Below are 72,089 nucleotides of genomic sequence, written 5' to 3'. Positions count from 1 at the left end.
TCACTAGCTTGCGTGGTGGACATCTCCCTTCTTTTTATACCCCCTCAACCAAAGCACCCCTAGATATCTTGATCACAACACAAGAAGTTGCACAGGCCATCAAAGACATAGCCCATAATTAGGTCCTTGCCGCAACGGTCTCCCCTAAGAATATTACTCCACAATCTCCACAGAACTGGCACCCCGTCAGGCGGCTGTCAACATGAGGACAGTGCGCGCTCTACGGTCCTTATGCAAAGGCATATTTCATGCACTGTGTCCCTAAGCAGTATGTTAACTTTTTGCATTGCAGAGCTTCTACCTTGAAAAGTCATTAATGCTGTTTGTAATTCATTGTTCATTTGCAAGGCTTGTTTGCAGGACTACAGGGTCCTTTATTCTAAGACCTTCTAGAATTCTTTCTTGTAGCATGGTTGGGTGTGGCTCATGGGCGGGCTTGGCTCTATATAAGGGAGCTAGCCCAGCTCCACGTGCTCACTATTCAGAGGTCCCGGTGCAGAGCAGCAGCATTTTCCAGAAGTTCCTGTCCTGGAGGCCTATCCAGTCATTTCCAGGCCTGCCATTGTTTATTTGGTGATCTTCCAGCAGGGCGGTAAGGCGGAGGTCGGGTTAGGCCCCCGACTCCGTTTCCAGTGACACTCAAGTTTTGGGCCTAAACTTGACATTGTGTGTGCGATTGTTTTCCTAGCATTTAATTCTTGATTTTCAGATCGGCAGTGAGCGCGATCATTTCATGACATTTGTATACTGAATTCCGAATCGGCAACAGTGTGCGCGATTCATTTCCAGCATTTACTTCTTGCCACTCAGATCGGCAGTGCGTGTGATCATTTCATGGCATTTGTATCGTGAATTCCGAATCGGAAACAGTGTGCGCGATTTATTCCTGGCATTTACTTCTTGGCATTCAGATCAGCAGTGTGCGTGATCATTTCATGGCATTTTGTATTGTGAATTCCGAATCGGCAACAGTGTGCACGATTTATTCCTGCCATTTACTTCTTGGCATTCAGATCGGCAGTGCGTGCGATCATTTCATGGCATTTGTATCGTGAAGTCCAAATCGGCAACAGTGTGCACGATTCAATCCTGGCATTTACTTCTCGGCTTTAGATCGGCAGAGTGTACGATCACTTCATTTCATTTGGTTCTTGATAATTGAATCAGCAACATTGTGCGCGATTCATTCCAGGCATTTAACCTTTGAAATACAGATCGGCGGAGTGCGCGATCATTTCTAGACATTGAAATCTAAAAGTGCAAGTTTGATTAAGGTGCATTATATTTCCTGAATATTTGAGTCTTGGAACTCTTATTCAGGGAGTGACGTAGCTGTGTTATTCATGAATCTAGTACAGTTCATTCATGCAGAGAAAAAAACATGTGTTGTCTGATTCTTGTTACAATGCAGTGACTACTCTAAGAATTATTTGGAGAGTGTTTATGGTGCAAAAATATAATATGTTAATTCTGGAATGTTCATATGAAAACCTTGTATAACCTTTTCTTGATTTCCAGGTACCTAGATTCTTGAGCCCTAGTTATTATAGTGAAGCCTTAGGCCATTCATGTTTTCAGTATAAGTGTTTATTTGAAACAAAACTTACTGAAAGTCATTGTGATTAATCTTGCAATTGTGTTGTTTAACTCTTGCTTCCACAGGTCTCCTTCCCCGCTGTTCCCAACCCAAAACCCATTCCCCCACTTGGCCATTCTTTAACTCTGTGCTAAGTTACTAGGGGAGTTTGGAGCTGCCAAGAGGTGGACATGTTGGGAACATGCGCAAGCCCAGAGGATCTGGTCTCCTTGACAGTGGCAATGTATGAAGCCGCCCTCAAATACAGTGAAATGCCCCCTCCCTCCCTTTGAATCTCTATTGGTATCAATGCTCAATCCCGCAGAGACCACACATGCTTAGACTCATATGCCCCATTGCTATCTTAGGCCCTGGCTATAAGATACTAGGGAAAATCCTTGCTTCCGGATATTCTCAGGTGGTCCCATCCCTCGTTCACATGGACCAGAATGGTTTAGTCCCCAGGCCTCTAGTCTACGAGTGAACTAGTCCAAATCTGCTATTTATCCTCTTAGCCCCAATCAGCCTCTGCAGGCTGTCTTACTTGGTGAGACACACCTCAGCTGGTGCTTGAAGGTTATCCAATACCTGGGTGTATGGATATACCATGCACCTGTGTAAATATACAAGGGGAACCTATGTAGGGCCTTTATGAGTATTCTCTCACAATTGGCTTTTTGGCAGTCTCTTCCACTGGTGAATATTTGCAAGATAGCCTTAGCCAACATGATTGTGTTGCCTAAATTACTCTACTATTTCACCAATCTTCCTATGATCCCTCCACATTCCTTCTTTGTGAATCTTGACTCCCTTTTATCCACATTTATATGGGGTTCGAGCCAACGTCATATATGCCTTAAGAATTTATAACTCCCATTGGGCTGGGGAGGTCTGGGTGCCTCCCTTTTGAGGCATACTTCCTGGCAGCGCAGTTACAGTGGCTATCTTGGAGGGCCATACACGACAAGGAATGGGAACAACTACTATCACACCCCCAACAAGTTTCATGAAACTCATGTTTCAAGAACATTCAGTTTAACGTCCTCCATCAAGCATATCTCACCTTGAGCGACTAAACCAATATTACGCTGATGCACACATCACCTGCCCATGCTGTCCTGCTCAGGACGCTGATCTTAAGCATATTCTATGGTCCTGCACTGCGTTATGGGGATTTGGCAATCTACAGAAAGTGACAGAACTCATACACCTGCAGACCTGGTAGGTGTGCACACTTGGCATCTTTAGGCATGGAAAATGTCATAAAGTATGAACACGCTTTGCAGCGTTAGGTTTTCTCCTAGCTAAATGCACTATCACGTTGCACTGGTGCTCCCCTACGCTGCCACCCCTAGAGGCCTAAGCGAGGCGCTCTGCTGCAAGGAAGCTCGAGGTCAATGAAAGCATCCCATCTCTCCACAATGGGCTACCTCATCAAATTACTTTCAGCAGAAGGTATATAGGGGCGTATTTATGAGAAAGTGGTGCATCGGTCCCGATGTGCCACTTCTCCTGCATCGCCCTTGCCCCACCTAACACAATGGCTGCACCATATTTACAATACGGCGCACCATAGTGGTCGTTACTACAACAGTGTCAGAATTGTTGATGCTGTTGTGGTGCTTTGCTGCACTAGTGTCAAAAATGTTGATGCAGCAAAGCACAAGGAGGCCCATTGATTTCGATGGGTGTGTTATTTTAACACCTGCCATGACTAGGCGTTAAAAATGACAGGAAACATGGCACAGTGAAGTGAAATCTAGTAAAGATCGGAACGCCCTCCTTGCATACATTATGCCTGGTACAAGCATATTGTGGTGTAAGGGGGTGCAAAGTGGCACAATGCATGCATTGCACCACTTTGTAAATCTGGTGCGGGGGGAAAGGCCACCTTAGCACAGCCTTAGCATAAAAAAATTACACTGACAGGGCTGAGGTGGCCAAGGGCATGTAAATATGCCCCAAAGTAACCACGTGCCACCTTGGATCCCTTCATGTAGGCTTTATGCAAACTGCAACTGTGCTCCACATGTTCCCGAACAATCAACAACATATATCCTGTCCCCCTTGAGTATTTCCCTACCGTTCTTACACCCTCCTCTTCCAGTCCAAATTGCACCTCCCTTACGCTTCCCTCCATTACCCCGACATACTATTGTTTGCCATTCCATCACACCTATAGACCTGTTCACCCCCTCCTGGGGCTACTGGCCTAATGAGTCTTCACACTGCCATGGTCACTCCCCCACTTCCTACCAGTTATAGCCCTTTTCCCTTACTCCAATAAACATGCACACCTGGCATTGTAGATTTTACCCTTTGCGACACAAACTGTATTATCATGCAGACTTATCATATTGTAGCTACATGGGCCGTCATAAACATTGCATGTTTTCAAATACACTGTGGGGGTCATTCCGACCCTGGCGGTTGACTACCGCCAGGGCCTGGGACCGCGGATGCACCGCCAACAGGCTGGCGGTGCATCCATGGGCATACCGCCGCAGTCAGAAACGGGAAACCGGCGGTGTCCCGCCGGTTTCCCGCTGCCCTAGGGAATCCTCCATGGCGGCGCTGCAGGCAGCGCCACCATGGGTAATCCAACCCCCTTACTGCCAGCCTGGTTCTGGCGGTTTTGACCGCCAGAACCTGGCTGGCGGTAACGGGTGTCGTGGGGCCCCTGGGGGCCCCACCAAGATTTTCAGTGTCTGCTAAGCAGACACTGAAAATCGCAACGGGTGCAACTGCACCCGTCGCACCCCTTCCACTCCGCCGGCTCCATTCGGAGCCAGCATCCTCATGGAAGGGGGTTTCCCGCTGGGCTGGCGGGCGGCCTTCTGGCGGTCGCCGGCCAGCCCAGCGGGAAACTCAGAATTACCGCGGCGGTCTTTTGACCGCGCAGCGGTATTCTGACGGGGGGACTTTGGCGGGCAGCCTCCGCCGCCCGCCAAAGTCAGAATGACCCCCTGTATCTTATGTCATATATTGAAACTCGTGCCAGCTATGTGTACAAAGTGATGTGTACCCTTTATCCTCAGCCACCCTCTCCATCCCGTATTATTGCAAAACCCAATAAAAAGACGTCTTAATGTGTGAGTGAACGCAAAGGTCAAATGTCTTTTGATGTCACGTCCGCTACCCCTGCTATTTTGGTGAATTGACGTTCATGATTGTAATAGTTCTGCAGCTATGGTCTTAATTGGGGCTGATCCCCTCTGGTCTCAGACATGGCAGTAATTGACAACTGACTTTAAAACCGTGATGCACAATTTAGAGCTCTAAAGCTGTGGCTGAAGGAGTTCCTCACAGCGCCTGTCAGTGGCTCATAAAGGTATTTCAACTACATGCGCATCCAATCCTTAGCATCTCCGCAGAGCACACAAAGTGACAGCTCCACATGTGCCAGCTGTAATTGTGGGAAATTGTGAGCTATGCCAATAGAGGATTTCAGAAAAACGTGGGAAGAAAAAGGGTTAAAGTCTTTAACAAAGGTAAAGCCTATGAAGAAGTGTGTGATTGAGAGTCTGGAACACCCCTAAGGTCACTACCCTTTCAACATATGTTAGCAATGTTTAGTTCACAGTTTGGCATTTTCCGAATTGAAACAATTCCAATTCCAATTTTTCACAAAACAAGCATTGCTCATTTATCTGATACAACTAACGTGCATCGGCAAAGCCAATAGATCTGGAGGTGAAGCACAGGATTTTAGTTTACATATATTAAGTCACGCCCCCTTACAGGCGTTGGTCACTCCTCTTGATAGGACTTCTAGGTATGCTTCTTTAACTACGCCCCACCCCACATTTTTTCAGCTCACTTAAAGCACTATCAACATGACCATAAAATTAGCATTCGATTTTTATGTATAGGTTCAGGACATGCTGAGTTGTTACATATTAATGAAAGCCCAGAAGAGCAGCCGCATCACAGCACACTCTACCCTTAATAAAAAAATAAAAAAAGACCTCCTCCCTACATTTATTGGTCTATTTGCTGCTTGTGAATTATTTTACTGAGTAAGCACTCAAAGACTAGAACGCCCGCATACCTTTTAACGACTCGTGATACGGTCCAGGGGAGTTCTAGAGTTAACTGGTTAGACCATTTTTGACAGGTGACCAGTGTCCACTCTTAGTGTACGAGCATGTCTTTGTTAGTAAGTTTAATTGTGTTCGTAATTGGTACTTCCTTTTATGTGTTTCAATAATAACGACAACATTTTGCCTTCTGAACGAATTTACCCTGCTCTTCCCACCAAATTCCACATTTTGGCTGGAGTGGTCAGTTTGTAGGAGAGCCATGAACAGGTAATTATGTTCTCATCATAAATGTGACTTCTTGCAATCATTACATGTCAGGGCACAGCAAAAACACTAACACAACTATTGATTAGCTATACTGTTGCAACAGTCCAAATCAATAATTTTATGGGAATGGAGTGTCAAAAATCTTTCGGAGGAGACTAGTTAATTGACAAATATGTTGTTACTTTCCTTTACAGTCCGCTCTGATGTACGTACTTAAGTTTCCCTTCCCGCTTTGGAGTGTTATATTGATCACGTGTTAGAAGGTTTCCGTAATCGTTAGAATTTAAATAATGATTAACACGAAAACATCCATGGAGAAACACACGCAAAGACAAGTTCAAAGCCAAGGCCAGTGATTCTGAGCTGTGTCATGTTTGGGCAGACGTGAACGCCGTACACGAGAAAATTGCAAAGCATGGGCACAGCTTTCCAACCAATCCCAAAAGGGGATCTACTTTCAAAGGGGGATGAATTAAAGTCACTTCAAGAATGTAGAAACACGTTAAAATTAAATGCAGAGAAGACCAAGGACATGATTGTGAAATCCAGGCAGTTGATATACATTTTTTATAGGGTTTAGACTATTGTTTTGTGTAAAAATTGCCATATGTGGAAGGTAACGATTGCCTCTGCCCGCAACATGAAGATTCAGTTTGAACCTGTGATTAGAACAGTTCTCTGCCAAGTCACAAGCTGAGTAAACATGGGCCCTGTGGTACAACAGTGTACCATGCAATTGAGACTGTGTAGATGCAATCTATACTCCACCACCACAAATCATGGTACTCACCAAGAATTTCAAAAAAGTGGAATTGTGACACCCTGCACAAGCACTCATCAGGCAAAAACTCATGCTGGATGTATGGTGGATTTTTGATGTTCTTCTTTCGTTCTATACACGTCTCTGGTGAGTACTGGGTATTTGAGAACTCAAGGTGATTTATATTGTCTCTGAAGACCTGATTGTGGATGTGGGGAGCCTGCAGTCTGAGAGGGGTCGATTGGCTTTCTCAAAGTAAAGATTGTTGCAACTGGCCATTAAAAATATTGTAAATGGCCTTCAACATATTTTAGAGGGGCAGGAAGCCTGAGACGGATAGTTCTGATGTGGCTGAGGGACAAGACCACAATATACGGAGAAACATTTGGGCATAATTGATGTGTCTGATGAGGGCCAGAATCAGGTATGTCATGGATGTGTGCCTTCTGTATTATAAGTCTTGTAAGTAGTGAGATCTCTGCTATGTAAGTTTGAGTAAGTAGCTACCCCCTACTCACAGCCTGGCCTAACTTATGAATTTGAGCAATGGTTTCCTGACTGTCAATGAGCCTTGATGCTTGACTTTGAAGTGGCAGCAGCAGTACTTGAGAAGGACCTAAAGTGTTGTCTGATAGTCATGGCAGGCAGGCAGTGGCAGAGTCCATTAGGTCGGTCTCGGTGGGTGTACAGTACCTGAATGTTGACTCTAAGATATTGTTTAAGGAGAATTGTTGCGGTCAAAATATTGAGAAAGCCGAACTGTAATGGGATAATATCAAAGGTAAGTATATAATTTTTAAAAGTTTGAAAAAATATTCATGGGAATAATATCGAAGTTAAAAATATAATAAAATATTAGTAAACATAAAAATATTGTAGTAATTAATACCATATTGTTTTTTGTATGTTTTTGTTATCATTTTGAAAGAATTAAAACTAGATTATTGTTTTGTAATATTGTTTTTTAGATTTTTTGTAGGGCTGTGGGGTTTTATTGGGGATTGATGGGCATTTTTATATCATGGTTCTATTAATTAATATCAAGTCATTAATTGATTACATTTTAATTGAAGCATTGTTAAAAAATAAGATAAAAATTGAATAAAATATCTGGTTTCTTTACATATTATTTAGGTTTATTTTCACAAGAAAATTGTTCTTATTTTTGGATAGTGTATTTTTATTTAATGATTCATTTACAAAAGTATTAGTTTATTGCACTGTTTTAAGTATATTTTATAAAACAAATTGTGGCACAATATGTTTATTATATGGTTTAAAAACATTTTTTTCATATATACATCTAAAAAAACGTTATTTGATTATTTTTGGTTTATATTATGTCTTGTTTCGTTATAAAAATTTAATTAAAATTGTGCACTAAATGTTGCTAAACAGTAAGTATGACTGCTTCGGATATCTGCACTGTCCACCAAAGATTGTGGCTTTGGAGTTTGAATAGTAAACCTGAACCACCGCAATAGGCCAACTTTTCCCATATTTGTAGGATTGGAGATATAATAAATATAAGCCCCTCAGTATAAGCTCATTCCCCTCTGTTTGTACAGTGGGAGTTAGAAGAGTAAATCTGACCACCCAACCCAATTTCTACACTATTGACAGTGCCCGTGCAACTGAACTCCGAAAAGTAAATCTGACTCCCTCAAATATATCCACTTTCCCAATGTTTGTTGTATTGGAGTTAGAACACGAAGGGGGTTAGTTAAAGAATGGTAGGCTGTACTCCTTTCAGGGTGTGGAGGCAAGTGTTCTGTTGCCTGGTGGACTGCAGCTCACCATTTTTAGATATCTCCACCTGCCTGGAAGAGATCTCTATGCTTCCAGAGGTACCACCATGGAGGGTCTTCTGAATGCACTGTAAGGTGCAAAGAGGCCACCAGGCTTTAAAGGCAAACTCATCAAGCATGTTTTTAGAAACAATAAAACAAAGACCATGACACCTTGGGAGTTTTGTTATGTTTGTAACCAGAAGCATGACGTTTTGCATGATTCCAGATAAAGCAGGCAAACTGACGATTTGATGGTGGACAAGGTACTCTAACACGTTTGTGGCAGATTACCCTGTCTCCCAAACCTTCAGTAACCACCCGAATCTGATCTTCCCTGCCATTAACAGAACTTTTCCTGTGAGTTTGCGATATGAGTCATAATATGAAAAACGAACCACTACAATTTTTGCACTACCCCCAATGTTTGTGGGATTAAAATTAAAATAGTATATATCATCTCTCAAAATATATGTTCTTTCTCCCATGTTAGTGGTGTTTGAGTTAAAATAATACATCTCATCATCCACCCTAATAGCTACACTCTCCACAATGTTTGTAGGACTGGAGTTATCATTGTCATTCTGACACTTCAAAAGATGTGTTTTGTCCACTGACCATGGCCTTGGACTTAGAATAGTAAATGTGATATCTGCTTTTTCTGAAGCGTTTGCATGATTAGAGTTAGAGTACTATATCTGACCACTCCAAGTATGTGTATTTCCTCTAACGTTTATGAACTTGGAGCTTGAATAGTACATCTAACCTCCTTGCAATATCTGCAATTTCTCCACTTTTTTTGTGGGATTGGAGTTAGAGTAGTAAAAATGAACCCTTCAAATCTCTGCACTTTCCCCAATGCTTGTAGACTTGAAGTTAGCATTTGTCAACCACGCCATTGTTTATGGGATTGGAATTACAATATCATATATACATTCTCTCTAGGTATATGCACTTTCTCCTACCTTTGTGGAATTGGAGTTAAGGTAGTAAATCTGACATCTTACCCTAATACCTATTCTTTCTACAATATTTGTGGGATTGGAGTTAGAATAGTAAATGTGACTCTCATCCAAAAAATATATCCAATATTTATGGAACTGTAGTAAAATCACTTCTAAACAATTTTTTGTAGTTATATATTTAGGTAAAAATATTTCTTCACATAATGTATACAAAAAGAAGATAAACAAGCATGTGTATAATATATTCATACATTTATTTAAACATCAAGATACCCGATATAATTAATTGCCCCAATGTTTGTAGACTTGAAGTTAGTGTTTCTTAACCATCCCAGTATTTATGGGATTGGAGTTACAATATCATATATACATCCCCTCTAGGTATATGCACTTTCTCCCACCTTTGTGGAATTGGAGTTAAAATAGTAAATCTGAAATCTTACCCTAATATCTACTCTTTCTACAATATTTGTGGGATTGGGATTAGAATAGTATATATCACTACGAATGAAGCAGCCAAGCGCTCACTCTCTTTTGCCTCATTAATATGCATGTGACGTTGCTACTGATATCACATACATGACAGATTGGCCTGTGATGTATTCTGTGGATCGAGCTAGTAAGTAGGTATACAAGAGGGTTTAAGGGTGACTATTACTGCCTAGCTGCTCCCTGGTCATGCGCACCGGCTCAATCCACTTTTTTGTATTGGTGGAATAGAGGTTAGAGAGAGGGTGGGAGGAGCAGCACAGCTCCACTTACACTGCCTCCCACCATCCCTTCAAATCCACCATCTGATTTTAACAGAGAGTTGGGAGACAGAAGGAGATGAACAGGTTTGTTCGTAGTACACCTCCTTACAATTCCGACTTCCTGTTTCAATTGCAGACAGCTTCTTTGTTTCACAGTGCTTCTGAATCCTAAGTGAAGCATTGTGAAACAAAGGGGTTATGTGGTTCTGTCCCAGCAAGACAATTTTGTTTGGATTTTTCTTAGGCTACAAAAAATATCTACTGTCTCACTGCCACCCCTTACCTTGGACTCATCCGGCGCCTAGACAAACATACCAACCACAGACATTTCTGAACACAACTCACCTGGAGGAGTCCTGGTGTGGCTTTCATTGATGACACAGTTTCTTCTTACCAAGAATTGTCAGCACATCAAATATTAGTTCACAAAATCTGTGATGGAAAGATACATAAATTGTGGGAAAAAGGAAACTTCTTACTGCAAAAGTGACCACAGTTCTGCCAATAACAACAGTATATCAAATGCGGGTTGCCCTGTTGTAACTGACAAGGAACATGCTGAATCTTTGACCAAATGAGGCCAACACAGTGCCAACGTTGATTTCATATCATCTAACTTTTACCCAACACATGCCCCATGCAATAGGTCCACCCATCCAAGTTAGGTATTAATTCTATTGGGAGAAGTGTGTAAAGATTGATTGGTAAGATATTTGCAATTTGCCTCAAGTTCAGGAATAGTTCATCATAGAAACCTGAAACATATTTTTTCCCACTCTTTGACGTTTACAGGGGATTCTGGGCAATCCAACTTGTTGGGATTCATGTAAGCCACTTCACCCTGGATTCCCCTCTGTCTCTATCTTTCAGAAATGTCTGGGATTGGTAGGATCTCATTGGCATGGGCCAAACAGGGAACTAAATAGTGCTCACAATTCCATGGAATCTTCCCCATCAATAACATTTCCTGGTGTCTAGTGTGTAGATCTGTCACGATTTACCTTTCGCTTCCCGCTCTGATCAGATGGAGATGACGTGCGGTCTCGGTTCTTGTAAGTCCTGCTCTGGCCAAGGTAGGGGCGACCCCTTCTTGTAGCCACGGTGCTGCTGACAATAGTACGCCACCACAGTCCGTGCCCTCCAGAAGGAGTCCTAGAGGAAAAACCCCAAAGGGAAAAAAACTCTAGACAGTAACTCCCTGGAATAGGAAAAAAGTACACGAGAAAATCAGAACTTCAACGCCTGGAAAATATAACAGGAAAGGCAGGGGAAAAACAGGTGCAAAAACTGGATTCAGAGAGAAAACCAGCCAGAGCGTGACCACCACAGGAATAAGTGTTGCACCGCAAAGAGAAGAAGAATCTAACCCCTTATATACCCCTTAGCAGGAAGTGACATGCAGGAAAAAGTAGGAGCCCCATCTTGGATTGGGAAAGGAGAACAGATGCATGCAGGTAAGCGGAAGAAACGAGAATGGTATGCTGGGAATGGAAAAATCTTGGCTCTACCAGGAAGACGAAAGAAGAGGAGAAAGCCCTAGATCAGGGCACCAGGTAAGTGAAAGGTCTGGGGGGGGCTAAGGTACTCCGTGCAATCATCCGTGCCCCACATTGAACGTGGCGAGACCCGATGCCCAACCCTGGGCCTCTGGCCTCACTACGGCCAAGAAAACAGGCAGCGGTCGGAAAAAAGGGTCATGGTGGGCCCGCGACCCGGAAAGTGGACTGCAGCCCCCACCGCGGCCCGACAAGGGGAAGCCATGGGAGCCCGCGACATGACAAGATCCCAGTGCTCAATTTGAGCCAGTGGTTTCTGGTGCTCATCACCGGCACTTAAATGTCAACACTGGCACTTATGACAGCTGTCGCATAGTGGTACTGTTTGTGTAATTTAGATATCAGCAGAACAACAGTTGTGTATTAAAACAACATACATTAAAAACAACTAATACCTACTGTTTCTTATAGCTTTCAGCGCCTCAAACATCTGAATTGGCATACTTATAATGGTGTGATGGTTAATAGTCATGTAGGTGCTGTCATTGGCAATGCTTACAAAGGCAATGCGAGGTGCAAGCTGTGGAGGCCTGGTGATGAGGGCTTTGGTACTTATTTGTTTTACAAGTTCAGCACTGATGGATCCCTGCTCAAACCCATGGAAAACCCATACATGTTGGATGACCCCTACACTGAGAAAACGTAGAGGAACCCAGATATGGGCCAAACATTGACATTAATATGTTCCTGTATAAGGGCAACTCAAGGCAATTACCATGTTTTGGGTAAAAATACTGAAAATCTGACAAATGCTGCGTTGAGCACGTTGCCTCATCCAGCCAATCAGAGCAAGAGAGGTGTGTCACCCAGCAATAGAAACCTTTGGATGTGTAAGTCTTATAAATATATGGTTTTGTGTTTGTAGTGGACTTCCATGCAGCCCAGGTGTGATGCCTGTCATCAAAAGATAGGTAGATTAAACTGGCATTTAGCTTTCAGTTGCTTTCCAAATTTCCCAAATACACAACACTTAGGTCCTCATTTCAAGTTTGACGGATGGGAAAGCCAGTCTGCCAAGCTCTCAACATGGTGGCCGCTGTCTTTGTGGCGACCACTTTGCCGGAGTTCTTAAAGGTTTCCCGATAGGTCGGCAGGCAGAAACCTCAGTTTCCACCCACCGGCCTACCGGGAAACAAGCTACAGTATTGTCAACAGCTCATAATTGAGCCGATGTTTTAGCCCGCAGGGTGGACTAGCACCCTCACAATGTTCACTGTCTGCAAACCAGACAGTGAACATTGCGATGGTGCTAGGCAGGGGGACCCCTGCACTGCTCATGCCCGTGCAAAAATGAACCATCACAATAGTTGCACCACCCCAATGTTTGTGGAATTAAATTTAGAATAGTCAATATGATCTCATCAATTATATGTGCTTTCACCTATGTTAGTGGTGTTTGAGTTAAAATAATACATCTCATCATCCACACTAATAGCTACACTCTCCACAATGTTTGTAGGATTGGAGTTATCATTGTAAATCTGACACTTCAAAATATGTGGTTTGTCCAGTGACCATGGCCTTGAAGTTAGAAGAGTAAATGTGATATCTGCTTTTTCCGCAGTGTTTACATGATTAGAGTTAGAGTACTATGGGGGCCATTACAACATTGGCGGTAAAAGCCGCTTACTGCCGTGCAGAAGACCGCCAACACACCGCCGCGGCCGTGGAAATCCGCCACAGCTATTATTACCCACATCCCGAAATCCGACAAAATTCAGACACCCACACAAGTCCGCCACACCAAAGGTCAGTGATAAACTGGCGAAAACAAAACCGCCACTGTCACGCCAACAGAAATACGCCCATGCTATCACGACCCACGAATCCACGCGGTATTCCATTGGCGGTACACACCGCTGCGCTCAAAATACACACACATCTCCAAAACACAACCACATTGGACAATTCGAAAGACACACACCTGAGACACATACACACACCACTCCCACACACTCAATACTATATAAAACACACACCCACAAACCCCTACGACAACAATTGAGAACGAAGCACAGAGAGAGATACCACCATCCACAAACTAGCAGCCACAGACACTCAACACCATCACCCACACTACTTACACGCACAAAACACCACACACCACTACATATCACCACACTTATCACCACATACACCACCCCACACATCACCTACACCACCCCATGGCACGGCAAAGACACCCCAGGTTCTCGGAGGAGGAGCTCAGGGTCATGGTGGAGGAAATCGTACGGGTAGAGCCACAGCTATTTGGCTCACAGGTGCAGCACACCTCCATTGCTAGGAAGATGGAGCTATGGAGAAGAATAGTCGACAGGGTCAACGCAGTGGGATAGCACCCAAGAAATCGGGAAGACATCAGGAACAGGTGGAACGACCTACGGGGGAAGGTGCGTTCCATGGTCTCCAGACACAACATCACGGTACAGCGGACTGGCGGCGGACCCCCACCTCCTCCCCCACAACTAACAACATGGGAGGAGCAGGTCTTGACAATTATGCATCCTGAGGGCCCTACCTGCATGCTATCACAGACCCCCACCCCTATCACTCCACTCCTTACAAATGTGCAATATCACAAACCACCCATCCCAACACCAAGCCCTGCATGCAAAAACAAAGCATGGACACCCATCACTAAAGCATGCCCACTGCACATACCCATAACACCCCACACAACCATCATCACACAAGGTCCCACACAGGAATGCCAGCACTGGGGTACACGGTCACCCACCCACTGCACACCATGAAACACATAGATGCAATAATCATGCCTTTCCCTGCAGGACCACTACCCAACGTCACCAGACAGGAGGGTCCAGACATCTCCACCCCACCTACAGGAGAGGCCCACAGTGATGACAGCAGCTCTGTCCAACTGGATCTAGATGACCAGCCCGGACCATCGTGGGTCTCGGGACAGTTGGTTCCCCTCACACAGGCATAGCCCACCACAGACCTTCCACCCTCTGGAACACCAGCACAGCACCCACCCAGCGGGCCCATACCTCTGTCCCCAGGACACGTCAATCAGCTGTGTGTCCACCACTACAGGGAACCCAGGATAACCCACCACCCCAACAACAACAGGGACCTGGGGGCAGTGGGCACACGGTCCAGGGGATGGAGGCACAGGAACACAGGGGAACTGGGAGGGCTGCCGTGCGACAGGGGGCGGACAGGCCTAGGGAACCCACTTTCCACGAGGCTCTCTCCTCCATCATGGGAGCATACCACCACTCCCAGGAGACGATGGCAACGGTACTGCCCAAGTTTCAGGAGACCCAGCGCCTGCAGGAGGAATAGTATTTGGGCTTCAGGGAGGAACTCAGAACCATCAGCACCGCCCTGGGCACCATCGTAGGGGTGCTGAAGGAGATACTGAACACCAGGAGGGACACTGTGGCACTCCAAGGGGCCCCCTGACACTAGCTAGGATGATGAACTGCCCACCACCTCCGCCGGCGCTAGTGGACAGGAGGCACCACCACAGGACCACCACACCAGCACCCCACCCCCTGCAGACGGAGAACCACCCCACAAGCAGTCCCTGAGAACCAGGAACAAGACAGAGCACGATGCCAAGACCCCCGCCAAGAAATAAGACCACCCTGATTGTCATCCTACTGTTCCACTTTGTAACCCTGTCCATATTGGAAATGCCCCAGCTCCACTTCCTAGGCCCATATGGGCAATGCACCTGTGAGACTAATAGACTGGACTCTGCCATGGACATTCCTCCACCATCACCCCTCACCATTTTACAACCCCCTCTAATATTTAGCACTTAAATAAACACCCTTGAAGCACAAAACAACCTGGAGTCAGTCTGTGATTTAGAAAATGTATATTAGCAATGACAGTGACAAAATGTGTTCTCAAATGTTATGTCAACATACCTATGTCACACATCTCAAGTCCATGAGGAATCTAAGCAGATGACACACGTTGGAAACCACACCTGTGAAACCGTAATGGAAATGTACAACTCAGTTACCATATACTGGTTGAAAGCGACAGACAGGATAGAGGTAGAAGTGTGAAAGTACTTGTAGTAGGCAGGAATGTATTCTCACCTGTGTGTCACTGGAAATATTGCTGGATAACTGAGTCCCTGTTGTCAATGTCTTCTTCCTCTGCTTCCTCCTCATCACTGTCCACAGGCTCCACAGCTGCCACAACACCATCATCTGGACCATCCTCCTGCAGAAAAGGTCGTCACAAAGCCAAATTGTGAAGCATACAGCAGGCCACGATGATCTGGCACACCTTCCTTGGTGAGTAGAATAGGGAACCCCCTGTCATATGGAGGCACCTGAACCTGGCCTTCAGGAGGCCGAAGGTGCGTTCGATCACCCTCCTAGTCCGCCCATGGGCCTCATTCTAGCGTTCCTCTGACCTGGTCCTGGGATTCCTCACTGGGGTCAGTAGCCATGACAGGTTGGGGTAACCAGAGTCCCCTAATAGACACACCTGGTGCCTCTGGAGTTGACCCATCACATAAGGGATGCTGCTATTCCGCAGGATGTAGGCGTCATGCACTGAGCCGGGGAACATAGCATTTACCTGGGAGATGTACTGGTCTGCCAAACATACCATCTGTACATTCATGGAATGATAACTCTTCCGGTTCCTGGACACCTGTTCACTCCTGTGGGGGGGGGACCAGAGCTACATGGGTCCCATCAATGGCACCTATGATGTTAGGGATATGTCCAAGGGCATAGAAGTCACCTTTCACTGTAGGCAAATCCTCCACCTGAGGGAAAACGATGTAGCTCCGCATGTGTTTCAGCAGGGCAGACAACACTCTGGACAACATGTTGGAAAACATAGGCTGGGACATCCCTGATGCCATGGCCACTGTTGTTTGAAATGACCCACTTGCAAGGAAATGGAGCACTGATAGCACCTGCACTTGAGGGGGGATTCCTGTGGGATGGCGGATTGCTGACATCAGGTCAGGCTCCTACTGGGTACACAGTTCCTGTATTGTGGCACGGTCAAACCTGTAGATGATGATTAAATGTCGCTCCTCCATTGTCAACAGGTCCACCAGCGGTCGGTACACTGGAGGATTCCGCCATCTCCTCACATGTCCCAGCGGACGGTGCCTAGGAAGGACAACAGTGACCACAGAGTCAAACAACTCAGAGGTATGTACCCACAGTCTACACAGAACACGAAACATAATCCAAACAGTTGCCTGTATGTGTGTTGAGTCTAGGCCTAGGTATGTGTGACGCAGTTGAAAATGAAGCCATGTGGGCCCCTTAAATGGCGGCTGCCTGACCTCTAAAGTGGGACAATGGGATGTGAGGTAACTGTGCTGGCGTTGTACACCGTCGCGGTAGGCGGTCGAAGACCGCAGCGCAATGCTGCACTGGTTAACATTGGACCCTATGGATCCCGGGAGCCAATGACGAAGTGCGCCAACGGTGATGGTACACACCGCCGTGGACGTCACCGCCGCGGACGTGACCGCCATTTTCTATCTGTTCAATCACTCAATACCTGATCTTCGACAGGAGAGGCCCTACACTGCAAGTGCTGCTGTGACCTCGGTCTGGAAGAGACAATGGCTCGTGCGTCTGGGGAAAGGGCCCCTGCCTTCACTGCACTGCACAGGAGTTGGAGAAGCTCGTGGACGGGGTCCTTCCCAAGTACACGCTACTCTACGGTCCTCCAGACCAACAGGTAAGTACACAGGGAGCACGTTGTTTGGGCTATGCCTGAGTGGAGAGGGCTGGTTGTAAGAAGGAAGGGGCCACGGTTCTGCGTGCATGATGGACTGTGAATGCATGTGCCACATGGCAAGGGTAGGGATGTGGCCCACTCACTTTGACGGTGCAGTTGCTAATGGCTTCTCTTCTTCCCCTGTACATTTCATTTAAGTCAGCGCCCACCAGAAGAAGGATATTTGGCGTGCCATCGCCAAGGACGTCTGGACCCTTGGGGTCCACCACAGACGGAACACCCACTGCCGTAAAAGATGGGAGGACATTCGCCGCTGGAGCAAGAGGCTCAGCTGGGGATGGCCTCCCAACATGGGAGGGGTGCCCGTCGCACCATGACCCCCCTGATGTTCCGGATCCTGGCGGTGGCCTACCCGGAGTTGGATGGGCGCTTGAGGGCATCACAGCAGACACAAGGGGGTGAGTACAACATCATTCTGCAGACTTTGCGCGCAGTGAAGGTGTCTGGATGGGGGAGGAGGGCTGTGGGTTCCCCTAGGCCAGGGCGAGTTCCGTATGCTAGGCCTATCCTTAATGCAGGCCATGTGACACTCCACCCCACCTCTGTTGAGTGCCAAGTACAGGTATACATGCCCCTGTGTCACCTATGTGTTCAGATGTAGACCATAGCCATGTAGGCCATATCCCAGGAACTGCATCTGTAGAGCCCAACAGCGCGGCGTAGTGCAGGGGGCTGCTGTGTCTGTATTGTCCGCCAACGGTAGCGGTAAGCCATGCACTCAATCTGTCTTTCTCCTGTCGTCCCCCCCTTTTTGTGGTCTCCCTGTTCTTGTGTGCATCAGCATCATCAGGCGGAGGTACAGTGGCACTGGAGCACGAGGGAGCTGCATCCCACATGGCCATGGAGGGCCACACCACGGACTCAGAATACACCAGTGGGACGGAGGGCGAGGGGAGCTTCACGGCGGGGACAGGATCAGCAACCAGCGACACAGACTCGTCCTCCGATGGGAGCTCCCTTGTGGTTCCGGCAAAATCTGTGCCCCCCACTTCTACAGGTACAGCCGCCACCCCCCCTACCAGCACCGCCCTCCCAGCAGCCCCTCAGCCTTCGCCCCGTGCCCGCTCACCCAGGAGGGTGGGCATCACCTACGCCCCAGTCACCTCAGCCCCTGCCCCTGTCACCTCTGCTGCCCTCAGTGAGGAGGCCATTGACCTCCTCAGGTCACTCACTGTTGGGCAGTCTACCATTTTGAATGCCATCCAGGGTGTAGAAAGGGAATTGCAACACACTAATGCATTCCTGGAGGGCATTCATTCTGGTCAGGCTGCCCTTCATCGAACCCTGCAAACTCTGGCCTCAGCACTGATGGCAGCCATTGTCCCTGTGTCTAGCCTCCCCCCTCCAACTTCCTCCACCCAGACCCAATCCCCTGTACCCCTGCCTATCCCAAGCACACCATCAGACTAGCATGCACACACCTCACCACACAAGGGATGCTCAGGCAAAAATAAGCACCACACATCCCACAGGCACTCACGCAAGCATCACACACATACAGACACACCAACATCCACTGCCTCCACTGTGTCCCCCTCCTCGTCGTCTCCCTCCTCCCTCCCAGTCTCGTCTACACTCTCACCTGCATGCACTACCACTACAGCCACTAGGTCCCGCACCAGCACACCCACCACCACACCCCGCTCACATACACTCACCACCCCCACTACCATTTACGCGTCCCCTGTGTCCTCTTCCAGTGTGTCTGTGACGCCCCCTCCCAAAGTACACAAACGCAGGCACACACCCACCCAACATACATCCACCTCACAACAGCCTCCAGCGCATGCACCTGCACCCAAAGCCACAAAAGTTACACCTCCTACAACCACCTCCTCTTCCTCCACTCCCAGACCCCCTCCAGCTACCCGTCCCAGTGTTCCTAAGAAACTTTTCCTGACCAAGCTTGACCTCTTTCCCACTCCCCCCTCCAATTCATAGGTCCCGTACTAGCACCTCAGCCAAAAAATCTCCGGGACCAGTGGTGCCTGTTGTTAGAGGTATGTGGAGTGCACTGGGCACCAGGGCAGCCAGTGTGACACGGAGCCACAGCACAGCCAGTACTCCCCCTGTGAAGCACCAGAAGTTGGACAGTGCCCGGCGGGAGTGGGGGAAAACTCCAGCCAGCAAAGCCGCTCACAAGGGTCCCGGGGGGAGTGTCCACTCAGCTGTGAGTCCTCCCAAGGTGGGGAAGGGGCAGAAGAAATCGCCAAAGTCTGGGAGGAGCAGCACGGCGGAGAAGACCGCCATCATCCCTGCTGCCCAGGAGGCCACCGCCAGCCCAATCGTCACTGGCCAGGAGGCCACCACCAGAGTCAGTGCCCAGGAGGGCAGGCCGATCGTCACTGGCCAGGAGGGCACCGCCAGAGTCAGCGCCCAGGAGGGCAGCCAATCGTCAGTGGCCAGGAGGCCACCGCCAGAGTCAGCCTAGCTGCCCAGGAGGGCCCCGGCAGCCACAGCCCAGCTGCCCAATGAAGGACCGCCAGCCCCAGCCCAGCTGGGCAATGAAGGACCGCCATGGCAAGCACCGCTGAACAGGGAAAGCACCGCTTAACAGGGCAAAGACTGCCAAGTCAAGCACCGCTGAACAGGGCAAGCACCGCTGAACAGGGCAAAGACCGCCATGGCAAGCACCGCTGAACAGGGCAAAGACCGCTGAACATGGCAAAGACCGCCATGGCAAGCACAGCTGAACAGGGCAAGCACCGCTGAACAGGGCAAAGACCGCTGAACAGGGCAAGGAGCGCCAACTCAAGCACCGCTAGCCCATGAGCGGCAGGGGCAGTGACGCAACTGGGACCGTCACGGGGAGAGTGATGCACTCTGGGCACCAGTCCCCCTCCAGAACCAGTGGAGACATGCATCCACTCAGTCTGTCCTTGGCAGGATGAAGCACTCAGGCACCAGTCCCCCTCCAGAACCAGTGGAGAAAGGCATCCACTCAGTCTGTCCTGCACAGGATGAAGCACTCTGGGCACCAGTCCCCCTCCAGAACCGGTGGAGAAAGGCATCCACTCAGTCTGTCCTGCACAGGATGAAGCACTCTGGGCACCAGTCTCCCTCCAGAACCGGTGGAGAACGGCATCCACTCAGTCTGTCCTGCACAGGATGAAGCACTCTGGGCACCAGTCCCCCTCCAGAACCAGTGGAGAAAGGCATTCACTCAGTCTGTCCTGCACAGGATGAAGCACTCTGGGCGCCAGTCCCCCTCCACAACCAGTGAGAGATCCATCCACTCAGTCTGTCCTGCACAGGATGAAGCACTCTGGGCACCAGTCCCCCTCCAGAACCAGTGGAGAGATCCATCCACTACCTCTGTCCTGCACAGGATGAAGCACTCTGGGCACCAGTCCCCCTCCAGAACCAGTGGAGACTGTTCTCCACTTGAGAGACTGTGGCTTTGCACTCCCCAGGATTGAACAGTGGGCAAACCAGCCCAGGATTGAACAGTGGGCAAACCAGCCACTGTAGAGACTTGTGAGACTGTGGCTTTGCACTCCCCAGGATTGAACAGTGGGCAAACCAGCCACTGTAGAGACTTGAGAGACTGTGGCTTTGCACTCCCCAGGATTGAACAGTGGGCAAACCACCCACTGTAGAGACTTGAGAGACTGTGGCTTTGCACTCCTCAGGATTGAACAGTGGGCAAGCCACCCACTGTAGAGACTTGAGAGACTGTGGCTTTGCACTCCCCAGGATTGAACAGTGGGCAAGCCACCCACTGTAGAGACTTGAGAGACTGTGGCTTTGCACTCCCCAGGATTGAACAGTGGGCAAACCTCCCACTTGTTAGACTTGAGAGACTGTGGCTTTGCACTCCCAGGATACATCAATGGGCATGGAGCCCCCTCGTGGATTGGTGCACTCATCCGGCTGAGGTGCCCCCCCTTCCCTTCCCCCTGAGGTGACTGTTGTATTTGTATCTGATGCCCGAGCAGTGTTCTCTCCGTTTCTGGTCAGGTATCTTGTGTGTGCCTCGCCCATGCATTTTGGGCCCAGTGGTCCACGGACAATGACTTGTGCATTACCTGCACTACTGATCGTGGTGTATATTTTGTTTAATGTGTATATATATATATATATATATATATATATATATATGTATATATTGGTTACTGTATTTTGATATATTACAATGGTTCCACTAATTTTCTTTGGTCTTTGCATTCTTCCGGGGGGGTTGGGGGTTGTTACTGTAATGTTTGGATATGCATTGGTGTGTGTGTTGTAGTGGGTGAGGGTGGGGGTGGAGGTGGTGCGTGTGTGTGTCCCTGTCTTTTGCCTCCCCCCCCCTATGTCGTAGGTGCAGTACTCACCGTTGTCTTTGCCTCCGGCGTTGATGATTGTTGTACAGGAGCAGGAAGACTAGTGCAGGAAGTATATGGAGTTCCGGCTCCATGGTGTCCTCCTTCCTCGTGGAGTGGGTAGAGGTGAGCGTTTTCCCTTTGAAATGGCTGTTTCCGCCGTGTTTTTATCCGTGGTGAATCCGCACCGGAAAAGGTGGCGGATTGGTAGGTTGTGATACTGTGGACGGTACATTGTCTTCCGCCTGTCTGTTGCCGGTGACCGCTGCGTTGTTTGTTTGTACTGCCGTGGCGGTCGGAGTGTTAAAGTGGCTGTCTTTGTTGGTGGTTTCTGCCACGGTCATAATTCCCATTTTTTAACCGCCGGCCTGTTTGCGATCTTACCGCCACTTTAACACCGTCCGCCAGGGTTGTAATGACCCCCTATATCTGACCACTCCAAGTAGATGTAATTCCTCTAAAGTTTATGAAATTGGAGCTTGGCTAGTAAATCTAAACCCCTCTCAATTTTTGCAGTTTCTCAATTTTTTTGTGGGATTGGAGTTAGAGTAGTAAATATGAAGCCTTGAAATCTCTGCACCTTCCACAATGCTTGTACACTTGACGTTAGTATTTCTGAACCAACCCAGTATGTATGGAATTGGAGTTACCAGATCATATATACATCCCCTCCAGGTATAAGCACTTTCTCCTACCTTTGTGGAATTGGAGTTAAAATAGTAAATCTGACATCTCACCCTATTATCTAATCTTTCTCCAATATTTATGTGATTGGGGTTAGAATAGTAAATATGACTCCCATCCAAAAAATATATCCAACATTTATGGAAGTGTAGTAAAATCACTTGTAAACCATCTTTTGTAGTTATAATAATTAAGTTAAAGTGTTTCCTCACATCATGTATAACAAAGAAGACAAACAAGCATGTGTATAATATATTCATACATTTATTTAAACATCAAGATATCAGTTATAATTAATTGCCATTTTCGTAACACATTCAATAAGAAAGGGTTTTCAATCAAAATCATGAGTATAGTACACTCCTCCGAGTTAACCCTCCACTGTCGTTTTGACATATGTTCATCCAGAAAAGGAGTCACTGGTAAGGGATTAAAAGCTCAACAATAGAAACATGTGCACAAATCTTTTTAGATGAGTTTTAAAGTGCTTTTCTGTCAACCCAATGGGGAGAAGCCCCTTCTGCTTTGCATGTGTTTTGTTTGGAATTTATAAGTGCTAGATTACTACTGAAAACCGAAACACTCCGATTGAAGCAACCAAGTGCTCACTCTCTCCTGCCTCATTAATATGCATGTGACTTCACTACTGATATCACACACATGACAGATTGCCTGGGATGAATTCTGTTGATCGATCTTGTAAGTAGGTATACAAGAGAGTTTAAGGGAGGCTATTATTGCCCAGCTGCTCCCTGGTCATGCGCACCAGCTCAATTCACTTTCTTCCATTGGTGGAATGGAGGTTGGGGAGGGGTGGGAGGAGTGTCAGAACTAGGGTAGTGCGCTGTCTAGGGCCCGCTCCAACCAATGTGTTATGAGTTCTTCAACGTACATGTTTGAGACATTTGTGTGGTAAGGCACATGAGGCTGCAGCCAGAGCACGTTGGTGGTGGCATTGACATTGCATGGCTTAGAGAGCCTGGAGAATCAGTTGAGTATATCTAGTATTCTGCAAATAATCTGAACTGTATGCATAATACTACCTTTTGTTTGAGCCTATGCTTGTTGATTGTCAATGACATTGCTATAACACAGACTTATGCTTATTTTACATTTTGCATGAGCCTATGCTTGTTGTCTGCAAATAATCTGAGCTGCATGCATAACTTTACCTTTTGCATGAGCCTATCCTTGTTGATTGTCCTTGACATTGTTATTACACAGATGTGTGCTTGTTTTTGTTATGCTCTCTGTAGAGGTTTCCATAGGAACCAGGTTGGGTGTGTCCAGACTATAAAGCCTGACACACCCAGTACCCAGGTGCACACTATTCCTCCAGAGCTTTCTGGGTTTGGTCCTTGTATGGCTGTGGCAGGCCCTATCTCTCTCAGCTTTGAGAGATTGCTTTCTGGTGGTTGATTTCAAGTTTATTGAAGAGCAGTTCCTGCTCTTAGTGGTGAGTTTGTATTTTAAGTAGATAAAAGGCATTTGCTGGAGTTTGCTGGCAGTCTGCCAGATGCAATATTTATTGCTCTTTTCCTGTTTCTAAAGATATGAAGTTACATAACTAAAAGAACACTGTGAATAGAACAAAGTGTTTGCTTTTATCTGTGTATCTGTATTGCAAGGAAAATTCTGAGGAAATAATTTCTTCCATGTAAAGGATATTTTTGTTTTGCAAAGAGGATACTAACTTAAATATGTTTTTGAAGGATATTCTTTATTTAAGACCAGATATTTTAGAAATGCAGAATATTGCTGAATTGTCTAATGAATATCAGCTTTAACAATATCTTTAGAACACTTAGCGTGGGGGCATTTTTTGTTTCTTTTTGTAAAAACAAACTCATGACTGAGAGATTATAACAGTGTTATAGTTAGTTAGAAGATTACATTGCTTACTAATTCCCTTCCCCTCGCCTGGCTACTCGAATACTCTGTGCTACAAAGGTTTCCAGAGTTGAAGGTGCCTGGAGGTGGGCCTAACTTGTCATCTCGTACAGATCCTGAGGAATAGGAGCTTCACTCTGACAAGGAACAGCACAGCTCCCTCTACACTGCCCCCCACCATCTCTTCCAATTCACCAACAGATTTTAACTGAGAGTTGGGAGACAGAAGTAGATGGACTAGGTTGTTCCTAGTACAACCCCTTACAATTCCGACTTCCTGTTTCAATTTCAGACAGCTGCTTTGTTTTGCAGTGCTTCTGAATCTTAAGTGAAGCATTGTGAAGCAAAGGAGTTATGTGGCTGTGTCCCTGCAAGACACTGTTTATTTGAATTTTTTCTTAGGCTACAAAAATGATCTAATGTCTCTGACCCCTCCACCCTTGTAGTCATCTAGCGCCTAGACAAACCTACCAACCACAGACATTTCTGAACACAACTCACCTGGAGGAGTCCTGGTGTGGCTTTCATTGATGCCACAGTTTTTCATACCAAGAATTGTCAGCACATCAAATATTAGTTCACAAATTCTGTCATGAAACGATACATACCTTGTGGGAAACAGCAAAAATCTCACTGACAAAGGTTACCACATTTCTGCCAATAACAGTATATCAAATGTGGATTTCCCTGTTGTAACTGACAAGGAGCATGCTGAATCTTTGACCAAATTAGGTCAACAGAGTGCCAACGTTGACTTCATATCATCAAAATGTTAGCCAACACATGCCCCGTGCAACAGGCCCACCTATGCAAGTGAGGTATTGTTTTTATTGGGACAAGTATGTAAACATTGATTGAGACATTTGCAATTTGCCTCAAGTTTTGGAATTATTGGTCATGGAAACTTGAAACATATTTTTTCCCACTTTTTGACATTTACAGGGGATTCTGGGCAATAAAACATTTTGGGTTTCATGCAAGCCACTTCACCCTGGATTCCCCTCTGTCTCTATTTTTCAGAAATGTCTGGGGTTGGTAGGATCTCGTTGGCTTGGGCCGAACCTGAGACTACATACTGTTGACATCCACACAGTAACATTTCCTGGTGATTAGTGTGTAGATACCAGTACTTAATTTGAGCCAGTTGTTTCCTGTGCTCATGATCGCACTTAAATGTCAACACCAGCACTTGTAACAGCTGTCGCATGGTAGTACTATTTGTGTAATTTAGATATCAGCAGAACAACAGTTGTGTATTAAAACACCACACATTAAAAACAACTAATACCTGTAGTTTCTTATACCTTTGAGTGCCTCAAACATCTGAATTGTCACAGGAGCGTGATGGTTAATAGTCATGCAGGTGCTGTCATTGGCAATGCTGGCAATGCCTGCTGATGAGGGCCTGGTACTTATTGTTTTCTACAAATTAAGCACTGATGGATCCTTGCTCAAACCCATGGAAAACCCATGGATGTCAGATGACCCCACACTGATAAAACCTAGGGGAACACAGATATGGGCCACACATTGTCATTAATATGTTCCTGTATGAGGATATCTCAAGGAAATGACCATGTTTGGGGGAAAAATGCTGAAAATCTGACAAATGCCATGTTCAGCACGTTGCGTCATCCAGCCAATCAGAGTAAGAGAGGTGTGTCACCCAGCAATAGAAACCTTAGGATGTGTAAGTGTTATAAATGTATGGTTTTGTGTTTGTAGTGAATTTCCATGCAGCCCAGGTGTGATGCCTGTCACCAAAAGATAGGTTGATTAAACTGCCACTTTACTTTCAGTTGCTTTCCAAATTTCCCAAATACGCAACACTTAGGGTCTCATTTCGGGTTTGGCAGATAGGAAAGCCCTTCTGCCAAACTTCCAACATGGTAGTTGCTGCCTTCCTGGCGACCACCGCACCAGAATTCTTAAGAGTTTCCTGTTAGGTTGGCTGACGGAAACCTCAGTTTCGACCCGCCGACCTAGCGGAAAACGGCCTACAGCATTGTTTCCGGCTCGTAATCGAGCTGATGCTGTAGCCTACAGGGCGCAGCAGCACCCTCATATTGTTCACTGTCTGCAAACCAGACAGTGAACATTGCGATGGTGCTGGCCAGGGGGACACTTGCACTACCCAGGCCAAGTGAATGTGAAGGGCAGGGGCACCTGTTCTATGCCAGCCTTTTCATGGCTGTGATACCACCATGAAAAGGCTGGCGGAGAACAAGGTCGTAATCCGCAGGGCAGCGCTGCCCTGGCGGAGTATGATCTCCACCACTGCCAGGCTGCTGGAATCATGGATCCTGGCGGTGCTGGTGGTTGCTTGGCAGTCTGTCCACCAGAGTTTTAATGTGGCGGTCGGACCACCGCAACAGTGGCGGTCCTGACCGCTACTGTGAGTGTGGCGGTCTGAAGACCACCACACTCATAATGAGGTCATTAGTTTATTGTCTGCAGACCTTCACACTGAGAATACGTAAAAATCATACTTTGGTGTTAAGCCTTTTTTATGATATTTCCCTGCATAAAGGAGACTGGCGGTAATTGCCATGTTTTGGAATTGCCATGTTTTGGAATCAAAGGCAAGAAATCTGACAAAGGCCAAATTCAGTGCAATCTCCTGCCCAACGAATCAGAGTGAGAGAGGACTGGCACCAGTGATAGAAACCTTCTGATGTGTAGATATAGAAAATATATGGTTGTGGTATGTTTCTATATAGCAAAGAGTGATATCGGCAATCAAAAGTCAGGTAACCTAATCTGATGTATTGCTTAGTCTTATGGCCATGAACAGCCTGCCAGAGAACAGATGCAGGGGACAACAGGGGGGCTCCTGCACTGTCTATGCACTTAGGATGGGCAGTGCAGGGGTCTCCCTGCCCAGCACCATTCCAATGTTCACTGTTTGCTTTGCAGACAGTGAATATTGCAAGGGTGCTAATGCACCCTGCAGGCTACAGCATTGCCGTTGGCATGATTTCGAGCCAGAGACAATGCTGCCGCCACTTTCCCACTAGGATGACTGGGAGAAACCTTGGTTTTCCCCAGTCAACCTAGCGGGAAAGTCTAAATGGGTCCGATGGGAAGGTAGCCATTGTGGCGGCAACCTCCCCATCTGAAGTTTGGCGGACGGGTCTTCCTGGCCTCCAAACTCTTAATTAGGCCCTAACTGTGCATCAAATGATACAATAATGTAAATAAATGAATTTATATTGTAAATGTTACGTTTTTCAAACAATGATTTAATTAATGTGGGCCTGATTTGGATTTCTTCAGACGGGTTACTCCGTCACAACAGTGACGGAAACCCTGTCTGCCGTAATATAAATTCCATAGAAAACAATAGGATTTATATTTCGGAAATCTGGACAGCCCTTCCGCAGACATGTCAGATTTCATACAGGTATCCGAGGAGACTGTAAAAGATCTACAGTGGTGGCTGTCTGACCACAATTAAACCAGCTGAAGATCCCTCTCCCTACTGCACCCACAGTTGATAGTGGTGACGGATGCTCCCTTACTGGGTTTGGGGTGCCACCTGGGAGAAGTGGGAATCAGAGGGCCCTGGTCTCTGACAAAGTCCTGCTGAAGTTGTGGGTGATTTGCTTGATGTTGAAGGCCTTCCTGCCAACCATCAGAGATGTTGGTGCAGGTTCTCATGTACAATGCCACTGCCATTTTGTACAGCTACAAGCAGGGTGGGATGCAGTCCTGGGTTCTGTGCCAGGAAGCTCTGGACCTCTAGAACTGGGTGAGTATTTTGCTGTTAGAAGTATCCATCAGAAGAAGAAGTTACTTACTTTTTGTAAGGCTTGTTCTAGCCAATGCTCAGATTATTGCAGATTATTCACTTCCCTCCAACCTCCCATTTTTGGGAATTGTCTCTATTCCATCGAAGGATTTCCCAATTTAGAAATGTGCCCATTAGTTCTTCCATTTTGCTGATTGGTTGCACATTACTTAGCACAAATAAGCTTCCAACAGAAAGTGACATCAGCATTCATGGGTGGCACATGTTTGCATCTCAGATTGTCACTTCCGGAGCTTAAATGAGGTTAACACAGAGTCAGACAGCACCACCTACCAGCGCACAGGGGCAGTGCTTTTGAGTTTTCCGGATGCACTCTGGCACCGGGTGCTATTCACAAGGTTAGGTATCTGCGCTTAGATAGAGTATCTACCAAAAAGAGTCTTACTGAATGGAAATAACTTGTTCATCTCTTCCACTGACATCCAACTCAATGCGTTCAATGCTGGCCTTAAATGGTTACATTTTCGGAGATTCTGGCATGGTCAAGCTGCCTGATTCAGCAATCAGTGCATACTTCCTCCTCTTTTTGGGAACCCGACAATGCTACCATACATTAGCTCAAGCTTGCAATTACCAAAGATCTTAAAAGCTCTAAATGGAAGATATGGTTAAATTATGAGATAATTGAGCTGAAATATTTGCCAGAACCATTACAGTATCACTGAGTTAGGGAAAAAATTGTTAGGAGCTTTGTTTCCCTATCTTCTGAATTGGCAGGGAAGAGGGCGGTAATGGGCTGCATAAAATTGACTTGCACCCACGCGACAGGTGATTGCGTGATTTGACTTTATGCGATGAGATGGACAATACACATCAAGAACATTTTCTCTGGTGTTTCACTTGGGACAAAAATATCGGAACAGAATTCTGAATTAACTGATTGAATTATGTTGAAAGCGCAGATACTCAATGCAAAATCATCTGAGGATAGAATATGGTTTGCTGTATATCTGTATGTATGTTACTAACTGATTTTCCAATAATCAGGTTTAGGTTGAATCAGACAATGACCATTTCTTATACGTTTAGTGGAACAGTGTTATTTATTCTAAAAAGCGAAACATATAATTTAAAACATTTAGGGGCATATTTATACTTTTTGATTAAAAACTGCACTAACGCAGTTTTGCATCAAAAAGTTTAGCACCGGCTTGTGCCATTCCTGAGGTGGGTGCAATGTTTATGCAATGGCGCAAGAGGGTGCAAAGGGTGGGCTAGCGTAAAAAAAAAGACATTAGCCGGGTGGGTGTGGCGGTATCGGAGAAGGGAGTTTTGCTCCAAAAAATGACGTTAGGCTGGTTAGAGGCAAAACAAATGCCTCTAACTAGCCTAGCGTCATTTTCTGACACAAATCCGTCCATATCACATGGCTCCTGTCTTAGAAAAGACAGAAGTCATGCCCACCACCCCAATGGCCAGCACAGGAGACCAGTGTCTCCTGGGCATGGCCATTGCACCCTGTGCCATGCAGGGAGCCCAAAGTTGGGCCCCCGATGGCACTTTAATTAAAAAAAGAAAAATAATTCTTACCTCTACTTACACTATTTACCTGGGATGGGGTCCCCCATCCACCACTGTCCTGCTGGTGTGGCTGTGGGTGTTACTGGGGCCTGAGGAGGGCACCTGTGGACCCATTCCATGGTGTTTAACCATGGAAAAGTGTCCATAGGTCCCCTAACTCCTGGTCTGACCCATGGATTTAATAATGGTGCAAAGCAAGCTTTGCATCATTATTTAGCCCCTCCTCCCACCTGTGCGTCATTTTAGCACGGGGGATAAATATGGGGCTATGGGGTTAGCACAATTTTTTAGATGGGAACGCCTACCTTGCATCTCATTGACGCAAGGTAAGTTCACGCATCTAAAAAAAGGTGCAAACTCCAATATTTTGACATTAGACGTGTCTAACATCAAAATATAAATATAAAGTTAGTTTTGCAACAAATTTGCGTTAAAAAAATGATTCAAATTGAGCGCAAATGGAGTAAAAATATGCCTCCTAATTTCTTGCAGAAATGTAAGGATCTACGCATACTGGTCTGCAGCCTCTAATGGATGCAGATTTGTAACTTTCATGAATTCACAGTACGCTTGGAAACATGAAACAGCCACAGATGTGCAATGAGACTCCTAGAAACACTTTGTGAATTCAGTTTTGTTTGAACAAACATACACGTGGAGGTTCGCATACCTGAAGGAGTGGCCAGCAAATGAATCTGCTACATTTTCTTTTACTTGGGGGAAGGGGAGGGGAATTGTTTCCTCACGGAGAAACTATTTGGTAAAACATTTTTAATTTTGGAGTGTTGAAATCACTTACCCACCCTAAAAAGGGATTTACTCCTGCATTTGTCTGGAGTAAATTTCAGACCTTCCCAGACTGGAAAGGCATTGGAATGGAGCTTTTAATACCACAAATTGGTACATGTCTGGGTTACAAAATCTATTCTGTGTCTCTGTGAATAGAGTCACTCGAAAACAATTGTGATAGTAAATCCTTATATGGGTGCAAAATCTTCTAAGAATGCTAAATTGTGCCAATATTACCTTGTGAATGAGTGTCCTTAGAGTCTAAGGGGCTGATTACGAGTTTGGCGGTTGAACCACATGAACTCCAATATGGCTATGGTGAGGCGTTAGTCAAGCTGGCAGCCTCACCACCGTCGTATTATGATATTTCCACCAGGCTCTCAGGCAGAAACAGTGCTGCGGCATTGGCCTCAGCACCCTCAGGGAGCTGAGGCAAATGCTGTCACACACAGAGCCCTCGGAATTTGCACTGTCTCCTTTGCAGACAGTGCGCACTCAGAGGGTGCTGACAGGGGGGCACCTGCACTTGCCACGACATGGTTGCGGGTAATGCAGTGCCCCCCTGAGTCTCCAACTCAACCTTTCAGACAGCCTTTTCATGGTGGGGACCCAGCGAGGAAAAGGCTGCTGGAAAGGAAGGTTGTGATAGGCACTTTGGTGCCAAACTCGGCAGCGCCGTGGCTGACAAAGACTTCAACAGTTGCCAACCTATTGGGATCTATGATAGCAGCAGTGGCGCCTGTCTCCTGGTGGTCCGACCGCCAGGATCGTAATCAGGTGATCCGACCACCAGGATTGCGGCAGTCCGACCGCCACTGCGAATTTGGCTGTCTCAGGACCACCAAACTCGGAATGAGGCCGAAAGTATGTCTTGCACTTTAGTAGCTTCAGCTACTTGTTGTTGATGACTTATGAATAATACAATCACAGAGTAGGCTTTGGGTCTGCATTTTACTCATGATTGAATTACTTTCTTACTTCCTTGCTCCTGATTTATTGCCTTTCCTCCCCTCTCTTATGTTTTTGCCACCTAGGAGTATTTCGATCTTGATTGGGTTTAATTGGATAGCGGTATTCTTCCATTTATGACATTGCGATACAAGGGATAATTTTCTATCAATCAATCAATCAATTAATCAGGATTTGTAAAGCGTGGCTAATCACTCAATAGGGTATCCAGGCGCTTCTATCCCTCTCGCTCTCCCTCTCTCTGCTTCACTTCAACTTCTCTTCTTTCCCCCCTCTGAGACCTCACCCAACTGTCGCCATTTTGTAATGGAGTATTTTAAAATATAGCTAGTTACATTTAAATATGGCCACTGTGGACATCCAGTGATAAAAAAATGGAAGCGTCAGTAGGTGTCACATGCCAAACCTACTGGCTTTGCCCAGGTTTGTTTCTTATGTTTCTTTTCGGTCTTTTGGAGGGATTACTCTCCACCTTCTGTTTTTTACATCGGGAAGGGTTGTCGTCTCTAACTTCCTTTTCCCTGTTCTCACTTTACCAAGTCTCTTCCTTATTGCCTTTCCATTTTCTTTTATGAGGATTTTAATGCTTGTGTTTCCTGTTTATTCTTATGGAGCTGTTGTCCTTGCCACCAAACACATTTTGACTCACGTAGTATGTGTAACTTGCACAAAAATGACACGCAGTATGCAGAATACATTTTGCCGGTCATCTAATTGAAAACTGTATGCAAATGCATACCTAGCGTACAAAAATCACACAAGATGCCAGGGGGAGATTGACTGAAGTAGATATCTTGCAGCCTGGGCAGACATCCATTTCAGAAATCCTACAAAACACTTTGGGGCATATTTATGAAAAATGACGCAGAACTGCGCTAGTGCAGTTGTGCGTAATTTTTATTAACCCAAGCTAGCATCATTCCTTAGCGCCATCCTTGCGCCATATTTATGAAATGATGTAGGATGGCGTTAAGGAATGGATAGCGTAAAAAAAAGCGCTAACAGCTGAGCCGTGCCGTAACGAAAAATTACGTTAATGCTGCAAAAATGGTGCTACACCGTTTTGTGGCACTTAAACATGTTGCAAAGGGGTTAGTGCCATTTTAACACCGCATTATCATCAACATAAAACGCGAAAGCAGGAAAGAGTGCAATTTCAAGGGAAGATGGAATCATCAGGCCAGGAGAGACCCCAGGGAGACCCCAAACACCCAAGTACCAGCCAGGAGTGTACAGAAAAATCACAGAAGGAGAAAAGAAAGCGCAAGTGTCGCTTTGGCGAGGAGGAGCATGGCATCCTGGTCAGGGAGATGATGGAGCACCAACATCAGCTATTTGTCACCTCCAAATTGCCAGTTGGTAGGAGAGTCGCAATATGGCAGCGAATAGTGGACAAAATAAACAGTATCGCTGAGGTGAAGAGGACTGTCACTGAGTGCAAGAAGCACTGGCACGATTTCAAGCGCAGACTAAGGAGAAACTTGCCAGGAACCATAAGGCAGCATTGCAGACTGGAGGTGGAAGTCCTGCACCACAGGAGAACCTGGATGAGCTGGAGGAGATGGTTGCAGTGGTCATCCCAAGGGAGCTGGTCACTGGAATCACAGGACAGGACAGTGCAGACTACCAGGAACCATCACAAATGCAGGGTAAGTTGCGGGGGGATATCTGGAACTCCACTAATGGCAGAAGGGGGAGGCACATAGAACACTCAATGCATGCTAAAGGGTTGCATTGGGTCACATAGGCCTTGAATCAAGATAAACCATCCTCACCTAAGCCACACATGAACTGACACTTTGGTTGTGCTCCAACATATACACAACATCAACATAGCCCACTCACTATGGCTATACTCCACCATGTAAATATGCACCACATTGCCTGGTAGGCACGTGCAAATAGTGTGGCTGTGCCATTACACCACCCATTGCATGTAGTCATAGCCCCTGTACCAACTCACCGTAGACATCAGAGAATAGGACTGAAGTCAATACCACCCAAGGGGTGGTGTCAGGGTGGTGTTTCAGGCCAAAATGCTTCCCTACCTCTGTGTCGCATTGCCTTTACTCATGTGTGCTGCATCTTCAGCACACATTGAAATGCCATCTCTGCAAAAATAGCTTGTACATGTGCAGGAATGGACACCTCCCTGCACATGAACAAATCATCACTTGACGGCAGGCACCCCATCATCATGCCGCACCAATGCCTGTGTTGGTGCAGGGAGCACTAATCTGTGCAGGCGCAGGGGGAATTGCAAGGCTGTACTGTGTACAAGTAAATATGGCACCTCACTCTGTATAGAAACTGCTGCAGTGTACTTCAGCACATCTTGAAGCTTCCCTGAGCCATGCCAAATGAGAAAAAAATCTGCCCTAAAGTTTGCAACCTGTGGAACACAACCCATACATGCTGAACCCACAACAGCTCACACACAATCATATACGTCATATGGGAATGGCCACAAAATAAAATGCATACAACACATTGTGTATGTATGTGAACATCATGTGTGCAGCTGAACAAGTGGCTGCAATCTCACCATTTGATAAGTTAGAGGGCTAGAAAATGATGGTGTGTGCTGCTGTGCAAAATTAGGCAGCATCACACACCATCATTTTAAAAAGGCAGGGAAGCACCATATACATTAGAATACACAGCACCCCTGTAAATCTCCCTGCGCAAGTGGTAATCAGATGTTGAGCGCCAGTGCAACCACCCTTGCACCATAGTGCAAAGATGGCTGTGTTGAGGGGGAGAATGCTTATGTGCAGAAAGGAACACAGTCCTGCACAACAACAACCTGAAATGTGATTTGCTCTTACTCTGTGTGCTGCAGAATCCAGCACACAGAGTAAAAGCAAGAAATGCAGTGCAAATGTAAGCATTACACCTAGATTTTACCATGCTAAACCCACCCCTGGGCCGGTGTCAGATATTGGCCCAGTGCCCTGAATACAAATAGTCAAAAATCTGAGGCAGTGTCAAAATGCAATGGGTGTTGCCGTGGTACACCCACGACAACACCCATTGCACACACCTTCCATGCAAAGTGCTGGGTGTGAAGGAGCCATATATACAAGGTGGCATCAAGGCACAAAAAGTGGCTTCATGCCACCTACTACATACAGGGCAAGGCATTGTGCCACCTGAGCCTCACCAAATGTTGCACTCAGGTGGCATTTGGGGCACCTACATATGCCCAAAAATATCTAGGGGCATATTCATGAGCCCCAAGCGCCACCAGAGCATCACTTTTTGTGATGCTCCAGTGGCGCAATGCCCTCTGCTGTATTTACAAGGTGGTGTTAGGCCACTTTGTGTGCCTTAACACCACCCTGTAAATACCACCCCTTCACACCCATTACGTTGTGTATAAGGGGCATGCAATGGGTGTTTCATGCCACAGCAACACCCATTGCATTTTGACACTGCCTCAGAGTTACGAGTATCAGTAAACCTGAGACAGCACAAAAATCTAAGGTCATCCCAGGGGTGGTGTTAGCAAGGTGCAACGAGGAGGTATACATTCATTCCTCTTTGTTTTTTTTGTTTCTATGTGTGCTGCATTCTGCAGCACACACAGAGGAGCCAAATTGCCATGAGTGATTGTGTATATTAAGGAATGGACACCTTCCCACACAATCAAACCTTTCAACGCAGACATCGTTGCACGATAGTGCACAGATGCCTGTGTTGTGCCTGTGCCAGCGCAGGGGACAACACAGAGGTGCACCATATGCAGGTGAGTACTCCGCGTCCCTGCATTGTGAAATTGATGCAGTGGGGCGCTGCCACTCTCAGCGCAGCATTGCGCTCCGTCATTTTCTATTACTAGTGAGCTTGACCCATGTGTGATGCACAATGCTACATCTAAGTACAACCACAACCTTGGGTCAGTGACTTGTCACTGAGCCTCCAGTGGCAAATGCATGATGTCCCATGTCAACAGCCGATGCAATCCAATATTGATTTTACACTGTCTCATTGCAGAGAATGATGGCCTACCGCCTGCCGACCTGCCTGTCCTGGATTTTTACTGATGATATGGGTGACCAGCTGCCAACCTTCAATGAACCGACACTCTAGGATGTCCTATTTGCACTCCATACACCACCTCCAGTTGCAGGGAGGACACACAATGTTGCAGGGTCCCCACATGAACCACCCATCCACCAACATTTGCCATCAGCTAGTACTCACACAGCCCTGGACTCCGAGGACCCAGAGATCAGCTTTAAGAGGACAGTGGTAGGAGTCCAGCCAAAGCTGGCAAAGCAGGTTGGGTGGGGATGGAGGAAATAGTAGGCAGCCTAGAGGGAGTGCGGATGTTCCTCAGTCCAAATAAGGACAACTCAGCTGCAATCAGAGGCACCCACTCCCCTCTATGTGGACTCCATCAGTCTCTGGCAGACATAGCTGCTGTCGTGAAGCAGAGGCTACAACAAATGCCCTCCTAAAATGCCAGCAGGATGCAGATTACCCTGGAGTCCATACAGTGGGAAGTGGCCTCTCTCAGGGAAAACATGGCTGCCTACCACTGTGATGTTGTTGCGGTCTTGAAGAATCAGCCATTCCTCCTTGCAGCAGTGATGCCTTATGTGTTGCCACAAATGGCAGCTGCCGGTACCTCTGTCTCCACATCTCTATCCCCTGAGGTGTGTGTGGCCTCCTCTACCTCTACAACAGCATCAGCCATGGCACGGGAGGCACCACACACATTAGAGGATGAAGATGTGGAAGGAATAACATTCACAAGGAAAAGCACCCAGTACCAACAGTTTGTCCCACATAGACAGTTTCTCCTTAGTTCTGGGCTTAAGATCATGCCAGTGTTGTGAGAGTAAGAAATGAGCCCTCTTCACCTAACCACTGTTAAATTCTCTGCTGTGTACTGTCATTGTCTCTTCCATATCAATTGGCAATGTTATGCACTCCTCACTAATGCACACTACTCCTAACCTTGTCTCATGACATGTCCCTCAACCCTGGAATCTGATTGCATTACATATTGCAAACATTCACTCATGGGGTCTGTGAAATGGATATTGTATAGAAATCACAATTACAATTTCACCTATAAATAAAGCACCTTGTACACATGTAGCATTTCTACGTTTACTGTGCTCCATCTACTCAGCTAAAAGATAGCATTGTGTCAATCCATGTCAATGTGTACAGAATATCAGTACATGAGTGCATGACTGTGAGACACTAAGGCCCATATTTATACTTTTTGACGCAAAACAGCGCCAACGCAGTTTTGCGTCAAAAAAATTAGCGCCGGCTAACGCCATTCTGAAGCGCCATGCGGGCGCCGTATTTATTCAATGACGTTAGCCGGCGTTAGCCGCCGGCGCTGTCTGGTGTGCGTTAAAAAAAACGACGTACACCAGGCAGCGCCGGCGTAGGGGGAAAATGGCGTATGGGCGTCCACAAATGGTGCAAGTCAGGCTGAGGCAAAAAAATCGCCACAACCCGATTTGCGCCATTTTTTTACGACGCCCATCCCCCATTGAAATGACTCCTGTCTTAGCAAAGACAGGAGTCATGCCCCCTTGCCCAATGGCCATGCCCAGGGGACTTCTGTCCCCTGGGCATGGTCATTGGGCATAGTGGCATGTAGGGGGGCACAAATCAGGCCCCCCTATGCCACAAAAATTTTTTTTTAAAAATAATTACCTGGACTTACCTTAATGTCCCTGGGGTGGGTCCCTCCATCCTTGGGTGTCCTCCTGGGGTGGGCAAGGGTGGCAGGGGTTGTCCCTGGGGGCAGGGGAGGGCACCTCTGGGCTCACTCTGAGCCCACAGGTCCCTTAACGCCTGCCCTGACCCAGGTGCTAAAATCCGGCGCTAATGCGGGTTTTTTAGACCCGCCCACTCCCGGGCGTAATTTTTGCCCGGGAGTATAAATCCGACGCATATGCATCGGAGTCATTTTTTAAGACGGGAACGCCTACCTTGCATATCATTAACACAAGGAAGGTGTTCACGCAAAAAAATGACGCTAACTCCATGAACTTTGGCGCTAGACGCGTCTAACGCCAAAGTATAAATATGGAGTTAGTTTTGCGTTGAATTTGCGTCGAAAAAAACGACGCAAATTCGGCGCAAACGGAGTATAAATATGCCCCTAAGCCACTCACTAGGATCTGGCCAAGAGAAAGCTGAATGATGGTGTTATCGGCTACAACCAACTTACTGTGTATACTAAATGATCTGGAACTCATATCCTTTGAAGTAGACCTACTCAGAACCCAATCCATTATAATTTACACAGATAGGAGTACCAGTACAACTTATTTGTGTGGAACAGAAAAATCTAACCTTATCAGTGATGGCCACCTGTCAGTGTTGCAGGACACAGTTCCAAATTTGGGAGTTGTCAAATGTAACACACTTGCCAAGAATGAAATAGCAGAACCCTACCAATGACAGGTGAAGTACCATATTTATCTGTCCAGGATAAAGATTACATATACATTGTGAATGGCTGGAACACAGAATGGCAAATGTATGCCCTGTTAGACAGAATGTAGCAGCCATTCTGGCAGCTCCTCAGTCATAGGGGATGCAAATGGGAAGCCTAGGAAATCAAGACAGTAAGCATACCCTAGGCATTCCCTAACTTGGCCAGTGCACTCATGACAAGCCCTCAACACAATCAAATTGTAAAACGTAATAGGCTAAGATGAACAGGATTTATTTTAAAACCATATACGAAATGAAAACCTAAAACCTACTCTATTCTAAACTAAGCTACACTAAGGGCCTGATTACAACTTTGGAGGAGGTGTTAATCCGTTCCAAATGTGACGGATATACCACCAGCCGTATTACGAGTTCCATAGGATATAATGGACTCGTAATACATCTGGTGGTATATCCGTCACTTTACCGTCACTTTTGGGACGGATTAACACCTCCTCCAAAGTTGTAATCAGGCCCTAACTAGTCTTAATTTACAACTACACCTATCTAACCTATTCTAAACTTATCTTACACATGTAACACCACACTCTAACCCCCTGAAGAGACGAGATATAATTAGGACAACATAAATTATGACTACAAATGTACTAACCTACACTATGGCAAATATATATATATATATATATATATATATATATATATATATTCAAATACACAAATACCCCAACATGACACCCCACCCAATCCCCCAACAATAAAATAATATTCATAAGCCCACCCACCACTATACTTAACCTAACCTATGCCTACCCTACACTAACCTAAGATTACACATCTAAAACCCCATATAAAACTATACAAAACAGTGAAAGGGAGGGGAAGGAACTGGGAGGTTGTATTATACAAATATTGTTCACTTCCTGCTTTTCTTTAACTTCTTTTTCATGTATCATAACAACTTGCGGTCCTCTGCTGCATCCTCCTCCAATTTGGCTTGGGACTACTGTTGCAGATGGCTGTATTGGTGGCTACTGTGATGACTGGTGCAGCTGACGTTGAGGGCCTTGGTCCAGCTGTAGCCCACTGCGCCCCTGATGAATTGTCTCCAGTGTCCTTGTGTGGCTGCATTGTAGGTCCACCATGGGGAAAGGCACGCCATTCCCCTGATGCTTTCTCTCTTCTGAATCTCCTGGCCATTCAGCAATATGTGCCATCAACCTCCATTAGGAGGCCCTCTTGTGGAATGCTCGCCTATGTACTTCTATCATGTTGGCAGCAGAAATATGAGGAGAATCAAGCACCAGTATCAGCATTGGGTGAAGGTTGTAGAGACATGTAATGTACACTGCAACCGCAGATAACACATAAAGTCCAACACACATTCTTCAAAAATGACTTACTCCTCATCCATGATTATTTGATACCAGCCATCAACAGTATCATGTACCTGTCACTGGGATGACGGAAATCTATTTTGAAACAATAGTGCCCAGAGCTGAGTGGACAAAATTGTCCATGACCAACATTTGCGTCTTCTAACTTGTGAGGATCACATGCCCCAACAAGTCTGGATTTCCTGTGTCCCTGTTCATAAGGGGACTGTGCATGCAATTCATCATCTCGACACACCTGCCGAAACATCAAGACTTGCCCACTCATCATGGAGGCAAGGTGTGGGCCTTATGATAGGGTGTCTGGTAACTTCGTACCTGCTATTCTAAGGTTTGGTAAATCAACATTAATGTGTCCTGTTGTAAGACCTGGCCTGAGCATACGTTACGAGGGGGCCCGCCATTGCCCATGATGTGCCCACATGTACTTTCGCATAGGCTCTCATTATTCTAATGAGACTACTGGATTTGGACAGCAGAATCACTTGCGCTGTGAGGGACTGAGTCTGAACCCACTACAGGCCACACCTGTCAGCTGAATCCGGGTTTTGCTCTGGCTAACTAGCAGTGCCTCATCTCTACCTAAGAGCAGGGATGATTGGGCAGCCGAGTGCATGACACGATTGATTCCTCAGGGAAATCGTGGTCACTCAGATTGCATCCGTTTCTCTCATTTACACTATTCTCACATATACAAGAACAATCAGAGGCAGTATATGTTTCAATAAGGTTTTAATGAAGCAACTGCATCTTAGATAGTAAAGCATGTACTGCAATAACCAGGACGATGAAGCATGACAGGATTAAAATATTGACAAGGAGAGTAAAGCATAAAAATAACACTACCAGATTATCACTAGAGTCATTAAAATAATTCCTACCTAGGCTATGTTAGAGCACAGCATGTTAAGCTCTAGTTCTGCCCTTCAGGTTTCCCTGGGAAGACATCATCCCTCATACTTGAGTAAGAGGCCTGTAGTCTACGTGAGCAGCTGAAGCAAAGCGTTCAGCAGTCAGCATACAGTCGTGGTTATCTGGCTAGAATCTCCTTCTCTCATGTATGGGACAAAGAAGTGTTTTTTATAATTAAATGGCTGATGTTCTGAGAAAATGTCCCTACGTAAGGATGTGTATGTTTCTATGAACACTAGAGACAAAGGGGGTCATTACAACCTCGGCGGTCTTTTAACAAGACCGCAAAGGGACCGCCGTTCGGAAGACCGCCAGTAGTGGCAGTTTGCCACTCGGCGTATTATGACCGTTGGCTGCCCTCCGTCGTTTTTCCGACGGAGAGCCACCAACAGCCGTACTTGCGGGCGACGGGGAAGTGGAGGTTGCTCCACCTCCACTGCCACGCCAACAGAACACCGCCCAGCTAATCACGTCCTGTGATTCTGCGCGGCGGTGTTCTGTTGGCGGTGTGGTGTCGGCGGAGCTGCTGCCATGGCTCCCGTCCCCTCCCGGCGGATCGACGGAACAGGTAAGTCGATCGTCCGTTAGGGGAGGGGGGTGGGGAGGTGTTGTGTGTTCTGTGGGTGCATGGGGGTGTGCGTCTGTGTATGTAGGGGGGTGTGTGAGTGCGTGTATGCTTGCGGGGGTGTTGCGTGTTTTGGGAATGAGTGCGTGTATGTCTGTGGGTATGTCTGTATGGATGTGTGCGTGTATGTTTGAATGTGGGTATACGTGTCTGACTGTGTGTGTGGATGTTGGCATGTATGTCAGTGTATGCGCGTGTATGTGTGTTGGTGGTGCCTGCATGCGTGTCGGGTGTGTATGTGTAAGGTAATGTCGGGGGTCGAGGTGGGTAGGGGGGCCCTGCCACCTTTGGGGGGTGGCAGGGGTGGTGGGGGGTGTAGGGGAGGGAGTAGGGGTTGGGGTGGGGGTTGGGGGAGACCCCTATCAGTGTCAGGGAAGGAATTCCCTGGCTCTGATTGTGCTTACCGCCATGGATTTCATGGCGGTTCCTACCGCTGGAAATCCACGGCGGTACGCCGGGTCAAAATAACGGCAGCGGTATTGTGACGGCCGGCGGGCTGGAGACCCAGGTCTCCAGCCCAGCGGTCGTCTCCGCCCTGGCGGGCGGAACGGAGAACCGGCGGATGACCATGGCGGTTAATGCCATGGTCATGATTCCACAAAGTAAGTCCGCCAGCCTGTTGGCGGTCTTACCGCCGGTTTAACACCGACCGCCAGGGTTGTAATGACCCCCAAAGCGTTACCAAGTTTACCGGCAACCTATCTTACTGCAGCCTTGAGAAAAGCACAGAGTGAAAGAAATGTCTTGTTTAAGAACGCAGTGCTGACCTAGGCAAAGAACAGCTAGATAGAGAAAAATAAACAAGACCGCAAATGTGGCTATTGTTAAAATAAAAAATGAAGCTGAATAAAATATATCTAGGTTAAAGTGCACAGCGGCAGGCCTAGTTCGCTAAAATAACATGTATGGAGCTATAACTAAAATGGCTACACAAGAGTACAACTGATGTAAACTTCCCAGAAAGTTTGGCCTCAAGCCTGAGCTGCACATCAGAGTTGTCAACACCTTACAGAACTGAAGCCCCCACCCCTGTGCTGTGTAGTTCTATATGTGTTAAACGGCACACACATGGTGGCTGTATGGGTGCCATTAGGCCTACGGTGAGCTTGGCACTGCAGTGGGTGCTGCAACAGTATCCAGAAACATTGCTAATCATTTGCACATGCATGTCCGACATCATCAAAGTACCAGGTACTCACACAGCATTAACATCATATGCAAATGTGATGTGACCTACATCACTCACACATATCATGGTGGCAGGACCATGTTGTGGAAACTGCTTGAGATCTGGTGTGGGAAGAATCATAGACTTTTCACACAACTATCTGGAGGTTAGTTGTCTATTAATTGTGTACACTACTGATTGTTGTGCACCACAATATGGTTCCTTGCAGTACCACAGACTCATTATATCTGAAGGGTACTGAGGCACCTGTGGTGTACGTGTCTCCTACATAAGCCCCTAGAGACCTCTGCAGATATCACCCACATCTGTACCGTCTTGTCAATAAGTGTAAGCTATGTGTGGCACACTGTGCTGACAATGGTGCTGTGACAAAGTGGTTGTAAACAGGCATGCTATGTACATAAACAGCTGCCCTGAGACTTATCATGGTAGACACAAATGAATAATTGGCCAGCCATAACAATTCCCATTTCACACAATTCCATGCCAGCACATGTTGCCCTTTGAACTACATGCAAGCCATTCTCAACATACATGTCACCATCCATTCTCCAATGATATCAGATCATTGGTCAGGCAAAAGCATCTTTCACAGCATTCCACACTTCAGACTGACTCACACAAACCAATGGATTAGCACTTATGACGCACAAGATGACACTTACAGGATGCATCAGGGTCTTCAAATCGCGCAACCTCTCCTATGGCGTAGGGTGCAGGTCCACCTTCAAGAATGGATGGAAAACATTGCTTAGTGTAATTTCAACATTTCAGTTAATGGACGACATAGTATACTGTTAACTTGTTAGGCTGAGTGAGCAAGTCATCCTAGTGGTAGAGCAGAGCAACTGACAAACTGATCAGTCAATTACACATAGGTTCCGATAATGTAGACCCACACACCTACAAACCATCACTGTCCCTGAAACTCCTGGGGTGCTTCTCAATGCACCATTAACACGTGACATGGCATGCATGTGTCTGTTAGCTCTACCCCTCCATGACCATATGGGACTGCTTGACACTGTATATTGCATCTGAGGGGCATGCAATGGTTGTTGCAGTGGCTGTCCCATTGTGACACCCATAGCATTTGAGCCTGCCTCAGATGTTGTAGACATCTACCTCATTGACACAGCAAACTGGCAAACTATTGTCCAGGGATTGTGTGGGTATTCTAAGGTGTTGAGGAATGATGTGATACATCCTTCAGTGAAGTAAGTAATATGTGTGTGCCATCACAAGGGACACACATGAGCAATAATGCTATGGGAGTATACTCCTGTGATGATAGTTGTAGCTACCTGCACATTAACTGATTGAAATCATGGATGTGTGGCAAATAGTGTGTGGCCAACCATTGTTGCCATGGTATACTATTATTTGGCCAGGGAGGGATAAGAACATGGGCATATAAAATGTCTCAACACAGAAACACTTGCTCTGTGGTCCATGGATGCATTTGTTGGTGCAGGTTACTGAGTGATGTGCCAGTGATGGAACAGATGCAGGGCAGCCCCATACTGTCAGTGAGATGCGGCAGGCCTGTGAAACTGACTCTGTACATGTGTGTGGTAATAGACATATCATAGGGTGTATGTGATACACAAGGAACTGGAACAGGTAAGTGCTAGTAGTCTGGACCTAGTGCATGTCAAGCTTCCTTACAGGGCCTTGGCCAATGACACAAAGGGGCCAATAGAACAACAAGGGTGCAGCACCAAATGCATTTATACAATCCTTGTGGCCCTCAGTGCACCCCTCACCCCCGCCATATATGCACCTAATGAGAATTAAGGCACAGCATGATGCCGCTAGGGTGCAACTGCATCTATTTATGCACTTCCAAAGATCTGTGTTAGGTGGTGGAGCACCTTGCCCCACCACAGCCGCCGTGCCTTTGTGGGGTAGCCAAGGATTACACAGCCACCCAGTTGTAGCCATCATAGGTAGGTAGTGCTAAACAAGCCAGATGAACCCCCCAAGCTCATAAGTAGACATCCACAGCATATTCCCTTTCCCAGACATACTGCAAATGCAGTTCACCCAAAACAAAAAAATAAAAAACCTAACACATAACCCACTACCCCAACAACTATACTACCCCAGACAAAAACCCCACAATATAGAGACAAATATAGTACAATTACAATTCAAAAGACAAGTTTAAAGACAAATAAGGACAACACCTACAGGACACAGCACAATAAACACTACAAACACTCCAAAACTCCTACATCACCAACTCCACACCCTCACACAGTCACAGACAAAAAGACCGTGGTATGAAAGTGAAAGTGAACTCACTGTACCATGTTTGCAGGCAGGATGTCCTGTTTCATCACTTCCTGGGGTTGTGGGTCATGTTTCCAATCATGTGTCTTTTTCTGACGTATGATGGTCATGCGTAATTTTTCTCACCATTAGCGTGAAATTGCCTGTGACGTTCAGGGCCTAGGTGTTTTTTAGCTTAGGGGTATTGCATGGTATATGCGTATGCATGAAAAATTTTGACGCATGACAGTCATGCGTCGATTTTACACCATGGTGCGTTAAGAGGTGTCTGAATGTGTAAATGGTGCTCAAGGCCCAAGTGTCATTTTCCTAACATTGCAATGTGGAGTTGATGCGTTTGCATCATTTTTTTTGACGCATGACGGAATTGCGTTAATTTTTGCACTGTAGGCCTTGAGTACACCCTGATTCACTTAACATGTCACATGGGCTGTGCAGAAATGTTGTATATGTGCTATGGTACCATGTGTGTGACTGTCTAGTAATGTCATTACGGTGACAATGGTATGTTGAACCTATAGGTTTCTTTATGAGTCTGCTGCATGCAATTACTCATACCTTGTGCATATGTGCATGTGTAGCTACATTGTGTCTACATACATGTTGGCACATGTGTGCTATGTGTGTACATATGTGTATGAAGACTAATTTGTGGGTGGACCACATCGTTATGTCTGAGATATAAATGTACACATACCTACAACACAATATATATGACGACCTGTGTCCAACACATGGTAAGGCATGTGACAACCATGATAATTTGTACTCACAGTATTTAGTGGAGTTAGACTGCATTGACATCACGTAAACCCTGGCAATTTGTGTGTGCATGTGTGTCCACTCTGTGGTGTGTTGTTGGATTTTACCGAATGTTGCTCTGCTACACGAGTGCCATGTGGTCCCTCCATGCATTTTAGTTGTATGAGATGTTATATACACATGTGTTAGTGAAGGTTGGTATATGCCGTGTGTGTGTATGGACATGTGTTGTGTAATTTCTGTAACATATGACGACAGTGGTGTGTTCATGGGATGTGAAACCTCACATTACTATATTCTTGAATGGTCACATGTTGGCATTTGACAAATGCATGTGTTGCACATCAGTGCCACCTATGTTTCTGTATGTCAGAACACATGTGAAGGTCATTTCTTACAGTCACTGATCTGGTGATACCTATGCCCTTACTTTTGTGCTAGGTTGCCTTATTTTCAGAATCCATACACAATAGCATGCCTGAGCCATTACAGTGGTACATGTGTGCTGAGATATGTGGCATATGTGTGCATGCCACCAACTAGGCACTCATATTGGTCCACATCATGTTTGTTATGACTGTCACAAACAATGGCATACCACTGTGTAGCAGTGTTGCAGACTGGCATAGATGGCAGCCTACTCATGATCATAACTTTGTGAGCTGTATGGCAACACAAACCCAGGGTTGCATATGAAGAGGCAGGTTAATGGAGCTCCAGTTTACTCAGCCCCCTGTGCACGTGTATCAGGCCCCTGACAATGGCATACATTAATGTAGCGACAGCAGTGGTGTGATGGTTTATTGAGCAGGGACCTAGCCTCTTCATGATTGCTACTCAGCAGAACTATGCAGACAGGCAGATGCCTAATCGTGGTCATACACACCAGGATATCACATTTTCCTCTGCGGTACTTGATGTCAGCTTTCTCCTCTCATGTACAGAGTGCGGGTGCTTGCACATGTAGGACATGCATCATCATTATTTGATGTCCTTAGTTGTTTCCATGGACAGCTTGTTGGGCTTGTTCTATCTGTTGTGACTTCAATATTGGAAACTTGCCAGGGTATAGATGGTGTTGTCTGTCACAGTCTCCTGTCAAGGTGGCATTTGATGGGCAAATATCGTAGTATGGTAGTGGCCAACATGACTGGGTTATGTACTGACCTGGCCACCCTCTCTGTACATATGTTAAATGCTGACATGTAGACATTGATGTGTTCTACAGTCAATATTGGTCCATGTGTGTCCCTTCTTGTGTATTCCTGCTCTACTGGAAAGGCATGTATTGTCACCTCCATTACTCCCATTCTTTAGGCTGCTTGCACTTTGTTCACATCTTCTACAGCAACATTGTCTGGTCTTACATGGACATGATCCAACATGTGACTTGCGTAATTGGAAGATGTACACATCTCCTTCTACTGGCTACTTGATAACTACGGTTCCATTGACTGTATTTGTGAGATGTAATGAGTTACACACACACATGACATTACTCCTGCCACAGCACTTGTGTTGTCTCCATTTCACTCCCCATGTTGTATTTGCAAGTATCTGTGGGTGTCCTGAAGCTGTCAAACCACAACCTCTATTGAACCTGGGTATGCATTTATTCCAGCATGCACCAACCTAGGTAAGTCTTACCATGATTGAATGATATTGAGGTGTGAAAGCATCTCAGTGCTGTACTGTTCATTAGCTAATTGCAACATATATGGCTAGGTCTACTCCCACTCAGTTTGAAGTTGTGTCTCAGAAATATTTCATTAATGCTGAACATTGTAGCACATCCCACACCTGATAGTGATGTTGGTGCTCAAAACATGTATGGGACAATTTGGAACTGTTGCTATCATGCACTTGTTCTGTCATGTGAATGACAATGAGTGGTGTGTGTTGCTTTGTGCTGTGTTGTGTAGTTATACACAGCATACTAGGTATACATTCTGACTCGTCAAGAATTGTTGACACTGGCAAACATGTTGTTACCTAGGACATACACCTGTACATCAGTATTCACACGTTTACCTGGATTTGATCTAGGTATGTGTCAAGACAAAAGATTTGTGTGACAAGTGTACACCTTATGTACATAGTGAGTATTAGACACTGGTGGTGCATTGTCCCAATAAATCCATGGATCTTGACTATGGGTCATGTGTTTACATACTGATTCTGCACCCATAGCTGATTATTTAGTCTGGCAACACATTGCACACTCCACAGCCAATATGTGTGTTCCATACGTGTGGTACAGTCCACCATGTGCCGGGGTTGTGCCAATGGCAGTGCCAGGACACAATTCCAATGATTTTTCACCCTTGTCACACATGCACCATTCAGGCAAAGCTGCTGTCACCATGAGTTGTGGCAGTGTTCTGTTCCTACATAACTTGATATCCATTTCCTGACAGCTCCTAACTCACATGTGCCCCCCCTTGTATACATCCTGTTAGGCATGGTTTTGTTGTGGTGATTGGGTTAGGCATTAGCACCTTGCCCACTTGACGGAACAATATATGTAGTGGTGGATTTAGACCTTCAGGAGTCACATGCCCGCAAATTTCGTGTCACTGATATGTGAGATGGAGGCAGTAGACCCTCTTACGTCACAAATGATGTTGCTACCATAATTATGACCTTTGAGCTACTTAACTGCTCACTGAAGTTTGAGTCACATTCCAATGGTGTATGTAGTGGAGAATAAGTAGACCAAGGAGAACCAGGTGCAAATTATTTTATTTGTGCTATTTACAATGTGATGTTTTAGTATAGTGACTATGGGGGTCATTCTGACCCCGGCGGCCAGGGTCGGCGGGAGCACCGCCAACAGGCTGGCGGTGCCCCGCAGGGCATTCTGACCGCGGCGGTTTGGCCGCGGTCAGAACAGGAAAACCGGCGGTCTCCCGCCGGTTTTCCGCTGCCCTGCTGAATCCTCCATGGGGATTCAGACACCCCATACCGCCATCCTGTTCCTGGCGGTTCACCCGCCAGGAACAGGATGGCGGTATGGGGTGTCGTGGGGCCCCTGGGGGCCCCTGCAGTGCCCATGCCAATGGCATGGGCACTGCAGGGGCCCCCGTAAGAGGGCCCCACAAAGAATTTCAGTGTCTGCTCAGCAGACACTGAAATTCGCGACGGGTGCAACTGCACCCGTCGCACCTTCCCACTCCGCCGGCTCCATTCGGAGCCGGCTTCCTCGTGGGAAGGGGGTTTCCCGCTGGGCTGGCGGGCGGCCTTCTGGCGGTCACCCGCCAGCCCAGCGGGAAACACAGAATAACCGCAGCGGTCTTCTGACCGCGGTGCGGTATTCTGGAGGGGGGAACTCTGGAGTTAGAATGACCCCCTATGTGTACAAGTTCGCAACAATGTGGAGTCTCCTACGACTTCCTGCAGCAGTGTTCTGTTGTTCTCCCTCCACAATATCTGCTCCATCATCATCCTCCTCCTCATTGGGAACGTCAACCTGTTCATCCCAGGGGACATTTGTTCTGACACAGATGTTGTAGAGGATTGCACATGCCAGAATTATCTTACAAACAAGTGGTGGAGCATTCAAGAGGCTTCCTCCTGTCAGGGCCAGGCACCTGAACCTGGATTTTAGGAGCCCAAATGTCCTCTCCACCACATTGCGAGTTTACCTATGTCCCTCGTTGTAGGCCCGCTCTTCCACCATTGTGATATTGGCAAATGGGTTCATCACTCATGGCTGTATGCCGTACCCTTGATCAGCTATAAAGGATAGAGAGAAGATGTGTTGATAAGTGTTGATAGTGGTTTGGAACATACCATGGTAGTTATACTTTTTAGTTGGAGTGGTGAAACAGACTTGCGTGCAGCATATTGTATGTTCCTGTTCTTGTGAAATGGTTTCATTGGACTATGTTGATGGACATGACAATCTTGTGTAGTTGCTTAAGGGCCTGGGAATTCTTATGTTTGATCCCAAAATGAAATGATGGTTATAATTTAGGTAAATGTGTTGTTTAGTCCATATTTGAAGCAGTGTTCTATTGTTAGATGGAACCTACCACCTCCTTGCACCACAATGTTGTCAAATGTTGAAACACCATATTTGCCCTACAAAGACTGTGTCTTCCATGTTACAGTGTGGCACTACGTATGCAGTGTGACACTTTATGACCCTTTGTGGCAGATGATGGTTGTGCTAGCCATCAAGTGTACGAGAGCGTGTATCACACATTAGTAGGATGATGCAATTTGGTGCAGCAGTATCTCCTACCTTCCAATACATGATTTCTGACAGACACTTTCTACACATGCACAGTGCAGGCTTTGGGAGGGGGTACCTCTATTTTTCACAGGGGTCCCTTAGTATGCTGCACGTAAGGTCAGGTATGTCCTCTATACTCCTGCTAAGACCTATAATGACATCCATGATTGTTAGAAGTTTTTCACAGAATCAGCACCATGGTGGACCATTTCAGGTATTCGCAACAGAAATGGTGGTGTTAGGGGACACTAGACGCGCATGTGAGGTGGCACTGGAGTAGGTTCTGCCCCATTTCTCATGATTCATCCCCATGGTCTTCAATGGCAGATGTTTTTGTATACATATGTGTGCGACACAATGCAGCAGACGGTGTATGTGCACACTACAGGTATGTCAGGTATGTGTAGATGATATGTATTTGGTTATGGCACCACTTGGGTGGCATTTGATTTAGGTTCCGCCAGAGGCTTGCACACCATGGTTTACGCGGGACTGTGCCAATGTGTGGCTTACTCAAAATGACCAAGGCTTATGCCATTGACATGCCTGTGCTCTTCTTTGTTTGGTGTAGTCGCTTAGGCTCTCATTATTGTAATGAGACTACTGGATTTTGAGCTGCAGAATCGCCTGCGGTGTGGGAGACTAAGGGCCTGATTACAACTTTGGAGGAGGTGTTAATCCGTCCCAAAAGTGACGGTAAAGTGACGGATATGCCACCAGCCGTATTACGAGTCCATTATATCCTATGGAACTTGTAATATGGCTGGTGGTATATCCGTCACATTTGGGACAGATTAACACCTCCTCCAAAGTTGTAATCAGGCCCTAAATCTAACCCACTGCGGGTGACACCTGTTGCTCCAATCCGGGTTTTGCTCCGGCTAACTAGCAGTGTCTCATCTCCACCCAAGAATAGAGATGACTGGGCAGCCAAGCGCATGACATACTTAACTTCTCGGGGAAGTCGTAGTCACTCAGGTCTCTTCCGTTTCTCTCATTTACAATTCAGTCTCATATATAAATGACATACAGAGGCAGTATATGTTTCAATAATGGGTTTAATAAAATGACTGCATCTTAGGTAGCAAAGTGTGAGCTGCAATAACCAGGATGACACAACATGACAGTATTACAATTGTGACGGGAAGAGTGAAGCATAAAAACAACGCTATCATTTTGTCACTACAATCAAGGGACTAGCTCCTACCTAGGCTAGGATAGAGCACAGCATGTTAAGCTCTAATTCTGCCCTTCAGGTTCCCCTAGGAAGACATCAACCCCCATACTTGAGCAAAGGCCTGCGGTCTGTGTTAGCATCTGTAGCAAAGCATTCAGCAATCAGCGTACAGTCATGGTTCCCTGGTTGGAATCTCCCTCTAACGTGTAAGGGACAAGGAAGTGTTTTTATAACAACACAGCTGATGTTCTGAGAAAATGTCCCTACGTAAGGATGTGTATTTTCTACGAATGTTGGAGACTAAACTTCTACCACGTTCACCGGCAAGGTACCGTGCTGTAGCCTTGGAAGAAGCACAGAGTGATCAAGAGTGTCTTTTTTGATAACAGAGTGCTGGCCTCGGCAAAAACAGTTATATAAACGGAAAATAAAATAGGACCGTATAAATGGTTATTGTAACAATAATAAAACGAAGTTGAATAAAATATATCTAGGTGAAAGTGCACAGCAGCCTGGTGTATTAAAATAAGGTGCATGGAGCTATAACTAAAATGGCTACACAACAGTGTAATATGTGTGTGTGATCTGTATTTAGTAGTCAACCTATGGGCACTTATAGTGGTTTGTGAGCAGCTTCTGTATGAAAAGGGGACTTGGCTCCACTTGTCCACATGTAGTGTGCCAGTCAGGGTGTGACTGAATTATGTACATTTGGGTGTATGTGTTTGTGACGTGCAATGTATACAGTGTAGTGTGGCATGTTGCATATGAGTTGTTGCCTGTAAATCTCTGTGGCCCTGCCCATGTGTATTTAGTGTGGTTCTTTGTCTTGATTGTCTTAGATGGTTGGTGTGTTGTGTGTTATGATTGGTATAGTGGCTTACCTATAAGTAGATCATTGCCATATTGGCCGTCCTGGAACCACTAGTTCATGGTGCAATGGTGAAAGATGTATACATCATGGACGCTGCCTGGATATTTTGCAAGGATGTTGGTGAAGAGCCCACAGTGGTCCACGATGGCCTGCACATAGATAGAATGTATGTGCTTGCGGTTCCTATATAAGTGTTCTGTTGCTGTAGGGGGCACCAGTTGCATATGGGTACAGTCCATTTCACCCAGCACATGCGGAAACCCAGCAATTTGATAGAAACCTTGCTTGGTATCCTGCTGCAGACGCTTGGTGTTTGGGAAGCAGATGTGGTGGGGTGTGAGGGGTAGGATAGCATTCAGGACCTTTGGTAGAAAGACCGAGAAGGATGACTGGGAGATACCAGCCACTTTTGCACCAGTTATCTGAAATGATCCAGACGCCAGCATGTGGAGGACAGCGAGGAGTTTTGTCATGGCTGGAATGTTAGTGGGAGTTTGCACGCTTGCTGTGATGTGTCACGCAATATGGTGCCACTGGCATACAATGGACTCCTGGTTGAGTCTGTACGTCTGGATCACATCTTGTTCCTTCATTCCAAGGATGGTTGTGCGCTGTCTGAAGATCCACTCCATCCTTCTGTGTTGCTTTTGTGGGCGCTGTGGTGGTGTTTGGGGTTGCTGCTGTGGTGGTGGTGGAATCTGCTGTCTTCGCAGGCGTCTATGGCGTGTACCAAGTTGGAACATTACCACTTCCATGTTGTCCTGGATGTTTCCAAAGCTCCTTCTGTGTGTTTTCTTTGAGTGGTGGTGTGTAAGCCTCTTTTTAACACATGGTCTGACCAGGCGTTAAAATTTTAGGCTAATTGGACTTAGTGCCATTTTTTGAGTCCGCTTCCTTGGTTAGCGTACTTTTTGCGTCAGTAGGTGAATATGGCACTGGAGGGCTATCGTCTTTTGTAGGAAGGGAACGCCTACCTTGCATCTCATTGTCGCAATGAGATGCAAGGTGGTTTGTTGCTTCCTTCAAATGACGCTAACTCCTATATCTAGCGTTAAAATATAAATATGTAGTTTATTTTTGCGTCACTTTAGCGTCAAATAAAATGACGCTAAGGCAGTGCAAACATTTCATAAATATTGGCATTTCTGCTTTAACCAGTCTCCCATGGTTGAAAATACAAGAAAAAATACACAAAAACAGGCAATCTGATATTACACCAAATTTAATTGTGTACACACATTTCACCTGGGCCTAAATCTCATGTGAAGGCATATATATCTAAATGCCCCCATCCTCTGCCTTGTGTAATGTGTGTTCTGAGAGGTGGGCTGGGTAAGGAATCCCATTCCTCTTTCACACCGGTACAATCAATATGGTTTTTCCTTTCAATGTTTTTAGGTCGCACGCGCAAGCGCCTTGACCTGTTGTATGTATTGTGGGCTTTTAACCACGCCCATCTCATGCCCATCACTTTAATTCGTTCCTGGGCTTGCCTTTCAAAAATTACTTGATGTCATTGGTAACTGCTTTACATTTGTCCTACCAGGAGGCTGTTTTCGTCACGCCTTGCAGACTGCCCCTGTTACATGGATTTTTGCATGATTGCCGATATACGTCAGCACAAACTATTTTTTCTTTTGTCTCTCCCCTTTGTGCTGGATGGCGGCCATGGCGCTTGCAGCGCAAACAGGCACAACAGCCTCGATCAGCAGTATTGGAGCACTGGTCACGTTGTTTACAGTTACCTAATCAGTCATTTCTTGTGGCTCTCCCCTTGAAATACCTGAAATCGGTAAATGCTTTACGTAAAAAACAGAAATCCTCAAAGTGAAAGTAAAAGTGGCTTTCCCGGCACAGCAGGAGAGTCAATACTACAATATTCATTGCACTCAGGAAACTCGCCCCATAATGCTTTGCAGGGCATTACTTTTACAAAACATTTTTGCTCATAACTCAGCCTGTGGTCAGGTGGTCCTAAGTGGGACCACCGTCAAAACATTGACCACAGTGTGCTCTTTCTGCTACATCATCTCTGGGTCCCCTCACTATGGTAGTGGGGACTCCAAAATAATAACCCCTACCACCAGACATTGGGGGTCATTCTAACCCTGGCGGTCCAAGACCGCCAGGGCTAAAATGACGGGGGCACCGCCAACAGGCTGGTGGTGCCCCGCTGGGCATTCTGACCGCGGCGGTTTGACCGCGGTCAGAAGTGGAAAACCGGCGGTCTCCCGCCGGTTTTCCGGTGCCCATTTGAATCCTCCATGGGGATTCTGACAGCCCATACCGCCATCCTGTTCCTGGCGGTTCGCCCGCCAGGAACAGGATGGCGGTATGGGTTGTTGTGGGGCCCCTGGGGGCCCCACAAAGAATTTCACTGTCTGCATTGCAGACAGTGAAATTCGCGACGGGTGCCACTGCACCCGTCGCACCTTCCCACTCCGCCGGCTCCATTCGGAGCCGGCGTCCTCGTGGGAAGGTTGTTTTACACTGGGCTGGCGGGCGGCCTTTTGGCGGTCGCCCGCCAGCCCAGTGTAAAACCCAGAATACCCGCAGCAGTCTAATGACCGCGGTGCGGTATTCTGGAGGGGGGAACTCTGGTGGGCGGCCTCCGCCGCCCGCCAGGGTGAGAATCACCCCCATTATCTTTTTAAGCTTTCTCATGGTTGAAACATTTGTTTTACAGCTGGAAAAAGTTATGTTTTATGGACCTTGTTTGCTAATTTCATTGCAATAGTCCTGCTAGCTTTAAAAATGTGTAATGATCTATGTCCTCTAGGGGTTAAATATATGGTTGCATAGCATTACTTTTTCCTGTTTTTTTTTTTATCTGGTTATGCTCTTTAAGGGTAGGTTGTATGGTTACATGACCATGTTTCTTCCAAATGCTGTGTGGTGTCTTCTAAGGGCTGTTCTGAGCATTGCAGTCAACATACTATAATATTTGTGCCACGAAAACTCACCCCATAACGCTTTGCAGGGTAATAAGTTTACAAAACATTTTTGCTCATATCTGTGGTGGTCCTGGGACAATGGGACCAACTTCAAAAAGCTCTTTCTGTCTACATCATCTCTGGGTCCCCACACCAGGTTAGTGGGGACCCGCAAAATAATAATCCCTCCCACCATTCAGTGTCTTTTAAGCATTCTCATGACCAGAACTTTGTTTGACAGCTGAGAGAAGTTTTGTTTTAAAGGCTTTGTTTGTCATATCATTGCAGTAGGCCTGCTAGCCTTAAAAATGCCTTCTAGGGACTAAGAATGTGGGTACACTGAATTACAATCTCTTGTTTATTCATGGGGTTATGCCCCATAAGGGTTAACAATATGGTTACATGACCATGTTTCTTACAAATGATATTTTTGTTATTATGTCCTCCAGAGGCTGTTTTGAGCATTACAATCTAATACCAAAAGTTTATTTCTGATAAAGATTTCTATGATAATTGTATATGTGTTTTAATAATCTCTCCTTATTACAATTATGACCATTATTCAGGACAATTTAACATCCTTATTACACTATCACTGTTTGAACACTCTAGATGTGTTTGGGTGACCCTTCTAGTTTATTTGTCTGCTGTGGCTTTCTTGTGCCTTTTTTGGGGGGATTGTGTTAGCCAGCCAGCAACTGTGATGGTGGGGTGGTGAAAGTGGTATTCTATTGCAATTAGCATGGCAGATTTAAATTAAGATGCTAAATGACAAAAAAAATATTTTTTGCTGCCGATAGAGGAAGAAGGTAGATGGAAGTGCTCTAGTTATATGCAAGGCCGCTGGAAATATATGGCAGGAAAAGATGAAATTATGAGGCAGGGTTGACCAATTTATGTGGAAAGAAAAGTCCAGTTATGAGCTTACAATGCCAATAGCTCTAACTCAAGCAAATGCAAGACCTACTGCATTGCAAATGGCTGTTGTTTTCTTGTTTTATCCCTTCCCTTTTTGAGTGTTACCTTCATTAGCTTAATTGATTTGATCCAGTAGATCCTACATTGGTGTGCATCATTGCAGGACTCTGGTATTTTGCTCTCAGAAACTCAAGATCGTATTGAGTTGAATAGATTTATTAAATACTGACATAGAAAAGGTTATGGATCATGGTATATTTGTATTGTTATGTCTAATAGCTCTGTGATCAACAGCCATCAGTTGCAGACTGTACACAATTTAGGGCTTTTATGATGTGAGTACTGTCATGCGCAAAGAAAATCCTAAGAAAATTTGTTCACGAAATAACAAAAGTACAAATATAGTTATTATTTTTACCAGTTTTTTACCAGTTTCTTAAAAGTATTTATTAAAATATCTGAATTGAAAAAATACCTGAGACATCCTTCATACTGTACGCAAATCTGGAAGCCCTAAGTTAGAATGTGTTTGTTGCTGTTCTTCTCAGACTCTCCTTTTTTATTTAAATTAACTGTCCTCTGAGCTCTTGAATTTCATTAGACGTTTTGCTTTTGTTCCTTCATTGCTGCCTTGGCATATCTCATTTAAAAATTATTCAGTTGCTCTTTACTTGTGGATAAGATAATTCACACACAAGGGTGTAGCTTGGTCAGTAAGATAGGTGGGGGAAAGGTGTGAGCTTGAGATTTTCTGGCAAGCAAGCTGGTATTTTTGAGGACTTTCAAAAGAGAGAGACAAGAGAGTGTCTCTATGTTTTTGTCTGTGTTTATGTAAAGATTCCTGGTGCAATCTGACTACATCTCACAATACCCAACTGAAAGCACTTTTACCCAACTATTTATCAGAAAATACATCTATAGGAGGGTGTAACACCCCAAACACCCCCCCTCAAAAGCTACGCCCCTGTTCACACATAAAATAGAGTGATGCAATGACCTTGAACAGGCTGTCTGTCCAGCATGTGTTAGTCAAATTGGGTCATAAGAAAAGGTGACAGTACCAATTCTGATTGCTAGCTTTTATTGTAAATATCCACAGGTCTCGATGACATTCACACCAGTTGAGGGCAAGATGGACAAAGACATTTTGATCTGTGTAATTGCTGAATTTATAGGCTTCCTGTCATGCAAATTTAGGTTATTTTGCACTGTGTCTACCTCACATAAAGATCTTCTGTCCTAGAAGACAGTGGTGGAACATAATTTTCCCTGTCAATACAGCTGGTGACGTCCTGGATAGTTGTGAGGCAGGCTGTTGGTCACCCATTTCACCATGGAGCAGTGCACCCAAGCACACCCTGGTGATGGCCCTCCTCCTGTGAAATCACAATAAGGGCAAGATGTACAAGAATGTGGCACATTGGTCCCGATGCGCCACTTTTCTTGCATTGCCCTTGCCCCGCCTAACGACACCATGGCTGTGCCGTATTTACAGTACAGAGCACCATGGCCTGACGTTTCCACAATAGCATCATAATTCATGATGCTACTGTGGTGCTTTACTGGATTAGTGCCATAAATTATGGCGCTAGTGCAGCAAAGCACTAGGGAAGCCCATAGGTTACCATGGGCCCGTCACCTTAACGCCTGCCCCGAGTAGATGTTAAAAACGATGGAAAAAATGTTGCAGTGAAATCCTGTAAATTTCACTGAGGCTTTTTTTTCGGCCTCCATGCATGGAAACGCCCCCCTGGCATGCATTATGCCTGGCAAGGCATAATGTGGTGCAAGTGGTTACAAAGTGGCGAAATGCAAGTGTTGCACCTTTTTGTAAATATGGCACGGCGAAATGGCCTCCTTAACGCCAGATTAGCGTAAAAAAAAGTGACATTAGTGTGGCGTAAGGGCCTTGTAAATCTGGCATTAGATAGGCATTTCCGACGCGCCATATTTACTTTGTAACTCCTTGCACCACATTATGTCTGCGCCAGGCATAATGTAAGCAACGGGCGTCCCCTCGCAGGGAGGCCGCAAAAAATGGCGCAGTGAAATCTGCAAGACTTCACTGCGCCATTTTTTCCATCATTTTTAACAGCTGCATATTGCAGGTGTTAAAGTGACGGGCCCATTAAAACCTATGGGCCACTCTAGTGCTTTGCCGGACTAAGACCATAATTAATGGTGCTAATTCAGCAAAGCACCACGATGACGTCATGAATTCTGACGCTATTGTGGTAACGTGCACCAAGGTGCACTGTATTGTAAATACAGCTCTACCATGGTGACGTTAAGGGGACTAAGGGCGGCGCAAGAAAAGTGGCGTATTAGGACTGATGCACCACTTTCTTGTAGATCCGGCCCTAAATGTGGCACATCCTACACAGCCTGCGGGAAGGGCACACTTAAACAGACCTGGTCTACAATTTCAGTCTTACTCACACCTTTGGGGAGAAGATCCTTCACTTAGCTCTGCTCTGGCACCTTCACTCTGTGGTACCAGGATATCCTATCACATAAATATTGTGTTCTAATTATTCGTATACAAAAATATCGTCTCACTAGAATTAATTGAAAATGTTCCTCTAATGAAATGATACTATTTTTGGCAGGCAATATTTCTGTTCTGACATCCATCCACGAACACATCTTGCTGTGTCTGGTTTAATATTCGTGTTTCAAAGACAGTGGGCATAAGTAGGGAATTGCAGTCCAAAGAGGCTCTTACTCTTGGCATCAACTGCTTTGCCCAAGGCCTTCGTTCACCTGTGAGGCAACTGCCCTAAGAAACGTATTAGTCTGCAGGACTACTCATCATTTTGCATTCCACTCCTGTGCCAAGAGGCCATTGCAATGATGGGAAAGCACTTTAAATTGACAATATTATAATAAATAGTATATGACAGGAGGCAAGCAAGGTGCATTGCATAGCATTTTTCTCCGCTCATCTATCGAGATCTAAATGTATTTAACACATTTTACCTTATTTTGTATTGCTCACGTGCTCCTACCATCTCTCAGTCTGCATTGTATGCAAATATAGCGACAAGAAGATAGTACTGTCGGCTTGATTATGTTCTTAGGGGCAGATTTATGGAATGTGGTGCTGCACTGAGTGCAGCGCCACTTTCCCTGAGCCCCTTAGCACCACCCTACTGCCACCATGTGTGTGCCATATTTAAAATACGGTGCACCATGACGCAGGGTAGGGGGCAAACGTGTAATTTCTCATGATGCTATTGATATACACTGCAGGAGTAGCGCCAAAATATTGGCGCTACTCCTGCAGAGTACATAGGGCCTTATTCTAAAGAATGGAAGCCCCCTTTTAACTCCTGCTCTTGGGCAGGCGTTAAAAGTGCCATAAAAATGGTGTAAGGAAATCTCATAGATTTCTTTACGCCACTTTTCCGGCTTCCCTAACGGGGGAATGCCCCCTTTGCATACATTATGCCTGGCGCAGGCATAATGTAGCGCAAAGGGTTACAGAGTGTAAATATGGCACAAGGGTTTCTGCCTCGTTGGGCCACATTAACGTAAAAAATAATGACGTTAAAGTGGCGCAAGGTGGCGCTAGGGCATTATAAATATGCCCCTTAGCCACTGGAAGTGATGCAAAGGATGAGATTGAACCTATCACAGAGGAATGGTGTTTGGCATTTTCCATTTTTTAACAAGCTGGGCAGAATGTGCTTGTGCAGCTCTTAAAGAGTCCACTGCAAAGGCAGTGATTGGCAACACGAATTGACTTGGCCTTGGCAAGCCTCCACTTCTTTTTATTTACTTATTTATTAGTTATTTAGATGGGCACCAAGCATTTAAAATGTAAAGGTAATAAAAAGTTTAAAAATAAGCTTTCTAAAGGAAGTATGAAATGAAAGCAGAGATTGCCAATGTAGTGCCATCACTAAAAGTAAAGAAAGCCAATGGCTAAAGTGGACTGATCCATTGCTCCATGCTGTACGCTCCGGTGTGGGTGTGCCTATATTACCTAGTGGGCGTCGCCACTTAGTAAGTATAGTTACGACCATGTTTCCATAGAAAAAGCATTTTTTGACTTGCCTTTATCTTTGGCACCATTTAACAAATGTAGAAAGTTTCCAAAAAAGTGCCCGGTAATTCTTGTTGCGCATGGAAAGTTCGGGGCGATCCGTCAAGCGAAGGCCGAGAAAAAGGGGGGATCAAAAAAGTTGTGTTTCCCATGTTAACTCCCATAGGACCTTTAGACACGTTTACAGCCTGAGCCACTGGACGGAATTACACCAAATTTGGCAGAAAGCTAGCTTCCGATACATATTTTGCTCTTTAATTATTTGCTGTAAATCCGTTCAGTAGTTTTGGAGATTTTAAAGGGAAAATAAATTTAGATATTGGTGGCTGCGGCACATTTGCAATTATTTTGCGAAAATGTGTGAATTTTTGTAAAGATGCGTGCCAAAAGAAGAACTGTAATTGGTTGACTACAACCTGACTAGAAAGTTGCGGCTGCCATTTTAATTCACAGGACATGGTCCCCGAGGGTGGAAATCCTAATTGAAAGTGGCATAAGGGGTCAGGGTGAAGGCACCCTGATGCCAGGGGTGTGATATAGGTGTGTTTTAGGGGCAAATCATGGGTTAAAAATAATATTGCACCACCAGGCGTGATATTCATGAAAATTTATGAATTTTCATGAATTTCACTAATTATTTGCAAAATATTCACAATTATGGAAAAATTTGAAAGAAAAACTACAGACTCATTCATACACTAATTCATTCACTCAGAGACTAATGTGCCCATTCATATACCCACTCATACACTCATGCACCCACTCAGACCCACTCAAAGACAGACACACCCACTTTTAGACCCACTCAGACACTCAGGCACCCACTCACAGATCAACTGACAGAGACAGGCCCTGTGGCCAACCTGCGCTGCGTATGGCCAAAGGCCATGCAAAGTTAGGTGGTTATAGGAGCTTGGCTGCAACCCCTGCCCAGCGGGGGTTGGAATATTGTATAGTAATTAAAATTACATTACGTTAAAAAACCATAGAGATTCACTGAAAAACACAAAGGTTACATGGAGGTTATAGTTAGGTTCTGAATTTAATTGTACAAAACCATAGAAATTCAGCTGTTATAGAATTCTTGCAAGTAACTATATCTTCTGCCCTAGGGTAACTATAATTCACACCTTTGCCATGCACAGCTAATTACTCCACATAATATATAATTGATAAGATCTTGTATGTCATCTTTGATACTATGACTACAACATTTGCGATAAAATTATTGATGAGAAAACTGTGTATGGCAAGGGGTTGAGCTATAGTTACTTAAAAGAAATCAAACTAAAACTGCTGAATTTCTGCAGTTTTGTATGTGTAAATTCGGAACCCAACAATATCGTCCCTGTAACCTTTGTTTTTTTAGTGAATATAGATATATTTATATATATATATATATATATATCTTACATTGTCGATATAGATATATGTATGTTTGTATATATATATTTTACATTGTCAGCAGTAGAATCACTGTAGTTATGGTTGAGTCAGAGTTCCAATAGAAAAGTCACTTTTTGTTTTCTGAATCACTTTGCCACAATTCAACAAACCTGTACAAAACTTTCTAAATAAAAAAAAAGTTCTTACACATTGGCTCATTCAAAATCCCTCAAGTGGGGGCCAAGAAAAAGATGGGAGGGGGCAGGTCCTCAAAATTATAAGTTCCCATAGGAATGTTTTCTCATTGATACAGAAAGAATTGCCGAACAGAATTACACTAAGTTTGACATGAACTTAGAATTTACTCAAGGTTTGTGCTTTTTATAAATGTGGTTATAAATCACTTCATTACTTTCTGAGAAAGGAAGGCTGTGGTTGAGCAAGATGGAGTTGCATTTTAGAAACTTTTGGAGATATGTTGACTGTTGAAGATCCACAGGTAACAGTAGATATAATAATTCGAAAGAAAAATACTCAGATCATATTGACAGAGGAAGCTTTTTCTCCTGTTGGCCATTTGGGATCCGTGAATCCAGCAAAGGATCTGCAGAGCCAAAAGTATTTGATTGGGTACCACAACACAGAAAGAAAATGTTAAGGCAGCCATTACAGGACTTAAAGACTCAGGCCCTCGTAACGACTTTGGTGGTTTCCAGGCAAGACTGCTGTGCAGAATACTGCCACTATACCGTCAGTGCTGGTGGTACAGTGTCCGCCGTATTTCAAGTCACAAAGTGAAAACCACCCAAAAACAGCCATAAATGCAACACCGCCAGGCCGACTGACAGAGAAAGAATGACGGTCTGATCCCCAGCCCCGCCACACCGACACCATTCAGTCCGCCCTATCACGTGTGAGTTCCCTGCCCAGCAGTCCATGCACGGCAGAACATGATTGGCGGTGCGCACCGCCACGGTTCCAAAAGGTTCCGCCAATAGTAGGCAACATCACATTGGACATCATGGATCCTAAGGGCCTGACTGGAATCTGTGGAGGTATCGGCTCTGGTAAGTCAACAACACCCCCAGGCATCAGCCACTCCTGCCCAGCATGCGTCCCCACCACACATCACTCCTCAATCCACCCCATCCCACACTTTTGAACCCCCCAGGCACCCCACACCCCTACCCTGCATGCCACAGCACCCCACTACCATCATCCCCACACAGTCATCCCCCAATGCACGATACCAAGCACAATGTCAAGCACCACAACTCCCGCAATGCAACACTCCCTACACACCAGAGTAACACAGTACCACTTCACAATGGAACACCTGCATGGAAAACCAAACAACATGCCACACCAACTGACAGCCTTGACTGCGTTCCCACACATGGCAATGACAGCAATGTTATCTACTATCCTCAACTCTCAATGGCACATGGAAACAATGGCACAATCCACATCCCCAGAACAATGTCTGCATCACTGCAGCTGTCATTGCCATCACTGGGAAGCAAGTCAGGCTACACCATGCATCACACGATGTGGCCAACAAAGACATTTACGAAATTTAACTCACTCCCTTTCCTTCCACAGGTCTTGTTGCCACTGCAACCCACCAGCGGATGCCAGGGTCAGACAGCCCTCCCCAGGATGAAGGTCCCAGTGGATGTCCGGACAGTGACGACTTGCCTGGCCCATCAGGGACGACTGGTCAGTCCATACCCAGCAGCCCCAGCCTGGACACACCGGACTCTGCCTCCCATGTGGCAGCCACACCTCAGCCAGCCTTTCCTCCCCAAACCAGTGCCTCAGGGGTGGGTCAATCTGAAGTGTGCCTCACAGTACAGGGGCCAGAGTCAAGGATCAACACTCAAGACAATGAAGATCCTGGTGCTGATGGGAGTGGGCACACTGTGCCAGAGGCACAGGCACAGGGGGCCAGGGGTAATGGGAGGGGACCTGTGGTCCAAGGGATGGGGCAGGCACAACAACAGACTTCCCAGGCGGCCCTCTCCCAAGTCCTGGGTGCATCCCACTAACCCAGGACATGATGGGCGAGATACTCATGACTGTGCAGGAGAACCAGAGGCTGCAGGGGGAACACCATCAGACGGCCATGCAGCATTGACAGGCCCTCCAGCAAACCCCTTACACTAGCCACATCCCAACAGAGCCCTCCACTACATCGGCAGCTAGTGGAATAGAGGCCCTGTCTGAGGACCCGCAGACCAGCAGCACCCCTCCCCCTGTAGCTGAGGGACCCCCACGCAAGCAAGGACGTCCAACCAGACATCCTGTGGGTACTGATGTCCAGACCAACACCACTGCCAGGATGTGACCCTCTCCCGAACATTCTCCCTTGTGTGCCACAATGACACTCTGTTGACTGTCCACTGTCATCTCTCCATTCTTCCTTGGCCCCCTATACTGGACCCGACAACACAGAGCTGGTCAGACAACTCTGATAAGTTCACCCACTATGGCCCCACCAATCCCCCTTGCATGTGTCACTTACAAATAAACACTATTGAGCACAGCTACTGTCTACGTGCTTAATTGCAAGAAGTACCATTTGCTGTGTCATTACATGTTTTTACTTGACAACCCATTGTCCTGCCAAATATTGTGTAAGTGACTGAAGGGGGTGAAATATGCAGCATTTTTTATAGTGGAACAGGCAGAGGCTGGACACATGTGTCAAGGGAGGCAACAGGTGATGCAGGAACCAGAGTGCACCACACAAATGAACTGCAAGTAGAACAAGACAGGAATAACATTTACTATTGGGGTTAAAAATGCCCACACAACACACATGCACCACAATTGCAAAGTCCCAAGGGTGAGTTGGCAAGTGTCAGCTCTGGCCATACCTCCATGTGAGACCCACATTTCCAAGACAACAACCCCCAATGGTCCCACCATCACAGCAGACAAAGCTAAACTTAAGGCGCGTTCCACCGTCAACGTTGCAATGCTTCCCAATGTGTACTCTTAGGAGAGGTAGCAATACTGTTGACTGAAATGTGCACAGTATCAACCCCGCTGATGGTGAAATGAGACCCCCACAAACCCACCCAGAGGCAGAGCTGAACCTAATTCCACCAGTGCTAACAGACACCAGGAGGATCAATGTCACAAGGAAGCCAGGAGTACAGGTCACATAACATACATCTGACACATACCTGTAGCTCAGTGAAAGTATTGTCGTATCAACACTGCTCTGGAGTCAGCTGCATCCTCATCATCTTCATCCTCTTCACTCCAGATGTCCCCTTCATCAGCCACTGATTTAGCTGCCACCTCCTCTGCATCCAGCAATGGGATGTGAAGTATCAGGACCAGATTGTGTAGCATGCAGTAGGCAACCATGATCTGGCACACTTTCTGTGGTTTGTAGAGTAGGGCACTTCTGGAGATATGTAGACACCAGAATCTGGCCTTCAGTAGCCCAAATGTTCTTTCAATCACATGCCTTGTCCTACAGTGGGCATCACTGAAGCGGTTTTCAGCATCTGTAGTCGGATGTCTCACAGGTGTCAGTAGCCAGCGAAGGTTGGGATACCCAGAATCACCTGTGTGCACAGAGGTAGGAACCATGTCAAGACCGGGAGGGAGATAGGGCAGGGTGTGAAGATAGTTGAGTTTACAGGGGCACACATATTATTGAAAACATACCGATGAGCCAGGCCCTGTCCCTCTGTAGTGGTGCCATCATGTGTGGGACATTGCTGTTCCACAGAATGTAGGAGAATAAGGAAACATGGCAGTCACTTGTGAGATACTTTTGTCAGCAAGACACACCCCCTGCACATTGAGGGGCATATTTATACTCTGTTTGCGCCGGAATTGCGTCGTTTTTTTTTACGCAATTCCGACGCAAAACTAATTCCATATTTATACTTTGGCGTTAGACGCATCTAGCGCCAAAGTCCATGGAGTTTGCGTCATTTTTTTGCGTGGACACCTACTTTGCGTTAATGATATGCAAGGTAGGCGTTCCCGTCTAAAAAATTGACTCCGAGGCATGTGCGCCGTATTTACACTCCCGGGCAAAATTCACGCCCGGGAGTGGGCGGGTCCAAAAAAATGACGTACGGCCGCTTTTGCGCTGTTTTTTAGCGCCTGGAAAAGGCAGGCGTTAAGGGACCTGTGGGCTCGGAAGGAGCCCAGAGGTGCCCTCCCATGCCCCCAGGGACACCCCCTGTCACCCTTGCCCACCCCAGGAGGACACCCAAGGCTGGAGGGACCCATCCCAGGGACATTAAGGTAAGTTCCGGTAAGTATTTTTTTATTTTTTATTTTTGTGGCATAGGGGGGCCTGATTTGTGCCCCCCTACATGCCACTATGCCCAATGACCATGCCCTGGGGACAAAAGTCCCCTGGGCATGGCCATTGGGCAAGGGGGCATGACTCCTGTCTTTGCTGAGACAGGAGTCATTTCTATGGGGGTTGGGAGTCGAAAAAAATGGCGCAAATCGGGTTGAGGCGAAACATTTGCCTCAGCCTGACTTGCCCCATTTTTTGGCGCAAAAGCTCCATATCCCCCTATGCCGGCGCTGCCTGGTGTACGTCATTTTTTTCCACGCACACCAGGCAGCGCCGGCGGCTAACGCCGGCTAACGTCATTGATTAAATACAGCGCCCGCATGGTGCTTCAGAATGGCGTTAGCCGGCGCAAATTTTTTTGACGCAAAACTGCGTTAGCGCAGTTTTGCGTCGAAAAGTATAAATATGGCCCTGAGAGAATAGAATTTTTTATGATTCCTGAACACTTGTTAATTTCTCCTAGGTGGCACCAAGGCAAAGTGTGTGCCATCTATGGCCCCTATCACATGAGGGACATGTGCAAAATCATAGAAGCACCTTTGACAGTTTTGAAATCAGCAAGTTGGGGGAGCCTGATGCAGCAGGGCAGATGTCTTAGTCGGGCAAACAGTACATCCCTCAAAACATTACTGAACATTGGCTGTGACATCCCTGCTGCCAAGTCCACTGTCATCTGGAACGAACCTGTGGCAAGAAAATGGAGGACTGACAATACCTGTCCTGTGGGGGGGATGGCATTAGGATGACGGATGCAGACAACAGATCAGGCTCCAACTGGGTCACCACCTCCATGATGGTCTGATGGTTCAGGTGATACGTCTGAATGACTTGTCTCTCTTCCATGGTGGCAAGGTCGAGTAGGGACCGGTGCACAGGAGCATGTCTCATCCTCAACATTGCACCGTATCTGGGAATAGGAGGGGGAGAATTCATAAAAAGCTGCATTGACTGTGTGGACACAGTAAAACTGTGCAAAAGTTACAGTTTCACCCATGACAGAGCTAACATTCTGCCCCTATTCAAAATATACACGTAAAATGGCAGCTGTCTGTCCTGCATGCACAGGACAGATGGAAGTGATCTCATACCACCCGCATTAAACGTCTTGCCAGTAGGCGGTCACAACTGCTGTGCAAGTCCTCATTGGATAACATGGTTGTCTATGGGAGACTGGAGCCAATGGTGATCGCCACCCGGGGTGACGGTGATGTCCGTGGTGGACGTCACCGCCATTTCATGTGGCAATGCTCACTTGACTTCTGACACTCCTGCACACAAGACCTACACTGCATGTGCTGCTGTGCTCTGACACTGAAACCCAAGATGCCATGTCCTGCAGGTAATAGGGCCCCAGCTTTCTCCCAGGTGGGACTTGAGAAGCTTGTGAACGGGGTCCTACCCCTGTATAGACAGTTGCATGGGGCACCAGAGCAGCAGCTGAGTCTAATGTCACCGTCCTGCCTGATAGCGATGTGTATGTTGACGTAAGGCATTGGGACATGGCAGATATAGTGGATGCATGAAGATGTGTGAGGAGTCTGACCATTAGTGGCATGTAGACATGTGAGTGTGGCCATGAGATGTGTGAGATGTGTTCTGTTCACTGGTGTCCCTGTGATGCCACTCAACATGACTTTCCCCTTCTGTCTTAGTAACCCATGCAGGTCAGCGCCCATCAGAAGAAGGGGATTTGGCAGGCCATCTTTAAGCAATTGCAGACCCTGGGGGTCCATGCCTGGCGGAGCACCCACTGAAGAAAGAGGTGGGAGAATCTGAGACACTGGGCCCGGAAGACGGCAGAGGCCCAGCTGGGGACATCCTCCCAACAAGGGAGGGGTGCCCGTCAGACCCTGACCCCCAATAGCCTGCATTTTGGAGGTGACCTGCCCTGAGGTGGATGGGCGCTTGAGGGCAGCACAGCAGCCACAGGGGGGTAAGTACATACTCTCCCCTCATTAATGTGCTGCTTAGGTGCTTTTGGGTTGTGGACTAGTGGGAAGCTGTAGCATAGGTACTAGGTAGATGTCTGTCCATTCTGGGTCTCAGTCACCCTGCCAGGATTGGTATCACAGATGTGTGCCCATACTATGCAGTCAGTGACTTATGAGTGCAAGTACTTCCAATGTGTAATTTGTGTGGCCACTCTCAAACAAGTTTTGGTACCCAGCTCCTGCCAACATCATCAGTACACCTGAGGTGTCAGGGCATTATCTGTGTTTTCTGATCACTGTGCCAGGGGAGATTCTGCTGCCTTGTACTGTATGTGTAGTGAGGCAGAGTGGGGCAATATGTCAGTGTTCTAGGTGTCACTGGCTTAGTAGGCATGCCACCTACCCATGCAGGATTCAGTTGATACAGGAGTAAAGGATTTGTTTCCCTAAATGGCCATGTGGAGTTGGCAAGTACTGGGCATGTGTGACTTATTGTCAGGAATAAGGCCAGACACGGTCCAGGTCTCGCCCGAAACTCCGCTGCGCGACTCTGCGGTGCTTTATGCGCACCACTTGTCATCCCCTCTTGTTCCAAAGGTGACCATCAGCGTCGTCTGCCCTGTGGCAAAGCTCATAGAGCTGCAGGTTCAGGACAGTGGTGGACAAGATGCACTTTTCAGTGCTATTCTATGAAGGGACTACAATTCCCATGTTTTTAGAGACAGCAGCCATCTTGGGGTGTGGCAGGCCTATAAAGCCCAGCCACACTCCAGCACGTTGCTCACTATTTTGAAGACTTCGATGCAGCCAGACCTCGCGGGGGTTTCTCTGGAGAAGAGCAGAGTTCCTGAATGGCAGAGTGTCATCCAACCGAAGTATCCTTGTTTCCATGGTGCATTAAAAAATGAGTAGTTTGTACTCCTAGTGGTAAGGCCTTGCTGAATCCAAGTTTGGAAGAAGTCGTTACTTCCAAAAGGTAAAGCGCTCCTTAGCATAATGAGCAAAGCGTTTTCAGTTTCTAGAGTACAGCGGCCTTGGCGCAAAAGGCATTTCAGAGCACAGATGTAAATCGCTCTTTGCACAGCAATTCAAGCGATTCAGTTCACAGATGTAAAGCGCTTTTGGCACGACAATTCAAGCGCTTCAGTTCACAGATGTAAAGCGCTCTTGGCACGACAATTCAAATGCTTCAGTTCACAGATGTAAAGCGCTCTTGGCACGGCAATTCAAGCGCTTCAGTTCACAGATGTAAAGTGCTCTTGGCACAACAATTCAAGTGCTTCAGTTCACATAAGCGCTCTTGGCACGACAATTCAAGCACTTCAGTTCACAGATGTAAAGCGCTCTTGGCACGATGATTCAAGCACTTCAGTTAATAGATGTAAAGCGTTCTTGGCACGGCAATTCAAGCGCTTCAGTTCACAGATGTAAAGAGTTCTTGGCACGACAATTCAAGGGCTTCAGTTCACAGGTGTAAAGCGCTCTTGGCACGACAATCAAAGCGCTTCCATTCACAGGAGTAAAAGGTTCTTGGCACAACAATCAAAGTGATTTAGGCCACTTGAGTAAAAGTGCCCTCTTAGTATAATGAGCATAGCGCTTTAAGACAAGACAAGTAAAAACGCTTCCTGTTATTATAAGTAAAGCGCTTCAAGTTCCATGAGTAATAACGTTTCGGTCTTTATAGTTGTGAATGTGAAAGTATTTTTGGAGATAAGCAAATCATAGTTTTCATTGTTCTTTGAGAAGCTTAAGTTGTAAAAAGCATATTTAATTCTTTGAGATTTTCTAGGTCATGGTCAATGGTTATGTTGTGAATGCAGAGATGTTACAGGATTGATATTCTGAGTGTAATCATAGTCCAAAGCTCTTGCCATCTCTTGTCTCTGAGGTCGTAGTTTATTCTTGTTCCATGATACAAAGAAGGGGCTTTGCCCTCATTTCAAAAGGGGTCTCCATCTGATATCTCGGAGACACATTTATTCAAGTCTGTTGATAAGTTGCATTTCTATGAATGAGTAAATGCATATTGTTCTAGCCTTTTCTTTTCAGATCTCTCTCCCTGCTGTTCCCTACCCTAATTCCCTTCCCCCCGACTGGCTTCACCATATCTCTGTGCTATAATAGCTTTCTGAGTTGGTAACGCCGGAAGGTACTCACCTCTCAACCACTCCCTCTACCTCCACTCATATACCTTTCTGCCATGACCGTCCCTGTGCCCCTAAGAAATGTTTCCTCCATGAATTTTCCCTGTTCCCCACCAGTGAACTTGTCCCTACCCCCAAGCACCCTGTTACCCTTCCCACACCCCTGCCTTCTACCTCCCAGTCCTCCCCTGGTGGTCGCCCTGCCCCTCCCCTGCCTAAGACTTCCACCCCCTCCAAGTCCACGGTCACCCCTCCCAAGCCCAAACCAAAACCCACTCCACCAAAATAAAAGTCTAAGCCCAAACCACCCCCATCCAAGCCTAAGAACCCCTTCCAAGCCCACACCTAAGTATCCCCCTCCAAACCCAAACCACCACCCCTGCCCCCCTTGCCCCTGAGGTACCTGCATGCCCCATTGATGCCCCTGCCCAGTGGGGGCCAGCACTTTGCAGTCAGGAGTCAAGTTGGGCCCTCATTCTGTGCCCAGGGTGAAAGGGGCACAATAGACTCAATGGACTGGGCCTTGGGCCTCACAGTACATTGTTTTTTATGTTGCTCTTAATATATATATATATATATATATATATATATATATAGCACTGCACCATTGATGTAAATGTTAACAAACTTGTTGTGGTGTATATACAATTGGGCATGTGTGAGTGTTTGTATGTGTGTGTCTGTGTTGGTACAGTGTTTGTTTGCGTGTCTGTGTGGGCGTGGCTTGCCGTGCCATGTGTGTGTACTAATATCCTTCCCTGTGTGTGATAGGCGGGTGTACTTACAGTTGGTGTCTTCGTCGCCGTCGCTGGTCCTGGATTTCAAAAGCTAGCAGGAGCATTGGGAAGAATTGCAATTTGCGTGCCAGGCTGGAGGCCAGGGTGTGAGTCTGGGCCCTGTTTGCACAGCCAAATTAATGGAAGGTGGGGGTTGGCCACCCAAGGAAGGTTGGCTTCTGCCTGCAGCCATGCACAGCAGGGGCTGCATGCCTATGAAGGACTGCAAGGTGGGAGTTGGCTGCCTTGGAAGTGCGGGGCCGCCAGGCCCTGCAGCCAACCCTCACTGCATATGGCCACAGTTTTAGCATGGCTGTTGTGGCCTTGATTTACTAATGGCTAATGGTTTAAATTCATAATCACTCACCACTGTAAATTTATAGTTAGGACCAGGTTTCCATAGAAAATCAATATTTTTTGGCGTTGTTTGACGAATCTCAACAAAACCTTTCAAAAAAGTTCATCCACCTCAGCTCCTTCCCGGGAAGTTTCTGTTAAGTGGAAGCTGCTGAGAAAAAAGGGGGGTCCCAAAGCACTTTTTACCCTGCAATTTCCAACAGGAACCATAGACACCAAGGGCCATATTTATACTTTTTGACACAAAAGTGCGCCAATGCAGTTTTGCTTCAAAAATATTACCGCCGGCTAATGCCATTTCTTTGCGCCGTGCGGGCGTCAAATTTATACTTTGACGCACAGCGGCGCAAACCACAGGTGTGAGTCATTTTTTTTTACTCAAACCATGCATCACGTCGTAAAGGAAAACGGCGTTAACGCGGCGAAAATGACTGTGAGCCGGATTACAACTTCGCAAACCGGATACGAGCCGTTTTTTAACGCAATTGCGTCAAAGAGCACCGCAAACACAGCAAAATGTGCTAAGGAGAGCCAAAATGGATCCAAGATGCTTGCTCAGACCCCAGGAAGATGACAACAGACCAGGAACCAACCAGGAGGACCCACACAAGGCCTAGGATAGGGAGAAGAAGAAAAGAAAGTGTTGCTTCAGTGCAGAGGAGCAGGAAATTCTCGTAAAAGAGGTGACAGAACACCAGCACCAACTGTTTGTCACCTCAAAGTTGCCAATCAGTAGGAGAGAGGCAATCTGGCAACAAATCGTTGACAAGATTAACAGTGTGGCAGAAGTACAGAGAACAGTCATTAAGTGCAAGAAATGGTGGCATGACTGCAAGCGCAGAACCAAGGAAAAGATGGCCAGGAACAGGAAGGCAGCACTGCAGACTGGAGGTGGGAGTCCGGCACCGCAGGAGGCCCTGGACCACATGGAGGAGATGGTCGCAGCCGTCATCCCTGAGGAGATCATCACAGGGATTCAAGGACAGGACAGCGCAGATTACCAGGAGACAACACAGATGCAGGGTAAGTCGCATGGGGAATTAAAATTCACAAATGTTAACTGTAAGCGGGGGTGGACATACCTACTACACAATGCATGTAAGTCATGATATTCAGGGTGTGGCATGGGTAAAGGGGCACAGCACGGGGGCATGGGCTGTACAGAGGAAACCTGGGGCACAATACTACACTACACGATACCACCAACCTTTGCATGGGGGTATGCTGCCATGCCAAGGATGTTGCAAAGGTAAAGCCAGGCCAGGAGGGCAGGGTACAACGTTAAACTGGCAGCCCGTCACACGTCATCCAGTATTCTCCCTTCATTAACTAGGGCCCAATTATCAACCTCTGGCCATATCTGCAAGTGGAATGTAACACAGTTGCCATTACCACCTCTGCTGTGTGTGCAAGTCAAGTAGCTAATGGCAGTAACGTCCCCATGGATCAAACACCCCCAAATTAGAGGGTTCAGGATGACAATGTTATCAAACCCCTGAAATCAGTACAAATGTTCCAATCCTGTCAAATGTGATTGTCCATAGTTGCTACAAACATCAGCCATTGTCATAAACATTAGGAGGTACACAGTACTAATGTCATACCCATGCTGCTTATGTCAGGGTCCACCCTGCGCCTGGGTCACAATAGCTCCAATGACACCATGCAACATCCCAAATGTCATACTGCTCAGACAACAGTATTGAGGGGGAGGACACATGTAACTGGTTACAAATACACCCGCACAGTCAGAGGAGGAAATAGAACACTGCTAGGACAATCAGTACAATCCAATGTACCACACATTCCCCAACATCAGCAGTACACATTACCAATGCTTAAATCCATTACGTGCCATACCAATGCTATACATAGTATATGCTAGATCTCAACAACATATAGGTGGATGTGAAAGATCAGAGTCTG

This window comes from Pleurodeles waltl, chromosome 2_1, assembly GCF_031143425.1.
Source record: "Pleurodeles waltl isolate 20211129_DDA chromosome 2_1, aPleWal1.hap1.20221129, whole genome shotgun sequence".
Taxonomy (NCBI): Eukaryota; Metazoa; Chordata; class Amphibia; order Caudata; family Salamandridae; genus Pleurodeles; species Pleurodeles waltl.
Note: the sequence above shows the minus strand (reverse complement) of the source record.